General features: G+C 40.1%; 1 protein-coding gene across 1 annotated transcript; it reads right to left on the reverse strand.

Moving 5' to 3' along the window:
* Positions 1–7,652: 7,652 nt before the first annotated feature.
* On the reverse strand, positions 7,653–34,143 carry LOC126062162 (serine protease 38-like). Its single transcript, XM_049859349.1, has 5 exons — positions 34,030–34,143; positions 33,325–33,487; positions 32,448–32,719; positions 8,771–8,913; positions 7,653–8,128 (listed from the first exon to the last, which is right to left on the reverse strand). Exons 1-5 carry the CDS (start codon positions 34,136–34,138, stop codon positions 7,874–7,876), a joined length of 942 nt encoding a protein of 313 aa, XP_049715306.1. The 5' UTR covers positions 34,139–34,143; the 3' UTR covers positions 7,653–7,873.
* Between the last annotated feature and the right edge of the window lie 37,946 nt (positions 34,144–72,089).

Raw genomic sequence — 72,089 nt, forward strand, 5'->3', positions numbered from 1 at the left:
TTGTTCACAAGTTAAAGCTCAAGAAAATTAAAACATGTCCATGAGACCCAAAGTATGCCTTTGAATATATACCACTTGAGTTTAGAGACCATCTAAAAACAGATTTGATGCACTGAACACTAATGACTGAAGACCAGATGAGTAGAGGGATGACATGAAGGATATCACACATGAAGAAAGCAAAATTTCATTAAAAAGACAGGAAAGAAAGAAAAGACCAAAGTGGATGTCAGAAGAGACTCTGAAACTTGCTCTTGAATGTAGAACAGCTAAAGAGAAAGGAAGAAATGATGAAGTCAGAGCCGAACAGAAGATTTCAAAGGGCGGCTCAAGAAGATAAAATATTATAATGACATGTGCAAAGACCTGAAGTTAGAAAACCAAAAGAGGAGAACACGCTCAGCATTTCTTAAGCTGAAAGAATCAGAGAAAAAACTCAAGCCTTGAGTTGCAATATTGAAGGATTCTACGGGCAAAATACTGAACAACACGGGAAGCATTAACAGAAGATGGAAGGAATTTTGGCTGAGAGCAGAGAATACCAGAAAGATGTTTATCTCTGTTTTATAGACTACGCAAAGGCATTCAAATGTGTGGATCATAACAAATTCTGGATAACATTGTGGAATGGGAATTCCAGGACATTTAATTGTGCTCATGTGGAACCTGTACATAGACTAGGAAGCAGTTGTTCCAAAAGAACAAGAGGCTACTGTGTGGTTTAGAATCTGAAAAGGTGTGCATCAGGGATGTATCCTTTCACCATACTTACTCAATCCGTATGCTGAGCAAATAATCCCAGGACCCGGACTATATGAAGAATGTGGCATCAGGATTGGAGGAAGACTCATTAACAACCTTCGCTATGCAGATGACACAACACTGCTTGCTGAAAGTGAAGAGGACTTGAAATAGTTACAGATGAAGACTACGCCTGAAGTATGGATCACACCTCAACACAAAGAAAACAAAATCCTTACAACTGGACCATTAAGCAACATCATGGTAAGTGGAAAAAAATATTGAAGTTGTCAAGGATTTCATTTCACTCAGATCCACAATCAACTCTCATGGAAGCAGCAGTTAAGAAATCAAACGATGTATTCCATTAGGCAAATTGTTGCAAAAGACCTCTTTAAAGTGAAGATGTCACTTTGAAGATTAAGGCACACCTGACCCAAGCCATGGTATTTTCAATCACCATATGTATGTGAAAGCTGGACAATGAGTAAGGAAGACCAAAGAAGAACTGATACCTTTGAATCGTGATGTTGGTGAAAAATACTGAATAGACCATAGACCGGCAGAAGAAGGAACAAATCTGTCTTGGAAGAAGTACAGCCAGAATGCTCCTTAGAAGTGAGGATGGTGAGACTTTATCTCACTTACTTTGGGCATATTATCAGGAGGGACCAGGCCTTGGAGAAGAACATCATTCTTGATAAAGTAGGGGGTGAGCAAAAGAAAGGAAGACCCTCAATGAGATGGACTGACACAGTGGCTGCAACAATGGGCTCGAGCATAACAACTGTGAGGACGGTGCAGGACCAGGCAGTATTTCATTCTGGTGTACAGGGGATTGGTATGAGTTGAAACTGGCTGGACAGCGCCAAACAACAACAATAAATTAGGCAAAGCCATGCCCACAAATCTTTTCAAAATAACTCCTTCTCTAACTTTGGCTTCTGCTGACAAGACATTCAAGCTTCTTACCCAGACACCCTAAAATACGTCTCCTGTCTTAAAGATTTTACAGTCTCTCTCTTGGTTTCATTTTTATGTCATGTTTCCCTAGCAGTGCTCTGGCTTTGATCTTCGTGTGGAAGCCATTTTCTAATTTTTGGGTTGTTTGCCCCCTGGAGAGGCTGAGCATGTTTAAAACCAGCAAGTCTTGGCTCCCTTTGATTTATAGTCCTTGCTTTAGCTTGTCTCTCTTTTCTTTTCTCGTATTTAGTTATAGACTGCAAATATAAGCCAGGAGGCACTAACACTTTGCCTGGGAACATCCTTAGGTAGATCACCCAGTTTATCAGGCATATTTGTCTACTTGCCATGTTACCACAGGTGACAGTGTTAAACCTTCTGTCACTTACAAACAAGGATGCTCCTCCTTCTAGTTTCCAAAATTTTTTTTTTTATCATGTCTCCTTATTCCCTCACTGGCAGCCTATTCAAAAACTACTAGACTTCTACTAATATTCTCATCAAATCACTCAGGCTTTCATTTCACTAACATTTTCTTAAGTACTTCCAGTCCATTGTCAGGTTCAAAAGCCACTATTATTTTATGTTTTTGTATACCTACAACCACTAGGTTGTTCTTCATCTCGGTATAATTTTGTCATTTCAAGAATGTTATATAAATGGAGTCATACAGTATGTAATCTTTTGAGGGTTTTTTCCCTGCATAATAATGCCTTTAGATTCATCCATGTGTATATCAATAGTCAGATTTCTTACTGTTGAGTAGTATTCCATGGTATGTGTTTGCAAACATTTTTTTCCCAATCTATAGCTTGCCTTTTCATCTTCAAAACAAGATCTTTCAAAAATCCAGTTTCTACTTTTGATAAACTACAATTTATTATGATTTTTTTCTTTTATGAATCATGGTTTGGTTGTCATGCTGAAAAACACTTCACCAAGCCTTAAGTCCCCCCAATTTTTTTACTATGTTTTCTTTTAAAAGCTGTATAGATTTACACTTTACATTAAAATCCATTTTGAGTTAACTGTTCTATAAGGTGCAAGGCTTAGGTCTATTTTGTTGCCCGTGGATATACAATTGCTCAAGCACCATCTGTTGAAAAAACTTTCCCTCCACTGGATTGCTTTTGTACCTTTGTCAAAAATCAGGTGGTCATACCTGTGTATGGGGCTATGTCTGGATTCTTCGTTCTGTCTCATCTCTCATGTCTCTTTCATTTTTTCTCTCTAACTGTTCACCAATATCACATGGTCTTGCACACTGTAAGTTTTGAAATCAGCTAGAGTGATACCTCATGCCTTATTCTTACTTCAGATCATTTTAGCCATTTAGAATAATGTTGTATACAGGCATACCTTTTTATTACACTTCACTTTATTGCATTTCGCAGATACTGCGTTTTTTACAAATCAAAGGTTCACGGCAACCCTGCGATGAGCAAGTCTATCAGCGTCATTTTTTCCAACAACATGTGCTCACTTCGTGTCTCTGTATCATGTTTGGTAATACCCACAATATTTCAGTCTTTTTCATCATTATTTTATCTGTTATCAGTGATCTTTGATGTTACTATTGTAATTGTTTTAGGGTGGCACTGAGAACGCCCATATAAGACAGCAAACTTAACTGATAAATATTGTGTGTGTTCTGACTGTTCCACCAACTGGCCATTCCCCTGTGTCTCCCCCTCTCCTCAGACGTGCCTATTCCCTGACACATGACAATATTGACATTAGGTCAATTAATAGCCCTGCAATGGCTCCTAAGTGTTCCAGTGAAAGGAAGAGCCGCACATCTCCCACCTTTAAAAGCTAGAAATGATTCAGCTTAGTGAGGAAGGCATATTGAAAGCCAAGATAGGCTGAAAGCTAGGCCTCTTACACCAAACAGTTAGCCAACTTATCAATGCAAAGGAAAAGTTCTTGAAGGAAATTAAAAGAGCTACTCCAGTGAGCACACGAATGATAAGAAAGCGAAATAGCCTTATTGCTGATATGGTGAAAGTTTTAGGGGTCTGGATAGAAGATCAAACCAGCCATAACATTCCCTTAAGCCAAAGCCTCATCCAGAGCAAGGCCCTCTCTTCAATTCTATGAAGACAGAGAAGTGAGGAAGCTGCAGAAGAAAAATTTGAGGCTAGTAGAGGTTGGTTCCTGAGGTTTAAGGAAAGAAGCCGTCTCCGTAACATGAAAGTACGAGGTGAGGCAGCAGGTGCTGATGTCGAAGCCGCAGCAAGTCGTCCAGAAGGTCCAGCTGAGACAACTGAGGAAGGGGCTGCGCTCAACCACAGGTTCTCACTGTAGACGGACCGCCTTGTACTGGAAGAAGATGCCATTTAGGAGCTTCACAGCTGGACAGAAGTCAACGCTTGGCTTCAAAGCTTCAAAGGACAGGCTGACTCTCTTGTTGGGGGCTAATGCTGCTGGCGGCTTTAAGTTCAAATCGATGCTCATTTACCATTCCCAAAACCCTAGGGCCTTTAAGAATTATGTTAAAACTACTCTGCCTGGGCTCTATAAATGGAACAACAAAGCCTGGATGACAGCACATCTGTTTACAGCATGGTTCACTGAATATTTTAAGCCCACTGTTGAGACCTACTGCTCAGAAAAAAAAAAAAAGATTTCTTTCAATGTTATTACTGTTCATTGACAACGCACCTGGTCACCCAAGAGCTCTGATGGAGATGTACAAGGAGATTAACATTGTTTTCATGCCTGCTAACACAACATCCATTCTGCAGTCTGTGGATCAAGGAGTAATTTCAACTTTCAGGCTTATTATTTAAGAAACGCATTTTGCAAGGCTGTAGCTTTCATAGACAGTGATTCCTCTGATGGATCTGGGCAAAGTAAACTGAAAACCTTCTGGAAAGGATTCACCATTCTAGACCCCATTGAGAACATTCGTGATTTTTGAGAGAAGGTCAAAATATGAACATTAATAGGAGCATGGATTACTTTGAGGGTTTTGTCTTAGGCTGGGATCTCTAGAGAAGCAAAACCAGTAAAGCACGTGTATGTATGTGTGTACATACACAGAGAGAGACAGATTTTTATCAAGGAAATGGCTCATGCAGTTTTTAGAGGCTGTAGCATCTCAAGTCCATGGGGGTAAGAAAGAGGAGTCTCCTGATTCACACAGCCGTGGGGGCTGGTGAACCCAAGATCAGCAGGCCCAAAAGCAGGGCTGCTATAGACTCTGCTGATTCATGTAGCCTCAGGGGCTGACGAACCCAAGATTAGCAGGCCAAAGAGCAGGGCTGTAACAGAATGTGAAGACAGACAAATCTCAAGAGTGACAGGCAAGCTGCTAGCTCAAGTCCCAAGAATTGGAGGTCAGGTGAATAGGAGCCGGCTGCAGGACCGATAACAAGCAAAAGCCCCACCAAGCTGAGCAGGAAGAGCTAGGCAGTGGAACGTTATATGACTGCCAAAACACTGAGAACCATGGCCCAGCCAAGCTGACACACAATCTTAACCATCGCAGGGTTGAAGGCTTCAGTGAAGGAAATAACAGCAAATGTGGAAATAGCAAGAGAAATAGAAGTGGAGCCTAAAGATGTGGCTGAACTCCTGCAATCTCAGATAAAACTTTGGCAGATGAGGCATTGCTTCTTATGGATGAGCAAAGAAAATGGTTTCTTGAGATGGAATCTACTCCTGGTGAAGATCCCATGAACACTGTTGAAATGACAAGGGATTTATAATATTACATAAATTTAGTTGATAAAGCAGAGGCAGAGTTTGAGAGGATTGACTCCAATTTTGAAAGAAGTTCTACTGTGGGTAAAATGCTATGAAACAGCATTGCATGCTACAGAGAAATCTTCCATGAATGGAAGGGTCAATTGATGCTGCCAACTTCATTGCTGTCTTATTTTAAGAAATTGCCACAGCCACCCCAACCGTCAGCAAATTGACTAGACGGCACCCAACAACATTATCCTTTTAATGGCTGCGGGATCTAGAGTGAATCTGTAGTGAATGAAAAGGGAAATCTGTTTCACTCCTGATATTGCTGAGGTTACGGATTTGCACTGCACCGACTTTACAGATTCATGCTGGAAAACAGACGTCTTTCCAGTACTCCATCCGTAGATGATTTATGTCATTTCATTGGCCTTCATACTTCATTTTTTCATGGATATTCTTGTCTACATTTTGATATAATCTTTGAAATCAACTTATGTAGCTCCAGAAGGAAAAAAAAAAGAAAATTATATCATCCTACCCAAACATATAGGCTGTTTTATCATTTGTTCAAATCTACTTTTTCTTTGGTTTTTGTTTTGTTTTTCAAGGGTATTTTAAAGCTTGTTGTTATTATAATTGATGTCTTCCATTATATTTTCTAACTGGTGTATCTATGGCTTTTAGACTGATTACGCACACATACATACACACATTTGTCGTTGTTAGGTACCGTTGAGTAGGTTCCGACTCATAGCGACCCTATGTACAACAAAATGAAACACTGCCCGAGCCTGCACCATTCTCACAATCATTGCTATGTTTGAGCCCACTGTTGCAGCCACTGTGTCAATCCATCTCTTTGGGGTATATATTTTACTATCCATTGATTTTTATCTGATTTTTTTTTCTTTTGAAAATGGGTTTTGAGTATGTCAAAACCCTTTTAATACCACTCTTGTTAGCAAAGCAATTATTATGGTGAATTACATTAATGATTTTCCTAAATAGTTAACCATCCTTGCATTACTAGAGTAAATCCTACTTGGTTTTTAAAATTTTTTTTAATTTACTATTTTTTAAAATAATGAATTCTCTTTGCTTGTTTTTTATTAGGATTTTTTAATTCATATTCCTGTTTGTTTTCATCTTTTCTGTATAATGTCAAATCAAACTTATATATTTGTATATACTTGCTTCACAGGGGGAATCTGGAAGTTTTCTTCCTTTGTCTATGCTCTGGAAAAGTCTGTGTAGTACTGGGACGATTCTGTATTTAAAGGTTTGGTATAATTCCCAAGGAAACTACTTCAGCCAAGGGCTTTTACTGGGAGGAGGGCACTCTTCCTTAAATTTCTTTGTTTCTTCTATGGAATTTGGTCTATTTATACCTATCTAACTTTTTTAACTGGGTTAGTTTGGGTAAATTTTTTTTCCCTAAAAAGTAATATTTTTCATATTAAATTTATTTGCACAGAGTTCAACAATATGTCTTATGATTTCCTAAATCTTCTCTGTTTCAAAGCATAGTTCCCCCTTGGCATTTCTTGTTTTGTGTATTTTTCTCATTTTATATGTTGATTTCTTTAGATAGTGATTTTATTTCTACTTGTACATTTTTTTTTTTCAAAAAACAAAATTTTAAACTATTATTAGTTTTAGTATTTCTTGATGTTTGGATCATTAATTTCTCCTTTTATCTTTTTAGTTCTTTTCTTGTGCCTACTCTCCGTTCATATTTTCCATTTTTTTCAAGTTGGGTCCTTAGGTATTTAGAAAATTATGTTATATTTATAAGTTTAAGTATTTAGAACCATGAGCTTTTCTCTGACATGGCTCTGATAGTATTAAGTGGATTCAGACATGCAGGGTTTATATAATCACTCTTTCTCGAGATGCTGCAGTTTGGCTTGTACTTCTTTCACCCTTTCAATGGGAAGGAGAAATGCCTGCCTGGTGCCTGCCTTGGCCTATGGAGAGCAGTCAGCATATTGCTCACACCTGTGGCTGCTGTGAGTGTCAAGGCGTACAGAGCCCTCTTCCCATTTCTGGCTGTACTATTTGCTTTTCCAGTGGTCTTGGTGGCCACGTACGTAGACACACTTGCTGTCTGTATAAAGAAACCTTGGATCTGGAGTACAAAGACAAACACAGGAATTCTGGACGCTTGCTTTGTAAATATTTAATAATCTTATCAAAGTCTCAGATGCACTTAACACTCAGCTAAAGCCTTGTGCTTTCCTCATCCCTGGGCATCCCCATGCTTCATGTTGGTAAGACCTGGCCTCTGACTTCTTGGGTGTGGCCCTTGACCTCTCACTCTTTCTTCTTTTGCTCAATCCCTTTCCCAACACAGCATCCAGAGCCTCACCCTCTCTCAGCAGAGGGACTGGCAGAAAGTACGAAGCGACTTGAGTAGGCTGAATGTGGCATGTGGCAGAGACGAAGGGTCAGAGAAGGGCGAGTGGGCCCTTCACAACAACGACACGTAGAACAATGTGATGATGTGGATATTGGCACTGACTCCCAGAGCAGAGGAGAAGCTGGGGGTTGGCTGAGGAGGCAGGGGTGTCTGCTCTATTTTAGAATGGATCCATTCAAAGAAATAAGAGACTTTGGCATAAACTCCAGGATACATAGGGTATGAGCAACCACGGCCCCAGCTCACTATTCCAATTTGCCACCAGGTGTGGTTGACTTCACAGACGAGTGGGCCCCCAGAGTCACCCTGGGGAAAAAGAAAAGAGTTTTCTCTGAACTGAGAGTGCTGGGTCTGCCCATCTTCTGCCCCTGCCTCTCAATCCACAAGGTGTCAGCTATCTCTGCCTGTGAGAGATCCTACGAGGTGGGGAGTGGGGTGGGGGCAGTTCCCCCTGCCATCACACAGCTCCATCTCACTGGCTGTAAACATGGGCTCCAGTGCTCCTGGGGCTTACAGGCATGCAGTATTCACTGCTGTCAGTTCCAGGCAAGAGTGAATGGTGGAGGAGGCGCTGGCAGGGCAGGTGTGCCCACAGCTGCAGGTCCCTGTGTCCACAGGGGTCAAAAAGCAACAGGCCACAGTAACTGGACAGACATGGAGTCCTGGCCTAGTGTGGCTCACACTGGGGTCTATGGGATGCTAAGCACCCTGAATGGGACCTCTGCCTTGTCTGCACACATTCCATACCTGCAGTCTCTTGCCTGGCCTGATCATCGCATGGAAATGTGCACCTTGAGCTCCTTAAGGCTCAGGCCTCTGGGACCCCTGTGATCTGTGCTGGATTCCTGGTGACATGTTCCCATGCTCAAAGCAATCAAAACATCAGAAGACCCATTTGTTTCAACATCTCACTTCTAACCAGGCCACCCTCCCCAATGTGGAGCTCACCTCACAGACGCTCTTCTTATCTACAAGGTTCCCAGCACACAGCATGTCTGGCTGAATGGCTAACGGGGTTCCATAGAGCATCTGACACAGGACAGCTGAAATCAGAGCAAACTTAGCCTCCTGCAACGTGACTGATGGCTCACCTGTTGGGAAAGGAGTTTAAGGCAAGTGAAAGGTTCTTCTTATGGGTTCATTCCCTAGTGAACCAAGAAGGGGTGAGGACCACACAAAGAAATCCCAACTGTGACACTCAGTGGAGTTTACAGTAGCCTTGGTGACGCGCATGCACAGCACTTCATGCTGCAGATGAGCTCATTCTGGGGGTTCTCCTTCTGGTCACTCTCCTCCACACCACTACCCTGCCTTGCACTTAGAAGTCAGGCATAGCCATGTGATTTGCTTTGGTCAGTGAAATGCAGGTACAATACATTACATAACACTTCCTAAGCGAAGCTGTAGGAGTCAGTATACATTTCAACCCATCCTGTTCCCACTGTTGCACTCATGTTGAAATGACATCCCCATCACCCTGAATCCCTGAATGAGTATGTGGGATGACACAGAGTGTGTGCAAGAATGAACCTCCAAGATTTTGTGGCTGTTTGTCACTGCTGCATGTCCTCATCTACACTGATGGATATAGAAATTGGTCTTAAAAACCTTATGCTTACACTGCAAGAGCTAAAGTAGGTCACATGGCTCACAGGCCAGGCTTTGACTCTTCAGGAACAGTTATCACAAGTTAAATGGTGTATGGTGTGAGGTATGGGTCCTGTTTCAATTTTTTACAAATGGACATCCAGTTTTGCCAGCACCATTTGTTAAAGAGGCTGTCTTTTCCCCCTTTAATGGACTTTGGACCTTTGTCAAATATCAGCTGTCCATAAGTGGATGGATTTATCTCTGGGTTCTCAATTCTGTTCTATTGGTCTATGTATCTGTGGTTGTACCAGTACCAGGCTGTTTTGACTATCCTGGCTGTACAGTAAGTTCTGAGATCAGGTAGTGTGAGGCCTCCCGGTTTGTTCTTCTTCAGTAATGCTTTACTTATCCAGAGCATCTTTCCTTTCCATATAAATATAAGGTTGGGGATTAGTTTTTCCATCTCATTAAAGAATGCTGTTGGAATTTGGATCGGAATTACATTATATCTGTAGATTACTTTAGGTAGTACTGACATTTTCACAATGTTGATTCTTCCTATCCATAAACATGGTATATTTTTCCATTTATGTAGGTCTCTTTTGGCTTCTTGCAGTAGTTTCTTGTAGTTTTCTTTGTATAGGTCTTTTATGTCCCTGGTTATATTTATTCCTAAGTATTTTATCTTCTTGGGGGCTATCGTAAACGGTACTGATTTCCTGATTTCCTTTTCAAAGTTCTCTTTGTTGGTGCAGAGGAATCTAACTAATTTTTGTATGTTGATCTTGTAACCCGCTACTTTGCTGGAATCTTCTATTAGTTCCACTACCTTTCTTGTGGATTCTTTGGGGTCTTCTATTTTTTTTATGCATAGGATCATATCATCTGTGAATAGGAATAATTCTATTCCTCCTTACCAATTTAGTTGCCCTTTATTTCTTTTCCTTGCCTTATTGCTCTAGCTAGCACATCTAGCACAGTGTGGAAGAAGAGTAGTGATAAAGGGCATTCTTTTCTGGTTCCTGTTCTCAAGGGGAATGCTTTTAGTCTCTCTCAGTTGAGAATAACTTTGGCTGTTGGTTTTATATAAACGTCCTTTTTCATGTTGAGGAATTTCCATTTTATTCCTATCTTGCTGAGAGTTTTTTTTTCAGAAGTGGGTGTTGGACTTTATCAAATGCCCTTTCAGCATTGATTGAGATAATCATGAGATTCTTTTGTTTTATACATGTGGTGGATTATGTTGATTGATTTTCTCATGTTGAACCATCCTTGCATGCCTGGTATGAATCCCACTAGATTGTGATGTATTATTTTTTCATTGGCTAGAAGTTTGTTGATAATTTTTCTGACAGAGAATTTAAGATAACTATGATTAACATGTTAAAGGAATTGTAGGAAATTAATATGTTTAAGGAGACAATATGCATGAACAAATGAGAAATATAAGTAAACAGAAGGAAACTGTAAAAGGGAATCAAATAGAAATGCTAAAAATAAAAACACAGTAACAGAGATGAAAAATTCCTTTGATGAGACATAGGTGAGGGAAGAATCAATGGATATGAAGATAAGTCATAAGAAATTAACCATATTGAAACATAAAGAGAAAAAGTAGGAGAGAAAAGCACAGCAGAACATCCAAAAGCATTGGACAATAGCAAACAATGTAACAGAAATGGAATTGGAATCCCAAGCCCCAGAAGGATAAAATAAAGAACAGGCCAGAAGACCCAGGTATAGCTATAATGGCCAAACTTTTGGTTAGGAGCCAAGCCCTGAAACACACCACCCAGCAACCCGGTCCTAGTCTAGGTGAACAGAATTTGGGCCTTTGGCTAATCATTTCCTAGATGTGGGTAAAAATGAAAGTCTATCACAAGTCAGCCAACAGAAACGATCACCAGACATAGAAGCAAGTTCAGTGAAGACCAGATGAACCATGCAGTTAATATCACTAACTCATAACTTCACGAAGCTAAATAAATACCTACTGTTGTATGTTGCTATTTTTAGGTGCTGACGAGTCAGTTCCAACTGTGCATAACAGAATGAAAAATTGCCTGGTCCTATGCCATCCTCACAATCATTGCTATGTTTGAGCCCATCGTTGCAGGCATTGTGTCAGTCCATCTCGTTGAGGGTCTTCCTCTTTTTCCCTGACCCTCTACTTGTCCTTCTCTAGGGACTGGTCCCTCCTGATAACATGTCCAAAGTACATGAGACGAAGTCTCGCCATCCTTACTTCTAAGGAGCACCCTGGCTGTACTTCTTCCAAGACAGGTTTATTGGTTCTTCTGGCAGTCCACAGTGTATTCAATATTCTTCGCCAACACTGTAATTCAAATGCATCAATTCTTCTTTGGTCTTCCTTATTTGTTGCCCAGCTTTCACATGCATGAGGTGACTTGGGTCAGGTGCGCCTTAGTCCTGAAAGTGACATCTTTGCCTTTTAATACTTTAAAGAGGTCTTTTTCAGCCGAATGCAATATGTTGTTTGATTTCTTGACTGCTGCTTGCATGGGCAATGACCGTGAATCCAAGTAAAATGAAGAGCTTGACAATGTCAATATTTTCACCATGTATCGTGTATCTGTGGAGTTTTACAGTTTATTGTAATGAAGCATTATTGTGGCAATGGATAATTGATAACAGAAATTGGTACCTAGAAATTGGAGGCTTCCATAAAAATAACATAAAATATGTGGCAATGGTTTTAGGACCTGGTAGATTTTTTGTAGATGGGAGGAATGTTACTACGGAATCTGGAAAAATGAAGATAAAAATGTTATGGGAGGCTAGAAAAATGAGGACCTGTGTTATGAAATGGTAAAACTGTTACCTATAGTAACTCAGAAGATATAAAATGTATTTAATAAACTTGAGAAACTTGGCAAGATGACTTACAGGCAGAATTAAGAAAGTCAAGTGTTTGCTTGGTACTACAAAAAAAGAGATGAATTCAGAAAAGAATAAGCCAATTTTCAAACAGAAGTTAGAAGGTATATATTAAAAAAATATATCAGTGAAGGAAAAGTTGGAGGGTATATAATAGAGACTAAAGGGAAAATATCAGACGCAGGAAACATCAAAAGAAGATGAAAGGAATATACAGAGTCACTATACCAACAAGAATTGGTTGATGTTCAAACCATTTCAGGAGGTAACATATGATCAGGAACCGATGGTACTGAAGGAAGAAGTCCAAGCTGCACCAAAAAAAAAAAAAAAAAAAGGCACTGGTAAAAAACAAGCCTCCAGGAATTGATAGAACACCAACTGAGATGTTTCAATGAACAGATGCAGCACTGGAAGTGCTCACTCGTCTACGCTAAGAAATTTAGAAGACAGCTACCTGGCCAACCAAATGGAAGAGATCCATATTTATGCCTATTCCCAAGAAAAGTGGTCCAAACAAATGCACAAATTATTGAACGATATCATTAATATCGCACACAAGTAAAATTTTGCTGAAGATCATTCAAAAGGTGCTGCAGCAGTATATTGACAGGGAACTGCCAGAAATTCAAGCCAGATTTAGACGAGGACATGGAATGAGGGCTATCATTGCCGATGTCAGATGGATCTTGGCTGAAAGCAGAGAATACCACAAAGATGCTCACCTGTGTTTTACTGACTATGCAAAGGCATTCCATTGTGTGGATCATAACAAATTATGGATAAGATTGCGGAGAATGGGAATTCCGGAATACTTAATTGTGCTGATGAGGAATCTGTACATGGATCAAGAGGCAGTCATTTGAACAGAACAAGGGGATACTGCATGGTTTAAAATCAGGAAAGGCGTGCGTCAGGGTTGTACCCTTTCACCGTATCTATTCAATCTGTACGCTGGGCAAATAATCCAAGAAGCTGGACTATATGAAGAAGAACAGGGCATCAGGATTGGAGGAAGACTCATTAACAACCTGCATTATGCAGATGACACCACCCTGCTTGCTGAAAGTGAAGAGGACTTGAAGCACTTACTGATGAAGATCAAAGACCACAGCCTTCAGTATGGAAACTGAAACAGTATGGAAATAAAAATCCTCACAACTGGACCAATAAGCAACATCATGATAAAGAGAGAAAAGACTGGGGTTGTCGAGCATTTCATTTTACTTGGATCCATAATCAACACCAAAGGAAGCAGAAGTCAAGAAATCAAAAGACGCATTGCATTGGGCAAATCGGCTACAAGAGATCTCTTTAAAGTGTTGCAAAGCAAAGATGTCACCTTGAGGACTACGGTGTGCCTGACCCAAGCCATGGTGTTTTCAATCACCTCATATGCATGTGAAAGCTGGACACTGAATAAGGAAGACTGAAGAAGAATTGATGCCTTCGAACTATGGTGTTGACAAAGTATAGCGAATGTTCCATGGACTGCCAAAAGAATGAACAAATCTGTCTTGGAAGAAGTACAACCAGCATGCTCCCTGGAAGCAAGGATGGTGAGACTGTGTCTTACATGCTTTGGAAATGTTGTCAGGAGGGATCAGTCCCTGGAGAAGGACATCATGCTTGGCAAAGTAGAGGGCCAGAAAAAAAGAGGAAGACCCTCAATGAGATGGATCGACACAGTGGCTGCAACAATGGGCTCAAGCATAACAACGATTGTGAGGATGGTGCAGACCAGGCAGTGTTTCGTTCTGTTGTACATAGGGTCACTATGAATTGGAACCGACTAGATGGCACCTAACAACAACATAATAGAGGGTCAGCAAACTTTCTGTAAAGAGCGACGTAGTAAGGATTTTAGACTTTGTGGGCCACATGGTCTCTGTTGCAACAACTCAACTCTACTGATGTAGCATGAAAGCAGCCAAGGACAATATGTGAATGAATGATCATGGATGTGTTAAAAAAAAATTCATTTATGAACCCTGAAATGTGAATTTTATACAATTTTCATCCAATGTTCTTCTTCTTTTGATTTCCTATTAATGATTTAAAAAAGTAAAATCCATCCTCAGTTCACAGGTGTACAAAAACAGGCAGTGGGTGGGATTTGACCTGTCAACTATAGTTTGCTAATGCCTGTAATGGAGTGCCTGGAGTTTTATGGGTTGGGAAATTAATCTGTCTTCATTCTCAAGCCTTTCTATCTAGCAAAATATCCTCAAGGCAAATTAAAGACCGGAGGCAAAGATAAAATCAACTGTAAGACTTGGCCTCAGAATAAAGATCAAATCAAGGGTGTGGCTGTCAGATTCCTTGTTAAGACCTTGAAAGAATTAAAGCTCCTAGTAGATATTTTCACCTGGAGAAAAAGGATTCTAGGAATTCTAAGGGTGCTGTCTCATAGCAGTCTAACATGCCCAAAGAGGTGGTGATTAAATTGAGAGTACATAGCTCAAAAAGAAGGGTGGGTGTGGCTTTCAGCACACTGAATGGATGCCAAGACACAGAAATGTCAGAAAATTGTTTAAAGACCTCTACTTGCAAAAGTGCTGTCAGTTTAGACTAAAAGGTAGTGAGATGTTCAAAATGCGGAAGTTGCTTTTAATAGCCAAGAAGAGGAACAGAAAGGAAGAATGTCTTAGAGAATAGGGCCAAGAGCCACGAAGAACAAGGAATCATTCAAAATCTCAGCAGGCTTTTTGCAGAATTTGTTGAGTTGTTTTTAAAACTTACACGTAAATTCAAAAGACCCAGAATGCCTCTGATGAACCTATAGAGAAAAACAACTTAGAAGGACATGTACTATCAGACCATGATGCTCATTATAAAGCTATGATATTTGAGGTGGTGTTGTACCAGCTGTTGTTGTTAGGTGCCGTTGAGCTGGTTCCGACTCATAGCAGCCCTGTGTACAACAGGACCAAATACTGCCTGGACCTGCGTCATCGTTGTTATGCTTGAGTCCATTGTTGCAGCCACTGTGTCAATCTGTCTCATGGAAGGTCTTCCTTTTTTTCACTGGCCCTCTACTTCACCAAGCATGATGTCCTTCTCCAGGGACTGTACCAGCCAAAGATAGATAAAGAGATGCAAGGAATACAACAGAAAGTCCAGAAATAAACCCACATCATTTGATCATATAATGTTTGACAAAGGTGCCAATGCAATTAGATGGGGTAAGGAAAGTCTTCTTGGCGAACAGCGCTGGAGCAGCTGGATAGCGATATGGAAAAAAAAAAAAAAAAAAGAACCTTGATTTTCCCTCACATCACATTCCAAAGCTAATTTGTGATGAAGCCTATACCTAAAAACTGAAGTCATAATCTTTCTAGGATAAGTGTAGAAAATTATCTTCACGATGTCAGAATAGGCAAATCTTCATAGACAGGATACAAAAAGCCCTAAATATAAAAGAACTGATAAATTGGACTTCATCAAAATTAAAAAAAATTTTCCCATTAAAAGACACTATTAAGAAAAATAACAAGCAAGCCACAGTCTGGTAGAAAATATCTGTAAATACTATACAAAGTACATGTGTCCAGAATATATGAGGAACTGCCACAAATCATAAAACTTCAATAAGGTATCACTACACAGTGTCCAATATGGTTAAAATGAAAAAGAATGACAATACCCAATGTTTCCAAGGATGTGGAGCACCTAGTACTCTCACACACTGCTTATGGGAATGTAAAATGGCATAATGAGTTAGGAAATCTGTTTGGCAGTTTCTAAAATGTTAAACTTACCCCTGCTCTATAGCCAATGATTCTACTACAACTTTATACCCAAGATAAACGAGTGTGTTTGTTCACAAAAAGACTGGTGCCCAATATACGCTGCAGATTTATTTACAAGACCTAAAAACTGGAGACAACCCACATGTCTGTGAACAGAAATACGAATTAAAGAAATGTTGCTATGTTTTCATACAATGGAATAGTACATGGCAAAAAAAGAAAAAAAAAGATGAATTACTAATACTGCAACAATCTGGATAAATCTCAAAAGCAGTCAGGTGAGGGAAAGAAGCCAGGCACAAAGGAATACATGCTTTATGATTTAATTAGTGTGACATTTAAGACAGGCAAAGCTAATGAAGGATGGCAGAATTCATTATATTTGCAAGGGGCACTTATTGACTGAGAAGGTCCCAGGGTGTTGCAATGGTTAACACCTTTGGCTGCTAACTGAAAGGTTGAAGGTGTGAGCCCACCCAGAGGTCCCAGGGTGCTGCAATGGTTAACACCTTTGGCTGCTAACTGAAAGGTTGAAGGTGTGAGCCCGCCCACAGGTGCCTCAGAAGGAAGACTTGGTGATCTCCTTCTGAAAGTCAGTGATTGGACCGTATGGAGTGCAGTTCTGCTCTGACACACGTGGGGTCACCGAGATTTGGGATCAACTTGGCGGCAACTGGTTTTTTGGCTTATTGACTGAGAAGAGAAGTGAGAAAATTTTCTCTGGTGAGGGAAACGTCCTCTGTCTTTCCCTGGGTGGTGATTAAACAGGAGGATAAGAAAAGCCGCTTGCCATGGAGCTGATTCCAACTCCTGGAGACCGCACGCACGTCTGAGCCGCACGCACGTCTGAGCCGCACGCACGTCTGAGCCGCACGCACGTCTGAGCCGCACGCACGTCTGAGCCGCACGCACGTCTGAGCCGCACGCACGTCTGAGCCGCACGCACGTCTGAGCCGCACGCACGTCTGAGCCGCACGCACGTCTGAGCAGGCCTGTGCTCTGCAGTTTTCCGTGGCTGATTTCTGGAACTAGATCACCAAGCCTTTCTTCTTCCGAGGAGCCTCTCGGTACATGTGGACCTCCAGCTTTGGTTAGCAGCCAACAGCTGTAACCATCTGTACCACCCAGGGACTCCAAACAGGACTATACATATGTAAAAATTAATTGAGCTGTACACTTCATATTCGTGGGTTTTACAGTATGTAAATTATACCTCAAACAAAAATTCAGAATGTAAAAGGCAGGAAAAATACAATCATTCTCACGTGAAAGCTGAGAACTCACTATGAAAATGCTACTCTTGAAGCATATTTTTTTGAGGTGAAATTCCCATAACATAAAATTAAGCATTTTAAAGCGTACAATTCAGCGGCATTTAATACATTTCACAGTGTTGTGCAGCTAACCTCTAACTAGTTCCAAAACATTTTTGTCACCACAAAAGGAAACTCTGTACCCATGAAACGGTCATTGTCCCTCAGCCAGCCCAAGCAACTGCCAGTCTGCATTCTGTTTCTATGAATTTGCCTATTCTGAATAGTTCAAATATACGGAATCATCCAATCTGTGACCTTTTTTGTCTGGCTTCCTTCATGTAGTACGTACAAGGGTTCCAATTTCTCCACATCCTTGCCAGCATTTGTTATTAAAATAATGGCCACACTAGTGGGTGTCAAGAGGTACTACGCTGCAGTTTTCACTTCATTTCACTAATGACTAATGAGGTTGAGCATCTCTTCACGTGCTTGTTTGCCATTTGTGTATCTTCTTTGGAGGAGTTTCTAGTCACACTTTTAAACTGTACTGTTTGTCTTTTTGTTGTTGAGTTGTTCCAGTTCTTTATATACTCTGGATATTAAACCCTTACCAGACATACGATTTCCAAATATTTTCTCCCACTCTGTAGGTTGTCTTTTCATATCCTTGATAATGTTCTCTGATGCACAAGATTTTTTTTTTGATAAAGTCCAATTTATCCATTTTTTCTTTTATTGCCCATGCTTTTTATGTCATGTCTAAGAATCCCTTGCCAAATCCAATGTCATAAAGATTTATTCCTATGTTTTCTTTCTAAGAGTTTTATTGTTTTAGCTCTTATTTTAGGCTGTTGATCTATTTCGAGTGTATTTTTGTATGTGGAGTGAAGGAGAGGGTCCAATGTCATTCTTTTCTACACGGTTATCCGTTTTCCCAGCATCATTTGTTCCCACTTAATTTTTTGTGCTTGAGTAGTTTATCTTTATATATTGTGTTTTCCTCTTATTCGTTATATTTGATTTTGTTTCTGCTGAGTCTCTATTTTTTTCTTGGGTTTTATTTTGATGAGTAGGATTGTTAGTCTCCTTTTTGGTTACCTTAATATTTACCCCTATTTTTCTAAGTTTAAACCTAACTTTTGTTTCTTCATATCACCTTGTCTTCCTCTCCACATGAAAGATCTATGACTACATTTCTTAGTCCCTCTTTATTGTTTTAATGTTGTTTTCTTTTACATAATGACATTGCTGTTTCCCTGTTTTGGGTGTTTTTTTAATCTTGATTTATTTTTGTGACTTCCCTGTGTGGGTTGACATCTGATTGCTCTGTCCAGTGTTCTAGTCTTGGGTTGATATCTGATATTATTGATTTTCTAACCAGAGAACTCCCTTTAGTATTTCTTATAGTTTTGGTTTGGTATTTACAAATTCCCTAAACTTCTGTTTATCTGGAAATGCCTAATTTTGCCTTCATATTTGAGAGACAGTTTTGCTGGATATATGATTCTTGGCTGGCATTTTTTTTCCTTAAATACTTTATGTAAGTCATCCCACTGCCTTCTTGCCTCCATGGTTTCTGCTGAAAGTCCGAGCTTATTCTTATTGACTCTCCTTTGTAGGTGAGTTTTCGTTTATCCCTAGCTGCTCTTAAAATTCTCTCTTTATCTTTGGTTTTGTCAAGTTTGATTATAATATGTCTTGGTGACTTTCTTTTAACATCTACCTCATGTGGAGTTTGACTTCTCATCTTTCACAATATCAGGGAAGTTTTCTGCCAGCAAATCTTCAACAATTCTCTCTGTATTTTCTGTTATCCCTCCCTGTTCTGGTACTCCAATTACTCGTAGGTTATTTCTCTTGATACAGTCCCACATGATTCTTAGGTCTTCTTCATTTTTTTTTTCAATTCTTTATCTCATTTTTCTTCAAATATATTGGTGCCAAGTGTTTTATCTTCAGGTTCACCAATTTTGCCTTCACTTGCTCAATTCTGCTCCTCTTTCTATTGAGTTGTCTAATTCTGTAATTTTTTTGTTAATCTTCTGAATTTCTGATTGCTGTCTCTCTATGGATTCTTGCAGCTTATTAAATTTTTCATTATGTTCTTGGACAACCATTTTAATTTCTTCAACTGTTTTATCTGTGTGTTCTTTGGCTTGTTCTGCGTATTGTCTGGTCTCCTTCCTGATGTGTTGAAGCATTCTGTATATTAATTTTTTGTATTCTGCATCTGGTAATTCCAGGATGGCACCCTTAATCCAGAAGATCCTTGGATTCTGTGTTTTAAGAGATTGTTGAAGTGATCATGGTCTGTTTCTTTATATGATTTTATATTGACTATTGTCTCCATGCCACCTATAAGTTATCGTACAATTTATGTTTGCTTACTATACCCTAGCTTCTTGCTTTGTTTTGTTTTGACATGTCCAAATTGGTTTATTGAGCGAGCTAGCTTGATTAATTTCACCTTTGAAGCTCTAAAGCCCTGTCACCAGATGGCTAGAGCTGTTACCAGATATATGAGCCTAGGAGTCCATTCACTTTTCTTGTATGGCTTCAGCTCAGGTGTCCAGGAAGTTGGTCATCAAGTGTGTGGTACAGGCTCTGTCCTACAGTCTTAGAGGGGCGGGGGGATTGGTGTGGGTACTGGTATCTGGTTGCTGGAGGGGGTCACACTCTGAAACGAGACAGGGGGCTGACAACCATCCCCCAAGTGTCTGTGAGGAAAGCATGTCCCTGTTCCCCAGAGTGCACAGGTGGGTGGGTTCTGCAGATGGGCCTTGGGCACCCAGTACTTTTGGTTGTAAGGACTGGGAGGTGCCAGTTATCCTTGTACCCCTGTCACGGGTGGCTGGGTGACCTGAGTGGAGCCACCAGTCCTTAGGTCTCTGATGTAGGTAGGTGAGGACCCCGTTTAATAGTCAAATCAGTGTCAAACATCAAACACCCACCTCTCCACCACACAGCTGAAATATTTACAGTCTGCCAACAAGGGCCTATTCTCCTGAAATAGGCCCACACAGGTCCATGCAGAGGGGAAAGGTATTCAAAGCCCACAGACCATTTGACTGGACAGGAGCCGTTTCTGTCCTGAGCTCCCCAGATTAGTGGAGTTGGCAAATTATTTTTTCCCTAGTTGTGAATTTATTCCTTCTCCAAGGCCAGGAGGATGGCTCCAGGCTCTCAACAGGGCCTATCTCAGGCCCTGGGAAATCAACAGCCACTAAAGCCAGCTTGGGGGCAGGGGGTGCGGTAAAATACACGCAAGTACTTAGCTTTTGCCGACAGCGCCGTTTTTCTCTGGGTCTGGAGGTGTGAGTAGGCTGTGCAGCTGGCTGCTTCTCACTGTGGAAACTGCAGCCGAATGCTACTACCAGCCCACTGTAGCAGCTCCTGGGAATGGTGCCTGAGGGATCCAGGTAATTCAGATCTGGCAACTCCTCTCCACTTCTGAACTGTCTCTCCCTCCGCCTGCCACTCAGTTCATTTCCTAACTTTGCCTTTGATGTTCAGGCCTTCTAGCCTGTCATAAATGTAATCATTTCACTTGTTTTTTTTCCAGTCTTTGCTGTAAGAGGGTTCACCAGAAGCATCTGACTACTCTGCCATCTTGGCCCCGCCTCCCAGCACCATTTGTTGAAGAGACTATTATGTCTCCATTTAGTGGCCTTGACACCTTTGTTGAAAACCAAATGTCACAGATATTTGGGTTTATTTCTGGAGCCTCAATTCTATTCCACTGGTCTATATGTCTATCTTACTCCACTACTTTGTTTACTGTAGTTTTGTATAAGTTTTGAAATCAGGGAGCTTGAGTCTTCCAACTTTTTCTTTTCAATATTGTTTTGGCTATCCAGGGCTCCTTGCAGTTCCATATGAAACTGAGGATCAGCTCTTCCATTTCTGCAGAAAAAGCCATTGGGACTTTGAGAGGTACAATGTTACATTTGTAGATCACTTTTAGTAGTATTGCCATCTTAACAATATTAACTCTCCCAAACCATCATAAAGGATATATTTCCATTTATTTAGGGCTTCTTTAATTTCTTTCAGCAGTATTTTGGAGCTTGCAGTGTACAAGTCTTCCACCTGTCCAGATAAATTTATTTCTAGGTGTTTTATTCTTTTGTATGCTATTTTAAATAAAATTTCCTCTTAATGTTCTTTTCAGATTATTCGCTGCTAGCACTGTTTTTTCGTTTTTTTAGTGTATAGAAACACAATCTTTTGTGTGTTGCTCTTATGCCCTGCAACTTTGCTCAATTTGTTTATATGCTCCAGTATTTTTGAGGATTCTTTTGCATTTTCTATTTATAGGATCATGCCATCTAAGAAAAGAGATAGTTTTCTTTCTTTCTTTCTTTCTGTTCTGTATGTCTTTTATTTCCATTGTTTTTGATCAGTTGCTCTGGATAAAACTTTTGGTACTATGCTGAATTGAGCCCTGGTGGCGCAATGGTTAAGAGCTATGGCTGCTAACCAAAAGGTGAGCAGTTCGAATCCACCAGGCGCTCCTTGGAAACCCTATGGGGCAGTTCTATTCTGTCTTATAGGGTTACTGTGTTTAATAAAAGTGGTGAAAGCAGGCATCCTGTCTTGTTCCTGATCTTAAGGGGAAAGTTTTCAGTTATTCACTATTGAGCCTGACATTACTTGTGAGTTTTTCATAAATGCCCTTTATCATATTGAGAAAATTCCATTCTATTCTTAGTTTGTTTGGTCTGTTTTTTAATCATGACAGGGTGTTGGATTTTGTGAAATGCATTTTCTGCATCAGCTGAGATAATTGATTTTTATCTCCCCATTCTATTAATTTAGTGTATTGTGTTGATTGATTTTCTTATGTTGAACCACCCTTGAATTCTTGGGATAAATTCTACTTGGTCATAAGGTATAATCCTCTTAATATCCTGTTGGATTCTGTTTGCTATTATTTTTTTGAGGATTTTTGCATCTATATTTATAAGGGATAGTGTTCTACAGTTTTCTGGGGGTGTCTTTGGCTTTGTTATCAGGGTAATACTGGCCTCAAAAAACAAGTTAGGAAGTGTTCCTGCCTCTTTTATTTTTTGAAGAATTTGGGAAGAAATGGTGTTAATTCTCCTTTAAATGTGTGGTAGAAATTACCAGTAAAGCCATCTGGTCCATTTATTTGCTTGGAGGTTTTTGATTACCGATTCAACCTCTTTACTTTTAGCTTTGTTCAGATTCTCAATCTTTTCTTGAGTCACTTTTGGTCATACGTTTTTGGAATTTGTCCATTTCATGTAGGTTATCTAATTTTTTGGCATACAATTTTTTCATGGTATTCTCTTACAATCCTTTGTATTTCTGTAAGGGTGGCAGTAATGTCCCCACTTTCATTTCTGATTATAATTATCTGCATCTTCTCTCTTTTCTTAGTCAATCTAGCAAAAGGTTTGTCAATTTTGCTGATCTTTTGAAAGTACTAATTTTTGCTTTTCACTGCTTTTCTCCATTGCTTTTCCATTCCCTATTTCATTTGTTTCTACTCTAACCTGTATTAAAGTGCTCAGTTGCTAACCAAAAGGTCAGTAGTTCAAACCTACCAGCCACTTTGCGGGAGAAAGATATGGCAGTCTACTTCTGTAAAGGTTACAGCCTTGGAAACCCTGTGGGGCAGTTCTACAGTTATGAGTGGATTTTATGGGTCTAATCTGTATTATTTCCTTCCTTCTGCTATTTTTGGGTTTATTTTTTTCTTCTTTTTCTAGTTCCTTAGGCTGTAAAGTTATTTACTTGAGACTTTTCTTCTTTTTTTAATGTAGGCATTAACAGGTATAAATTTCCCTCTGAGCACTGCTTTTGCTGAACCCCATAGTTTTGGTATGCTGTGTTTTTGTTTTCGTTCATACCATAGTATTTTCTCATTTCCCTTGTGAGTTCGTCTTTGACCCACTGGTTGTTTAAGAGTTGAAGCACATTCTTTAAAATAAGGAAAGTAAATTTAAATGAAAGTGTAATTCTGGGAGGAAAGATAAGCAAAGAAACTGGACTAACATGTGAAAAAAAAAAACAACATGTAGATATGGCCAAATAAGCATGTCCTGTATAAACAATAATACAATGACTAATCTTGGTTGTATAAAAACAAGGTGTAATGGAAATACTGGATAAATAATAATACATAAAATAGAAGGGCATGGAGTCCTTTTTTTGTATGGGAAAACAGAATGTTCAGATATGCACATTAAAAATTTAAGGGGAGCCACTAGAATATTAAAAATTGGATGCATAACATACATCTCTAGAGGGAAAAATTAATATAGAAAACCAATCTATTAAAAAGAAATTAAGACAAAGAGTAAAAGCATTTTTTTTTAAAAAAGAAACAAACATAAAGCACAAAATAATGAGTTAGAAATAAATCTAGATACAAGACTTCTGACTAGGGTGGAGTGAAGAGGTCAGTGAATGTTCTCCCCCCAAAATAATCATGAAACTGGACAAAATTGTTTAAAAAAAAAAAAAAATTCAGGGCCCTAGAAAAAACTGAGAGGGCTTTATTTGTGAAGAAGTGGTAGAACTTTGGTAAACATGGCAGGAGTCTGTGACCTTTTTTCCTGGAGCTGCTACCAACCCTCTATCCCCTGCCCCTGCTCAATCAGAATGTGGCTTTACCTTGGTGGTGCTGGCTGGGAAAGTGATCAGTTTTCCTGCCAGAGAGTTGTTGTTGTTGTTAGGTGGTTCCAACTTTACCTAGTTGGTTCCAACTCGTAGTGACCTTATGTACAACAGAACAAAACATTGTCTCGTCCGAAACCATCCTCACAATCGTTGCTATGTTTGAGTCCATTGTTGCAGCCGCTGTGATGCAGCTACTGTGTCAATCCATTTCTTTGACGGTCCTTCTCTGTTTTGCTGACCCTCTACTTTACCAAGCATGTGTCCTTCTCCAGGGACTGGTCCCTCCTGATAACATGTCCAAAGTATGTAAGACAGAGTCTCACCATCCTAGCTTCCAAGGAGCACTTTGGCTGTACTTCTTCCAAGACAGTTCTTCTGGCAGTCCGTGGTATGTTCAGTCTTCTTCACCAACACCGTAATTCAAAGGCAGCAATTCTTCTTCAGTCTTCCTTATTCACTGTCCAGCTTTTGCATGCATATGAGGCAACTGAAAATACCATGGCTTGGGTCAGGCTCACCTCAGTTCTCAAAGTGACACAGTTGCTTTTTAATACTTTAAAGAGGTCTTTTGCATTAGATTGGCCCAATGCAATACATTGTTTGATTTCTTGACTCCTGTTTCCATCTGCATTGATTGTGGATGCGAGCAAAATGAAATCCTTGATAACTTCAATGTTTTATCCATTTAGCATATTGCTTACTGATACAATTGTGAGGATTTTTGTGTTCTTTATGTTGAGATGTAATTCATACTGAAGACTATCGTCTCTGATCTTTATCAGTAAATGCTTCAACTCCTATTCACTTTCAGCAACAAAGCCTGTGTCATCTGCATATCACAGGTTGTTAATGAGTCTTCCACCAATCCTGAAGCCACGTCCTTCTTCATATAGTTCAGCTTCTCGGATTGTTTGTTCAGCAGAGAGATTGAATAAGTATGGTGAAAGGATACGACCCTGACGCACTTTTCCTGACTTTAAACCATGCGGTATCCCTTTGTTTGGTTTGAACGCCTGCCTCTTGGTCTACATACAGGTCCCTCATAAGCACAATTAAGCATTCTGGAATGCCCATTCTTCGAAGCGTTATCCATAATTTGTTATGATCCACACAGTCGAATGCCTTTGTATAGTATATAAAGCACAGGTAAAATATCTTTCTGGTATTCTCTGCTTTCAGTCAAGATCCATCTGACATCAGCATTGTTGTCCCTCATTTCACGTCCTCTTCTGAATCTGGCTTGAACTGCTGGCAGTTCCCTGTCAATGTACTGCTGGAACCATCTTTAAATTATCTGCGACAAAATTTTACTTGCCTGTGGTATCAATAAAATATTGTTCAATAATTTCCGCATTCTGTTTCCTTTCTTTGGAATGGGCACAAATATGGATCTCTTCTAGGTGGCTGGCCATGTAGCTGTCTTCCAAATTTTTTGGCATAGACCAGTGAGCACCTCTAGCACTGCATCAGTTTGTTGAAACATTTCAATTGTTACCCCATCAATTCATAGAGCCTTGTTTTTCACCAGTGTCTTCAGTGCAGACTAGACTTCTTCCTTTGATACTGTGATGGTTAAGACTGTATGTCAACTTGGCTGGGCTGTTTTGGCAGTGTTTTGGCAGTCGTATAATGTGATCACTTCCCTGTTGAGATTTGATACGTGATCACCCCCATGATGGGATCTGCTGTGAGTAGCCAATTAGTTGAAGGGGAGTTTCCTTGGATGTGTGTCCTGCATAGAGTGTGGGCGGACATTCTGGCAAGGTCTCGGGGGCTTTTGCTTGTTCTGGATCCTACAGCTGGCTCCTGTCCATCTGACCTCTGGTTCTTGGGACTTGAGCTAGCAGTTTACCAGCCGTCTGGCCTGCCAATCTTGGGATTAGTTGGTCTTCACAGCCTGTGAGCAACAACCCTGCTCCCTGGCCTGCTAATCTTGGGTTCGCCAGCCCCTGTGGCTACACAAAGGAAAAGAAGCCTCTTTCCTGACCCACGGACTTAGGATGTTACAGCCTTTACAACTGTGTGAGCCATTTCCTTGATACAAATTTCTCTCTATGTATATTTATATGCTTTACTGGTTTTGCTTCTCTAGAGAACCCAGCCTAAGACAAATACCATCAGTTCTTGATTATACTCTACCTCATGAAATGGTTGAACGTTAAGCAATTCTTTTGCCAGACAGGGAGAGCTGAATCGGATTGATGGTTACAATCCACACCCTTGCACTGTCAGTGAAAGTAGCAAGCTCTGTTAGAAAGGAATGGGAAAGTCCACAGAATTGTTGGTCTGAGGATATGACTCTGGTTGGCATGAACAGTATCCCTGACAGAAATTTAACAAAGACTCTGGAAATAAAAGGGGCAGAAAAGAGATAAGTAAGTCTCCACTCACCCCCACTCTGACTGGAAAACTTAATGAATACACATGGAAGACACAAGAGGGCTCAGTGGACAGTAAAGGCTGAAGCAGACTTGAGAACTGCCTGAGCTTTGAATGTACCCCCAACCTACACACAGATCTATCAGCAAAGAGTGGAAGCCGTAATGGTTTGCGATGTCTGAGCACAACTTCTGCCCAAATCATTGGCTGGCCAATTAACTATACAGACACAGGTGTGACGCCTAGGAAGAAAGACTAAAAAAATAAATATAAGAATTGTAAACAAAACAAAATAGACACCAGCAGCTACAAACTGTAGGAGAGAGCGATTCTGCAAATTAAGTCCAGGGAGGTTACTAAAAACAAAAGGAAGCAAATCAAAACAGAACTCTCAGGACAAAAACCAGAATCCAGCATTGTTACAATATATTATTTAACCTTTAATTTCCAACAACAACAAAATTATCAATGTAAAAATCAGAAAAGTGTGACCCACATTCAGTGGAAAAAAGTGAATATAAACAGACTATGTGTGGGCCCAGATGTTGGTTTTAGCACACAAAGACTTCAAAAACAGCTACTATAAGCAAGTTTATGGGATTAAAGGAAACTACATTTAAAGAGTTAAATGAAAATGATTCAATATATAGGGAATTTCAATAGAAAAACAAAAAGTATAAAAACGCAAAATGGCAAAAGAGATTTACTTCACAGAATTGTCTTACACAGCTGTAGAAGGGCTGGAAAGTCAAAATCCATAGGCCAGGTGACAGGCTGGAGACTCTTGCAGACTTGAGTGTCAAGCTCCATAGGTCAGGTGACAGGAAAAGCGAGGCAAGAGTTCTGCCGTAATATCTATTTATAGTTTAGAGGCAGAACCCACCAAAGGGAAACTCCCTTTTTGCTTTTAAAGCCTTCAACTTATTGATTACATTATGGATAGTAGTTACATCACATTGCATTAGATGTAAGGTAATTACATTACATTACATAAGGTAATCAGTTTTACTTAAGCCATCTGATTTAATCGCATGTAACTACTCCATAACAGCAACTAGACTACTGTTTGGTCAAACAACTGGGAACCACAGCCTAGCCAAGTTGACACAGAAAATTAACTAACAACAGAGCCACAAAATATACAAAGCAAACACTGACAAAACTGAACAGAACAACACACGATTCTAAAATAATCATCAGAGACGTCAATACTCCACTTTCAATAATGGATAGAAAATCCAGACAGATGATCGATAAAAAAATTGAAGACTTGAACATTATAAACCAATTAGATCTAAGAGACATATACGAACACTGCACCCAATGACAGTAGAACACATTCTTCTCGAGCGTACATGGAACATCTCCAGTATAGACCACATGTTAGGCCAAAAAACAAGTTTTAATAAATTTAGAAGACTGAAATCAGACAAAGTATCTTTTCTGATCACAACAGAATTAATAAGAAATCAATGAGAAGGAAAACTGGAAAATTCACAAATACGTGGAAATAGGACTAAATTTAGTCATTTACATTCAAATGACTAAAATCAGAAATGAAAGTGGGAACATTACTATTGGTTTTACAGAAATAAAAAGAATTATCAGAGAATACAATGAACCGTTACACACAAACGAACTGGATAACCTAGATGAAATGAACAAATTCCTAGAAAAACACAAACTACCAAATATCAGTTACGAATACAGACGCAAGAATCGTCAACAAGATACTAGTAAGCCAAATTAGACAACATATTAAAATGATCATACACCATGACCAAGTGGAATTTATCCTAGGAATGCAAAAGTGATTCAGCATAAGAAGATGAATCAATGCAATACACAACATTAACAGACGAAGGAAAAAAAAACCCATATGATCATCTCAGTTGATGCAGAAAATGCTTTTGAAAAAATCCAACGGCATTTGATGATTTAAAACAAACAAACAAAAAAATCTCAAACTAGGAACAGAAGAGACCTTCTCTAACATGATAAAGGCCATGTGTAAAAACCCCACAACTAACACCACACATAACGGTGGAAGACAGAAAGCTTTTCCCCTAAGATCAGTAACAAGACAAGGATGCCACTTTCATGACTTCTATTTAACAGTGTATTAGAATTTCTAGCCGGAACAATTAGAGGAAAGAAGGGCATTCAAACTGGAAAGGAAGAGATGAAATTATATCTGCGCAAAGATGAAATGGCCTTACTTGTAGAAAACCCTAAAGAATTCACATACCCACAAATGATTAGAGCTAATAAATGAATTCAGAAAAATTGCAGGATACAAAATCAACACACAAAATCAGCTGTATTTTTATACACTCCACACTACCAATGAATAATCTGAAAAGAAAATTAAGAAAGCAAATGCATTTACAATAGCATCAAAAAGAATAAAATACTCAGGAATAAATTTATTCAAAGATGAATAAGTGTATCCAGGGTATACACTGAGAACTCCAGAATATTTCTGAAAGAAATTAAAGAAGACCTAAATAAATGGAAAGACATCCCATGTTCATGGGTTGGGAGAATTAATATCGTTAAGATGACAATACCACAAAAGTGATATACAGATGCAATGCAATACCTATCAAAATTTCAATGGCATTTTTTGCACAAATAGAAAAAACCCATCTTAAAATTCACAAGAAATTTCAAGGAGCCCGCATAGCCAAAACAATGTTGAAAAAAGAAAGCAGAGTAGGAGGAGTCACGCTTCCCACTTTCAACTATTACTACAAAGGTACAGTAATCAAAAGTGTGGTACTGGCATGAAGAGAGACATGGAGACCAATGGAATAAAACTGAAAACCCCATACGTGTGTGTATATGTATAGTCAGTCAATTGATGTGTGTGAAGGGTGCCAAGCCTATTCAATGAGCAAAGTACAGTCCTTCGAACAAACGGTGCTGGGAAAACTGGATATCCACATGCAAAAGAATGAAGTTGGACCTTTACATTACACTCTGTGAAAAAATCAACTAAAATGAATCAGAGACCTAAGTTGAAGAGCTAAATCTATTAAACCCTTAGAAGAAAACATCACAGAAAATGGATGTGGGAGTGAAGTCTTAGACAGGACAATCAGAAGCACAGGAAACAAAAGAAAAAAACATAATTTGGAGCTCATTAAAACTAAAAACTTGTGATTCATAGGACACTATCAAGAGAGTGATAAGACAACCCACACAACAGGAGAAAATATTTGCAAATCATGTGTCTGAAAAGGAATTAATATCTAGAATATATAAAGAACACCTACAACTTTCTCAAAAACTAAACAACCCAACTGAAAAGTGGGCAAAAGACTTAGTCAATAGGTATTTCTCTAAAGAAAATATAGAAGTAGCCATTAAGCACACCAAATGACGCTCATAGCATTAGTTATGAGGGAAAAGCAAATCAAAAGCACAAAGAGGTACCACTTCACACCTACTAGGATGGCTCTTTTTAAAAAAACAAACAAACAAACAAACAAATACCAAGTATTGGCAAGGATGTGGACAAATGGAACTCTTTGCACATTGCTCATGGGAGTATAAAATGGTACAGCTGCTGTAGAATACAATTTGGCAGTTCTTCAAAAAGAAAAGCATAGACTTACCATATGATCCACCAATTCCACTCTTAGATATATACCAAAAGAATTGAAAACAGAGACTCAAACAGATGCTTGTATGCCAGTGTTCATAAAAGCATTATTCACAATAACCAAAAGGTAGATACATCAACAGATGAATGGATAAACAAAATGTGGTAAAGATATACAATGGACTATTATTCACTCATAAAAAGGAATGAAATTCTCATACATGCTACAACACGGATGAACCCTGAGAACATTATGCTAATTGAAATAAGCTAGATAACGAAAGGACAAATATTGTATGATCCCACTTATACGAAATATCTAAAATAGAGTCAGAAATTATAATAGTGGTTACCAGGGGCTGGGACGTGGAGGGAATGGGGAGTTATTGCTTAGTGGGTACAGAGTTTCTATTTGAGGAAGGTGAAAATGTTCTAGAAATAGATATTGTGAACGTACTTAATGCCATAAAATTGTACACTTAAAGTAGTTAAAAAGATATGTTATGTTTATTTTACTACAATAAAAACACTACTGAGGAAAAAAAAGATTTTATGAGCTTTAAAATTCTAGTCATCTAATATTAGATATCAGGAAAATAAGAGACCATTCCCCAAATTTGTATAAATGTAGAATTTAAGGGAAAAAATATTTCTCAGTACTACTGTGTCACTGTAAGTCAGAACTGACTCGAGGGCAACGAGTTTGGTTTGGTTCGGTTTACTGGGTTAAAGAGAATATCAAAATAGTGAGCACATACGTCTTGAGAAATGAACAATAAACACACTACAATTCAAAGCCTGTGATGTGGCCAAAAGAGTCTTTGGGAAAGTTATAATTGTAAATTCATTCATAGAACAAATATAAAAAATTGAAGCTACATGACCTAAACTTTCAACTCAAAACACTGGAAAAAGTTGGCTTAGTAAACTCAAAGACTATAGAAAAATAAATGGATTAATAAATGAATAGATTGCTATATGAACACAAAACAAAGTGGACAATCCATCAAGTCCCTCCCATCTCACCAAAAAAACTCTAGCAGGAAGTTTTATGAAAAGACAATAATAGGATAGACAAATTTTAACAACTATGATCAGGAATAAAGACGGGTCGAAGAGACAAGAATAATATAACAGTATTAGGAATTAAAATATTACATACATTATTCTATTCAAAACCTGGAATGCAATGGACAATTTTCTAGACAAATACAACCCACCAAAATTGGCCTAAGAATAAATACAAAAATGGAATGAATCAGTAATCACAATAGAAATTAAGGCAGTGGTAATCATTTACACCCACAAAAGATACCAAGATCAAAGTGTTTTATGGAAATCATATCAGATTTTCAAGAAGTAGCTAATATCCATTTTATAGGAGCTACTCCAGAGAACACGAATAGATGGAGGGTTATTCAACTCATACAAAGCCATCGGTACGCTGTTGCCAAAGACAAGAGCAGCTAAGGAAAAAAAAATTCTAGACTCATCTCATTTATGATCACGGTTGGAAAAATTCTAAGTAAAAATTTTAAATCCTTCTGTTTATTAAAGAAATAAGGCAAAAAATCCAGAGTTTTTCTAACAACTCGAAGTTATCAATAGGTTAAAAGAGAAAAACTATACGATCTTCTCAGGAGTTGCCCCAAGTATTTTGATACAACCAATACTGATTTATGATTTTTTTAAAGAAAATCAATTAAACCAGATATAAAAGGTAACTTTCTTAACCTGATGTAAGACATCAATGAGAAATCTCCAGGCCTGGCCACCTACTTAATAGTGAACCATTCGGATCATTTCCATTAAAATAAATAACAGGAAAAGGAGATCTAGGACCATTTCTCCTGGAGGTCCCAACCCATGCAATAAAAAAGAAATGAAAAATACAACACAGGAAAGGAAGTGATAAAAACAATCTTCATCTGAAGACAATATGATTTTTTTTTCTATAAAAGTCAAAATGATCAATTGATAAACTATGAAATAACGAGTTCTATCCCATGACTGGATACAAGATCTATGTGCAAAAATCAGTAGCTGTGACCACTTAGCAAATACTAAAGAGCATCTCTCCTTAAAAGCCATAAAAATTCTAAAGTATTCAGGTAGAAACCTAAAAGGAAAGCACAATGCCTTATGGAGGAAACCATAATAATTAACAGGTTTTTAAATAGAATAAAAACATTTTCTAAGTTCAATTTAAGATCTGAAGGAAAACCATGCTCTTAAATTTGTGTTTTTGATATTTCACATTCATAAGTAGCTATAACTTCTTTTCTGTATTCACCAGTCAGTCCAGGACAAACCAAAAGAAACTCACATGGCCAGACAAATATATGTTGACGGATGGATGGGAATTCCAGTCCCCAAACACGTGTGTGCGTATCCTTGACTGCCGTAACACTCTTCACTGCAGTGGAGGAGAAGACGCCGCCATCCCTTCCACAAACCCCAGTAAAGAAACTGAGTCTCCTCATTTGTTCACTCACCTCGTGGTCGGACTAGTCCCCAGCCTGTAGCCCAGCAGCTCACATTCTGAAAGGTCATGTCTGGAGATGCGAGGCAGACTGGGAGCACGGAGTCAGAAAATTCAATGCGAGTTTTCAGCTGCACCAGAGCGACGTCGCCTCCAACAGGGTGCTTTAACTGGTAGGTAGGGTGAATGATCACCTTATTCACCTCAAACCACTGGGTGTGTTTGCTTGCAAAGTTAAGGTTGACGATACCCACGTACAAATCAAATCCGTGGGTATTCAATTTCCTGTGGGACAGAGAACAAAGGCACCAGTGTCTGCAGGCCTCTGTACCTGGGAAGCCCGCCACCAGCTCAGCACCCAGTAAGGCCTGAAGTTGGTTCTGCAGCCTGGTTCACTCAGCCTGGATTTGTAAATGCGTGCCCCTTGCATCACAGTGGGACAGGTACACAAGAAGCTTCTCTCAGTCTCTTATCCCTATCTAATAGGAGCCTCTGGTTGGTGCAGAAGGTTAAGCACTTGACCACTAGCTGAAATGTTGGCAATTCGAGCCCACCCAGAGGTGCCTCAGAAGATAGGCCTGGCAATCTGTTTCTAAAAGGTCACAGCCTTGAAAACCCTATGGAGCAGTTCTACTCTGCACACATGGAGTCACTATGAGTACAAATTGACTGCATGGCAACTAACAATAACAACAATCACAGAGAGCAGATGGACACAGGGAACAATCCCCTTGCTGGCGACAGAGCTGTAGTGGACAGAGCTATGGCCATAGCCCTGCTCTCCCACATTTCACCTATTTCTGAGAGGTCCTAGCTGGTCATCCACTCTAACGATGCCCCCACATCGCCCACCCCAGCAGGCAGCCCAGGTCCTGCTCCCTGACACTCACAAGCTGAAGCAGTGGGCTGCAGACAAAATCCAGTACTCGTTGAGGATGGACCCGCCACAGACATGTGACCCACTGTAGTGAACGCTGACCTGCCATGGCCACTTCCCCTCAGGTGCAGGCATGCCCCCCATGATTTTCCCCTGTGTGCGAGGCCGGCCGCAGGCTGAGGGAAGGACAGAGACAGGACACGGCTAAGGCAGGGGCAGAGATGTGGGGCAGAGGCGGGTTACCAATAAGCAAGGTAAGCATGGGTTTACCTGTGCTCACTTACTAATCTGTAGTGACCAATTTCACACGTTTTTCACCACATCAAAGACTTGGGTATTCCATCCCTGTCAGGGACTGTAAATTTGAAAAGAGGCTTTGATTTTATAGGAAGGTGCTGTGGGGTTTGGAGAGAAGGGATGCCAGCCATACCTAGAAGCAGAATCTTTGTGGTAAAAAATTGTGAAATTATTCCCTACAGGTGATCTGGTAAGCAAAGTAAACACTGTGTTTACCTTTCCTATTGGATAATCCACTCCTGCTGAGGTAGAGAGAGAGGAGAGAGGGGAAAACAGAGGGGCCCCGAGAGAGGAAGTGAAGGACGGGGGCCCAGGTCTGACTCGAGAGAGAGAGAAATAAGAGGCTGGAGGGAATGGCCCAGCCCCGGCAGCTGGGGGCGCAGACCAGGGCCTGAGGGTGGCACGTCCTCCGCTCTGTTACCGGGGGTCGTGCTGCCTGCGGTTGGGGGTTCCAGCAGCATCAGGAGCAGCAGGACGGACAGCCTCAAGCCCCCGGGGCCAGCGCCGAGGCGGGAAGACACTTCCGCCATGAGGCTAAGCGCCACAACTGGCTGTGGAGGCGGCCTGGAGCCCCAGCACGTGACGGAGCACGGGAGGGAGGGCGCTCTATCATGTGACCGCGCACCTGGAGGGCACGCGTCACCGCCGTCACGTGACAGCACCACCGGAACGCACACACGTCGGCCCCTTACACACACACATGGGTCACAGGTTTCTGGACCCGGCAAGGACGGCCCCCTTACACACACACACAACAGCGTCCCTTGTGGGTGACAAGCTCTTTCATTCGTTTCTGCATAGCTGGCTGACAGTGGTCTCTCTCGGTTGACACTCGGCTGGCTGTTGGCTGCCATAATAGGGATAATGTGGCCACGTATCTCCTAATGCCCTGCCAGAGAGCTGGGGTTTCGTCCGTTAAAAAACATATATAATCAAAGCACAAATAAAGTATGCGGGGTTTATTTGAACGTTTATTCTGTATACATTACAGGGAGACCATTTTGTTTTTTTAAAAAATGGCTCAATACAGATTGGCTATAATGAGGCTTTTAAGGAGAAGAGGAAACAGAACAAAAGTTAACTATTGGCTAGTCTCCACATGATTGACTGAAATCATAACCCACTTTCTGAGACCAGCTGACATCAGGTTACGAGATGGTTTCTGTGACCCCCATTCGTTTGAAATTTCTTAAAGTTAAATTCTTTGCAAAGAAAAACTTTAAATGGCTTCATAGCTCTCACAGATGCCTTATCCCAGATTTTATGATTACCTTTGTCCACATTATTTTATTAATCAGTGACCTTGTGAAAGTTCCTGCACAGCCAAAGGACTCTGTCAATTCCTGTTCTTCAGTGTCTCTCTTTTGACAGCCTCTTCTTGATCATATTTGCTCACGACCATGGAACAAAGCAAGTTTTACAGCCGACAGAGACAAAACAGTTGGGAAAATACACTATGCCACTTAAATCGACTACTCAGCTCAGCTGTTGTAGCTGGGAAAGCCCCCATAGACAATATGCACACATAGAACATAAAGAATGTGGACTATTGATGGACACGAAAATGTGAATTTCATATAATGTTCACATCTCATAAAACATTCTTCTTTCGCAGGGAGCCATGTTTGGCCCACAGGGCAGCAGTTTGCCAACCGCTGCTCTAGATGCTTTTTACATTCCTTAATGTGAATCCCTTGTCATTTATACGTATTGCCAATAATTTCTCTTTCATTCACTGTGACTTGGCTTTTTTTTAATATTGTTTAATTTGTTTCAAAGGTATCCATAATTGTTCAATGGAGAATTTTTGTGATGGTTGCTTTAAAGTAATTCTAACATCTGTGCTGTCTCGATCTTGGTGTTATTGTCTTTTTCTTATTCAAATTGAGATTTTCCTGGTCCTTAGTATGAGGAGCAATTTTGAACTGTTTCCTGTGCATTTTGAGTATTACTTTATGAGATCCTACTTCCTCTTAAATCTCCTATTTTAGCAGGCAGTCAACCTGTTTGTGTTCAGAATGCACACCCTGGCTCACTGTTGTGGACTATGGTTCAAATGGCAATTTAGTTGATGAATTTTCTGCAGTGCTATTCTCGTCTGCCGCACTGGCATGTTTTCCCAGATGATAGGACTCTACCCACACAGTCCGTTCAGCACTGCAGATGAGGACAGAAGGGAGAGATTCACCCACACATTCAGCTTGGATGCTCCCTCCTGCCTACAGGAGGGTTGTTGTTAGCTGTCCTCGAGTCAGTTCTGACTCATGGCGGCAACCCCATGTGTGCAGAGGAGAACTGCTCCATAGGGTTTTCAAGGCTGTGACCTTTTGGAATTATAGTCAGATATCTGCTAGTACTACCAGTGGCTCCCAACCAGGGATGCTGTCCCCAAGGGCATTTAATAATGTCTGGAAATATTTTTGATTAGAAAACTGGGAGAGTGTGCTACTGGCAGCTAGTGGGGTATTGAGAGATGGTGCTACAGTACACAGGACACCCTCCCATAACAAAAAATGCCCAAAATGTCAGTGGTGCAGAGGTTGAGAAATCCTGGCATACAGGCTCCGTGGGGATGGGTGCCACTTCTTTACTGCAGAGGAAGAGGCTAGTAGACAGACTTCCATCACTGAACTCTGCTTCTGCAGCATCTCTTGGGGTGGGAGAGGGATACAGTGTTTCCCCTATTTGCCTGGAGAACAGGCAGGTATGATTAAAAGATTTCTGTCCTGTGGGGACACTCTTTTCCTGGTTCTTTGACCTTTCTTGGTGTGATTTTTTGTATGTGTCTATGGGCAAAGAAAAGCCAAACAACCAGGGAAAGAGTGTCCCCACAGGCCAGAAACCTTTTAATCATACCTGCCTATATGTGTCTATGGGAGTTTTGGGAGCCCTGCTGGTATAGTGGTTAAGAGCTACAGCTGCTAACTAAAAGGTCAGCAGTTCAAATCCACCAGCAGCTCCTTGGAAACCCTATGGGGCAGTTCTACTCTGTCCTATAGGGTCGCTATGAATTGAAATTGACTCAATGGCAATGAGTTTATGAGTGTTTTGAGGTTGCAGGCTTCTCTATGCCCAATATGGAAGATAAGAAAAAAAAAATCCCAAACTCACCACTGGGTTTTCTCTCAAGTTCCGAGGTCCCTAACTAGTCTGCTTTCTTTTCTCCAACTTTCAGAATCTTCTGATAAGTGACTTATGTATTTTGTACAAGTTTTGTTGTTGTTGTTGTGATTAGGGGAGAAAAAAATGGAATGTGTTAATCATTTTTGTCTAGAACCTTAAGAAACTAGATGTCCTTAATAACTTTTAAATGTTTTATTCTCCCAGCTGGCTCTATGTCATGCAGCCTAAGGAACTGTCTAAAGTTATGAGGGATAAGAATCAGGATCAGCACAAAGCTGGGTCCTGTGAGGTGGTGATCGGACATACCTCTGCTCTCCAACGTTTTCATCATTTCTGACACCAGCTGTCCCCACTATGGCACTCTCTTTTTCTCTGGTGGGTTAGATAATTAGTTGCAATGCCCACATAGAACTCACAGATCATACTCACCATTATGTGGATTATTAGGGAAGTAACAGGCTGCAACTAGGATGAGGATCAACTTGGAAGTAACAGAAACAACTCGGGATTAGTGTCAGGAAGCACACGGGCAAGGTCTGGAAAGATCCTTGAAGTACAGAGAACATCCTTCCCTTCTTCAGTGCAGGACAGCTCTCAGAGAAAAAAGGCTCATGGAGCAGATAAACTCTCTGCCAGAATAGCTCTAAGCCTGTTCTTGGCCAGTGCCACAGCCCTCCTCCAATGATCAGTGGGCGCGGTTTCTGTGCTGGGCAGCTACCTTCTCTACCAAGGAGCTGCTGCCTCTGCTGTGCAAGCCTCTCGACCATTGGCCTCTCTGCCACTAACTGGACCAGCTCACAGCCAGTGTGGCAGCTTGCTCAGCTCTCCTAGCTGCTCTCTGCCATCAGTCCTCTTCATCATCAGCCTCTCTGCTGCTAAATGGCCTACCTCATAGCCAGTGTAGCAGCTTCAGGACCACTTGGCTCCCATGTGGTTCTGCTGCTTTGCCAGCCAGCTCTTAACCAGCATCTCTCTCTCAACCAGGAAGCCTCTTTGAAACCTCTGTGTTTCAGCTATTTATATATTCTGATCCTCACCAGTTACAAGGTGGGACGTCCGTCACCAGACCAGACTTCTCAGGGCAGGGACCTCGCATCCAAAAGATGCGCTATTCTCCTGGCTCTTGTTTCTTGGTGGTATGAAGTCCCCATGTCTCTCTGCTTGCTTCTCTCTTTTATATTTCAAAACAGATTGAGCCCTGTCTCATGAACATAACTGCTGCTAAAAACACCTCATTAACATCATAGAGGTAGGATTTACAACACATAGGAAAACCACATCAGATGACAAAATGGTGGACAATCACACAATACTGGGAATCATGGCCCAGCCAAGTTGACACATATCTTTTGGGGACACAATTCAACCCATAACAGGGAGGGAATTCTCTCTAACTCATTCTATGAGGCTAGCATCATCCTGATATCAAAAACAGACAAAGATAGCACAAGAAAAGAAAACTAGAAAAGTATAGATCAATATTCCTGATAAATACCAATGTTGGACTCCATATCCATTGTTGGTAGGAGTGCAGAATGGTATAATCACTGTGGAAAAGAGTTTGGCAGTTTCTCAAAAACTGAAAATGTAACTACCATACAACCCAGCAGTCTCTGTCAGACCAGTTTTATGTCTGTGTGGGTGAGAGTTAGAATTTTGCTCTACATTTTTCTCCAGCTCTGACCAGGACCCCTATTGTGATCCTTCTCAGAGCAGTCAGTGGTAGCTGGGCACCATCTAGTTGTGCTGGACCCAGTCTGGTGGAGGCGATGGTAGCTGTGGCCCATTAGTCCTTTGGACTGATCTTTGCCCTGTGTCTTTAGTTTTCTTCATTGTCCCTTGCACCTGAAGGGGTGAGACCAGTGAAGTATCCTAGATGGCCACTCACAGGCTTTTAAGACCCCAGACGCTACTCACCAAAGTAGAACGTAGAACATATTCCTTATAAAATATGTTATGCCAATTGAGGTAGATATTCCCTGAGATCATGGTCCCCGCAGCCCTCAGCCCAGCATTTCGGTCCCTCAGGGAGCTTGGATGTGACTATGGAGCTACCAGAACCTTGCCTTGTACAGGTTGTGCTGGCCCCCAAAATTGTGTACTCTTACCTTCCACCAAAGTTTCCGCTTGTTTAAGTGTTTTTCCATCCCCACCCCTCACCTCCCTCGTAACCATCAAAGATTATTTCTTTTCGTATGTGAACCTTTTCATGAATATTTACAGCAGTGGTCTCATACAATATTTATCCTTTTGTGGTTGATTTATTTCACTCAGCGTAATGCCCTCCAGGTACATCCATGTTATGAGATGCTTCACAGATTCCTTGTTCTTTATCGCTGTGTAATACTGCATGGTGTGTACGTACCACAGTCTCTTTATCCATTCATCTGTTGATGGGCATCTAGGTTGTTTCCACCTTTTTGCTACTGTGAACAATGCTGCAACGAACATGGGTGTGCATATGTTCATTTGTGTGATGACTCTTATTTGTCTAGGATATGTTCCTAGGAATGGGATTGCTGGATCATATGGTACTTCTATTTCTGGCTTTCTAAGGAAGTGCCATATCGTTTTCCACAATGGTTGTATCATTTTGCATTCCCACCACCAGTACAAAAGAGTTCTGATCTCCCCGCAGCCGCTCCAACATTTGTTATTTTCTGTTTTATTGATTCGTGCCAGTGGGGTGGGAGGGTATCTCATTGTGGTTTTGATTTGCATTTCTCTAAAGTCTAGAGATCATGAGCATTTCCTCATGTGTCTGTCGGCCACTTGAATATCTTCCTTGGTGAAGAGTCTGTCCATTTCCTTTGCCTATTTTTTAATTGGATCATTTGTCTTTTTGCTGTACACTTGTTGGATTTTCCTGCAGATTTTAGAGATTAGACCTTTGCATGATTTGTAGTAGTCAAATTTTTTTTTTCCCAGTCTGTAGATTCTCTTTTTACTCTTTTGGTGAAGTCTTTTTTTTGTGTGTGTGTGTGTGTCCTTTTTTTTTTTAATTTTTATTAAGCTTCAAGTGAACATTTACCATTCCAATCAGTCTGTCACATGTAGGTTTACATACATCTTACTCCCTTCTCCCACTTGCTCTCCCCCTATTGAGTCAGCCCTTACAGTCTCTCGTTTCGTGCCAATTTTGCCATCTTCCCTCTCTCTCTATCTTCCCATCCCCCCTCCAGTCAAGAGTTGCCAACACACTCTCCCGTGTCCACCTGATTTAATTAGTTCTCTCTTCATCAGTATCTCTCTCCCCCCCACTGACCAGTCCTTTTCATGCCTGATGATTTGTCTTCGGGGATGGTTCCTGTCCTGTGCCATCAGAAGTTCTGGGGAGCATTGTCTCTGGGATTCCTCTAGTCGCAATCATACCATTAGGTGTGGTCTTTTAATGAGAATTTGGGGTCTGTATCCCATTGGTCTCCTGCTCCCTCAGGAGTTGTCTGTTGTGTTCCCTGACAGGGCAGACATCGATTGTGGCCGGGCACCAACTAGTTCTTCTGGTCTCAGGATAATGTAGGTCTCTGGTTCATGTGGCCCTTTCTGTCTCTTGGGTTCTTAGTTGTCGTGTGACCTTGGTGTTCTTCCTTTGCCTTTGCTCCCGGTGGGTTGAGACCAATTAATGTATTTTAGATGGCCGCTTGTTGGCATTTAGGACCCCAGGCGCCACAATTCAAAGTGGGATGCAGAGTGTTTTCATAATACAATTGTTTTGCCCATTGACTTAGAAGTCCCCTCAAACCAAGTTCCCCAGACCCCAGCCCCTGCTTCGCTGACCTTTGAAGCTTTCATTTTATCTCGGAAACCTCTTTACTTTTAATCCAGTCCAATTAGGCTGACCTTCCTTGTATTGAGTGTTGTCTTTCCCTTCACCCAAAGCAGTTCCCATCTACAGATTGATCAATAAAAAGCCCTCTCCCTCCCTCCCTCCCCCCTTTGTAACCACATAAGTCTGTGTCCTTCTCCGTTTTTTCTATTTCTCAAGATCTTATAATAGTGGTCTTATACAATATTTGTCCTTTGCAACTGACTCATTTCGCTCAGCATAATGCCTTCCAGATTCCTCCATGTTATGAAATGTTTCAGAGATTCGTCACTGTTCTTTATCGATGCGTAGTATTCCATTGTGTGAATATACCACAATTTATTTACCCATTCGTCCGTTGATGGACATCTTGGTTGCTTCCAGCTTTTTGCTATTGTAAACAGAGCTGCAATAAACATGGGTGTGCATATATCTGTTTGTGTGAAGGCTCTTGTATGTCTAGGGTATATTCCGAGGAGTGGGATTTCTGGGTTGTATGGTAGTTCTATTTCTAACTGTTTAAGATAACGCCAGATGGATTTCCAAAGTGGTTGTACCATTTTGCATTCCCACCAGCAGTGTATGAGAGTTCCAATCTCTCCACAGCCTCTCCAACATTTATTATTTTGTGTTTTTTGAATTAATGCCAGTCTAGTTGGTGTGAGATGGAATCTCATCGTAGTTTTAATTTGCATTTCTCTAATGGCTAATGATCGAGAGCATTTTCTCATGTATCTGTTGGCTGCCTGAATATCTTCCTTAGTGAAATGTGTGTTCATATCCTTTGCCCACTTCTTGATTGGGTTGTTTGTCTTTTTGTGGTTGAGTTTTGACAGAGTCATGTAGATTTTGGAGATCAGGCGCTGGTCTGAGATGTCATAGCTGAATATTCTTTCCCAGTCTGTAGGTGGTCTTTTTACTCTTTTGGTGAAGTCTTTAGATGAGCATAGGTGTTTGATTTTTAGGAGCTCCCAGTTATCTGGTTTCTCTTCATCATTTTTGGTAATGTTTTGTATTCTGTTTATGCCCTGTATTAGGGCTCCTAGGGTAGATCCTATTTTTTCTTCCATGATTTTTATCATTTTAGTCTTTATGTTTAGGTCTTTGATCCACTTGGAGTTAGTTTTTGTGCATGGTGTGAGGTATGGGTCCTGTTTCATTCTTTTGCAAATGGATATCCAGGTATGCCAGCACCATTTGTTAAAAAGACTATTATTTCCCCAATTGACTGACACTGGTCCTTTGTCAAATATCAGCTGCTCATACAAAAAAAAAAAAAAAAAAAGATGGATTTATATCTGGATTCTCAATTCTGTTCCATTGGTCTATGTGCCTGTTGTTGTACCAGTAGCAGGCTGTTTTGACTACTGTAGCTATATAATAGGTTCTGAAATCAGGTAGGGTGAGGCCTCCCACTTTCTTCTTCTTTTTCAGTAATGTTTTGCTTATCCGGGGGTTCTTTCCTTTCCATATGAAATTAGGAATTTGTTTCTCTATTCCCTTAAAGTATGACATTGGTATTTGGATTGGAAGTGCGTTATATGTATAGATGGCTTTTGGTAGAATAGACATTTTTACTATGTTAAGTCTTCCTATCCATGAGCAGGGTATGTTTTTCCACTTAAGTGTGTCCTTTTGAATTTCTTGTAGCAGAGTTTTATAGTTTTCTTTGTATAGGTCTTTTACATCCTTGGTAAGATTTATTCCTAAGTATTTTATCTTCTTGGGGGCTACTGTGAATGGTATTGATTTGGTTATTTCCTCTTCGGTGTTCTTTTTGTTGATGTAGAGGAATCCAAGTGATTTTTGTATGTTTATTTTATAACCTGAGACTCTTCCAAACTCTTCTATTAGTTTCAGTAGTTTTCTGGAGGATTTCTTAGGGTTTTCCATGTATACGATCATGTCATCTGCAAATAGTGATAGCTTTACTTCCTCCTTACCAATCTGGATACCTTTATTTCTTTGTCTAGCCTAATTGCCCTGGCTAGGACTTCAAGTACGATGTTGAATAAGAGCGGTGATAAAGGGCATCCTTGTCTGGTTCCCGTTCTCAAGGGAAATGCTTTCAGGTTCTCTCCATTTAGAGTGATATTGGCTGTTGGCTTTGCATATATGCCCTTTATTATGTTGAGGAATTTTCCTTCAATTCCTATTTTGGTTAGAGTTTTTATCATAAATGGGTGTTGAACTTTGTCAAATGCCTTTTCTGCATCAATTGATAAGATCATGTGGTTTTTATCTTTTGTTTTATTTATGTGATGGATTACATTAATAGTTTTTCTGATATTAAACCAGCCTTGCATACCTGGTATAAATCCCACTTGATCAGGGTGAATTATTTTTTTGATGTGTTGTTGGATTCTATTGGCTAGAATTTTGTTGAGGATTTTTGCATCTATGTTCATGAGGGATATAGGTCTAAAATTTTCTTTTTTTGTAATGTCTTTACCTGGTTTTGGTATCAGGGAGATGGTAGCTTCATAGAATGAGTTGGGTAGTATTCCGTCTTTTTCTATACTTTGAAATACCTTCAATAGTAATGGTGTTAAGTCTTCTCTGAAGGTTTGGTAGAACTCTGCAGTGAAGCCATCTGGGCCAGGACTTTTTTTTGTTGGGAGTTTTTTGATTACCGTTTCAATCTCTTTTTTTGTTATGGGTCTATTTAGTTGTTCTACTTCTGAATGTGTTAGTTTAGGTAGGTAGTATTGTTCCAAGAATTTATCCATTTCTTCTAGGTTTTCAAATTTGTTAGAGTACAATTTTATGTAGTAATCTGATATGATTCTTTTGATTTCATTTTGTTCTGTTGTGATGTGGTCCTTCTCGTTTCTTATTTGGGTTATTTGTTTCCTTTCCTGTTTTTCTTTAGTCAGTCTAGCCAGTGGTTTATCAATTTTGTTAATTTTTTCAAAGAACCACCTTTTGGCTTTGTTAATTCTTTCAATTGTTTTTCTGTTCTCTAATTCGTTTAGTTCAGCTCTAATTTTTATTATTTGTTTTCTTCTGGTGCCTGATGGGTTCTTTTGTTGCTCACTTTCTATTTGTTCAAGTTGTAGGGACAGTTCTCTGATTTTGGCTCTTTCTTCTTTTTGTATGTGTGCAATTATCGATATAAATTGGCCTCTGAGCACTGCTTTTGCTGTGTCCCAGAGGTTTTGATAGGAAGTATTTTCATTCTCGTTGCTTTCTAAGAATTTCCTTATTCCCTCCTTGATGTCTTCTATAACTCAGTCTTTTTTCAGGAGGGTATTGTTCATTTTCCAAGTATTAGATTTCTTTTCCCTAGTTTTTCTGTTATTGATTTCTATCTTCATTGCCTTGTGGTCTGAGAAGATGCTTTGTAATATTTCGATGTTTTGGATTCTGCGAAGATTTGTTTTATGACCTAATATGTGGTCTATTCTAGAGAATGTTCCATGTGTGCTAGAAAAAAAAGCATATTTTGCAGCAGTTGGGTGGAGAGTTCTGTATAAGTCAATGAGGTCAAGTTGGTTGATTGTTGTAAGTAGGTCTTCCGTGTCTCTATTGAGCTTCTTACAGGATGTCCTGTCCTTCTCTGAAAGTGGTGTGTTGAAGTCTCCTACTATATATGTGGAGGTGTCTATCTCACTTTTCAATTCTGTTAAAATTGGATTTATGTATCTTGCAGCCCTGTCATTAGGTGCGTAAATATTTAATATGGTTATGTCTTCCTGATCAATTGTCCCTTTTATCATTATATAGTGTCCTTCTTTATCCTTTGTGGTGGATTTAAGTCTAAAGTCTATTTTGTCAGAAATTAATATTGCTACTCCTCTTCTTTTTTGCTTATTGTTTGCTTGATATATTTTTTTCCATCCTTTGAGTTTTAGTTTGTTTGTGTCTCTAAGTCTAAGGTGTGTCTCTTGTAGGCAGCATATAGATGGATCGTGTTTTTTTATCCAGTCCGTGACTCTCTGTCTCTTTATTGGTGCATTTAGTCCATTTACATTCAGTGTAATTATAGATAAGTAAGTTTTTAGTGCTGTCATTTTGATGCCTTTTCATGTGTGTTGTTGGCCATTTCATTTTTCCACATGCTTTTTTGTGCTGAGATGTTTTTCTTAGTAGCTTGTGAGATCCTCATTTTCATAATGTTTAACTTTGTGTTTATTGAGTCGTTACGTTTTTCTTGGCTTTTTTCTTGAGTTATGGAATTGATATTCCTTTTTGTGGTTACCTTTTTATTTACCCCTTTTCTAAGTAAAAACCTAACTTGTATCCTTCTATTTCGCCTTGTATCACTCTCCATCTGGCAGTTCAATGCCTCCTATATTTAGTCCCTCTTTTTGATTATTTTGATCGTTTGTCTATTGATTTCCGTGATTTCCTGTTGTGTGTATTATTTTGTTTATTTATTTATTTTTTAGAATTAGTCTTAATTTGTTTGTTTTTGTGCTTTCCCTATATGAGTTGCGTTGATATCAGGACGTTCTGTTTTGTGAACTTGTATTGTGCTGGTACCTGATATTATTGGTCATCCGGCCAAACAATCTCCTTTAGCATTTCTTGCAGTCTTGGTTTAGTTTTTGCAAGTTCTCTAAACTTGTGTTTATCTGTAAATATCTTAATTTCTCCTTCATATTTCAGAGAGAGTTTTGCTGGATATATGATCCTTGGTTGGCAGTTTTTCTCGTTCAGTGCTCTGTATACGTCGTCCCATTCCCTTCTTGCCTGCATGGTTTCTGCTGAGTAGTCTGAACTTATTCTTATTGATTCTCCCTTGAAGGAAACCTTTCTTTTCTCCCTGGCTGCTTTTAAAATTTTCTGTTTGTCTTTGGTTTTGGCAAGTTTGATGATAATATGTCTTGGTGTTTTTCTTTTTGGATCAATCTTAAATGGGGTTCGATGAGCATCTTGGATAGATATCCTTTCGTCTTTCATGATGTCAGGAAGTTTTGTGTCAGGAGTTCTTCAACTATTTTCTCTGTGTTTTCTGTCCCCCTTCCCTGTTCTGGGACTCCAATCACTCGCAAGTTATCCTTCTTGATAGAGTCCCACATGATTCTTAGGGTTTCTTCATTTTTTTTAATTCTTTTATCTGATTTTTTTTCAGCTATGTTGGTGTTGATTCCCTGGTCCTCCAGAAGTCCCAGTCTACATTCTAATTGCTCGAGTCTGCTCCTCTGACTTTCTATTGCGTTGTCAAATTCTGTAATTTTTTTGTTAATCTTTTGGATTTCTACATGCTGTCTCTCTATGGATTCTTGCAACTTGTTAATTTTTCCACTATGTTCTTGAATAATCTTTTTGAGTTCTTCAACAGTTTTATCAGTGTGTTCCTTGGCTTTTTCTGCATTTATCCTAATTTCGTTTGTGATATCTTTAAGCATTCTGTAAATTAGTTTTTTATATTCTGTATCTGATAATTCCAGGATTGTATCTTCATTTGGGAAAGATTTTGATTCTTTTGTTTGGGGGGTTGGAGAAGCTGTCATGGTCTGTTTCTTTATGTGGTTTGATATGGACTGCTGTCTCCGAGCCATCACTGGGAAACTAGATTTTCCAAGTAGTCGGCTAAAAAAAAATGCAGTCAGATCCCTATCTGAATTCTCCCTCTGGCTCCGGGTATTCGGATGTTAATGGAGCCGCCTGGGGAGCGTGGGGGAGGGATCTGAGAGCTAGGAGTGTAGCACCACAGAATATAGAGCTGAACACCACGTTCACACTCCGCCCCCGTTCACCAAAATCCGGGCTGGACGGGTCCCTGGCTAGGACACTGCTTTCCTTGCTCGGAAACCAGTCACTTCCTCCTGGGGACTTCCTCCGGTGCGCGGCACCGCTCGTGGGCACTGGGTGGGCGTTTCCTGCACGAACAGGTGGGCCCGCCCCCAGGGTCTATTCAGGCGATTATAATTGGGTCCCGCGGTCACGCCCCGCCCGTGCGCGTGCCCAAATCCCAGCGGGATGACTTCCGGGTTGAGACGCTGCTTTCCCTGTTCCGGAACCAGTCACTTCCTCCCGGGGACTTCTCCTTCCGGTGCGCCACACCTCTCGCGCGAACTGGGTTGGCGTCACCTGCACGGCCAGGTGGGCCCGCCCCCTGGGTCAATTCAGGGTAATAAAAATGGATCCCCGCGCTCACGCCCCGCCCGCGTGCGCGCACCCAGATCCCAGCATAATGGCTCCCCGTCTGGGATGCTGCTTTCCCTGCTTTGAGGCCAGACACATCCAGGGATTTCTCCCTCTGGTGTGCCGCGCCACATGCGCGGACTGGGTGTGCGTCCTCCCGAACGAACGTGTGGGCCCCGCCCTGGGGTCACTTTAGGGAAATATAGTTGACCCCCCCCCCGCTCGCACCCTGTCGGCTTCTCGCCTAACTCCCGGCGGGACGGCACCCCAGCTGGGACGCTGTTCTCCCCCCTCCCAGATCAGTCACTGCCTCCCGGGTGCTTCTCCCTCCGGCTGCGCCTCTACTCCGCCCGCGCCAACCTGCTAGACTTCCTCCCGGGATGGGTTCGGGGGGAAGGGGTGGGCCCCGTTTCTGTGCCGTCTGCCCCCCTGGGCTCTGCCCCATATCGGGCTCCGAAGGTCACCTGCCTGGTACGCTGGCTCCTGGTTCTGAAAACAGTCGCTGTCTGCCCGTATTTGTTCGTTTTCCGTCTCTAAGTCTGTGCTTGTTGTTCAGAGTTCATAGATTGTTATGTACGTGATCGATTCCCTTGTTTTTCCGAGTCTTTGTTGCAAGAGGGATCCGCGGTAGCGTCCACTTAGTCCGCCATCTTGGCCCCGGTCCAGGTGAAGTCTTTTGATGAGCATAAGTGTTTAATTTTTAGAAGATCCCAGTTATCTAGCTTATCCTCTAGAGCTTGTGTGTTTTTGGTTGTGGTTTGTATCCTGTTAATGCCGTGTATTAGGCCCTCTAACATTGATCCTACTTTTTCTTCTGTGAACCTCATGGTTTTGGGCTTTATATTTAGGTTTTTGATCCATTTTGAGTTAGTTTTTCTATATGGTGTGAGGTATGGGTCCTGTTTCTTTCTTTTTTTTTTTGCAGGTGGACATCCAGTTTTGCCAGCACCATTTGTTAAAAAGACTGTCTTTTCCTCATTTGAGGGACTTTGGGCCCTTGTTGAAGATCAGGTGACCATGGTGGATGAATTTACATCTGGGTTCTCAATTCTGTTCCATTGGGCAAGGTATCTGTCATTGTACCAGTACCGGGCTGTTTTGACCACCGTAGCTATATAGTAGGTTCTGAAGTCAGGTAGTGCGAGGCCTTCTATTTTATTTTTCTTCAATAGTGCTTTACTTATCCGGGGCTTCTTCTCAATCCATATAATGATAAGTTTTTCCAACTCTGTAAAGAATGCCATTGGTATTTGGATCGGTATTGCATTGTATTTGTAAATTGCCTTGGGTAGAATTGCCATTTTCACAATGTTGAGTCTACCTATCCATGAACATGGTATGTTTTTCCATTTTTGTAGATCTCTTCTGGTTTCTTGCAGTAGTGTTTTGTAGTTTTCTTTGTATAGGTCTTTTACATCCCTGCTTAGATTTATTCCCACGTATTTTATTTTTTTAGGGACTATTATAAATGGTATTGTTTTCCTGATTTCATTTTCATCATTCTCTTTATTGGTGTATAGGAATCCAACTGATTTTTGTATGTTTATCTTGTATCCTGCTACTCTGCTGAATCTTTCTGTTAGTTCCGGTAGTTTTCTTGTGGAATCTTTTGGGTTTTCTATGCATAGTATCATATCATCTGCAAATAGGGAGAGTTTAAACTTCTTCATTACCAATTTGGATGGCCTTTATTCCTGTTTCTTGCCTTATTGCTCTAGCTAGGACTTCCAGCACAATGTTAAATAGGAGTGGTGATAAAGGGCATCTTTGTCTTGTTCCTGTTCTCAAGGGGAATGTTTTCAGCCTCTCTCCATTAAGAATGGTGTTGGCCGTTGGTTTTGCATATATGCCCTTTGTTATGTTGAGAACTTTTCCTTCTATAGCTTTTTTTTTTTAATTAATTTTTATTAAGCTTCAAGTGAACACTTACCATTCCAATCAGTCTGTCACATGAAGGTTTACATACATCTTACTCCCTTCTCCCACTTGCTCTCCCCCTATTGAGTCAGCCCTTACAGTCTCTCGTTTCGTGCCAATTTTGCCATCTTCCCTCTCTATCTTCCCATCCCCCCTCCAGTCAAGAGTTGCCAACACACTCTCCAGTGTTCACCTGATTTAATTAGCTCTCTCTTCATCGGCATCTCTCTCCCCCCCACTGACCAGTCCTTTTCATGCCTGATGATTTGTCTTCAGGGATGGTTCCTGTCCTGTGCCATCAGACGTTCTGGGGAGCATTGTCTCTGGGATTCCTCTAGTCTCAATCATACCATTAGGTATGTTCTTTTCATGAGAATTTGGGGTCTGTATCCCATTGGTCTCCTGCTCCCTCAGGAGTTGTCTGTTGTGTTCCCTGACAGGGCAGACATCGATTGTGGCCGGGCACCAACTAGTTCTTCTGGTCTCAGGATAATGTAGGTCTCTGGTTCATGTGGCCCTTTCTGTCTCTTGGGTTCTTAGTTGTCGTGTGACCTTGGTGTTCTTCCTTTGCCTTTGCTCCCGGTGGGTTGAGACCAATTAATGTATTTTAGATGGCCGCTTGTTGGCATTTAGGACCCCAGGCGCCACAATTCAAAGTGGGATGCAGAATGTTTTCATAATAGAATTATTTTGCCCATTGACTTAGAAGTCCCCTCAAACCAAGTTCCCCAGACCCCAGCCCCTGCTTCGCTGACCTTTGAAGCTTTCATTTTATCTCGGAAACCTCTTTACTTTTAATCCAGTCCAATTAGGCTGACCTTCCTTGTATTGAGTGTTGTCTTTCCCTTCACCCAAAGCAGTTCCCATCTACAGATTGATCAATAAAAAGCCCTCTCCCTCCCTCCCTCCCCCCTTTGTAACCACATAAGTCTGTGTCCTTCTCCGTTTTTTCTATTTCTCAAGATCTTATAATAGTGGTCTTATACAATATTTGTCCTTTGCAACTGACTCATTTCGCTCAGCATAATGCCTTCCAGATTCCTCCATGTTATGAAATGTTTCAGAGATTCGTCACTGTTCTTTATCGATGCGTAGTATTCCATTGTGTGAATATACCACAATTTATTTACCCATTCGTCCGTTGATGGACATCTTGGTTGCTTCCAGCTTTTTGCTATTGTAAACAGAGCTGCAATAAACATGGGTGTGCATATATCTGTTTGTGTGAAGGCTCTTGTATGTCTAGGGTATATTCCGAGGAGTGGGATTTCTGGGTTGTATGGTAGTTCTATTTCTAACTGTTTAAGATAACGCCAGATGGATTTCCAAAGTGGTTGTACCATTTTACAATCCCACCAGCAGTGTATGAGAGTTCCAATCTCTCCACAGCCTCTCCAACATTTATTATTTTGTGTTTTTTGGATTAATGCCAGTCTAGTTGGTGTGAGATGGAATCTCATCGTAGTTTTAATTTGTATTTCTCTAATGGCTAATGATTGAGAGCATTTTCTCATGTATCTGTTGGCTGCCTGAATATCTTCTTTAGTGAAATGTGTGTTCATATCCTTTGCCCACTTCTTGATTGGGTTGTTTGTCTTTTTGTGGTTGAGTTTTGACAGAATCATGTAGATTTTAGAGATCAGGTGCTGGTCTGAGATGTCATAGCTGAATATTCTTTCCCAGTCTGTAGGTGGTCTTTTTACTCTTTTGCTGAAGTCTTTAGATGAGCATAGGTGTTTGATTTTTAGGAGCTCCCAGTTATCTGGTTTCTCTTCATCATTTTTGGTAATGTTTTGTATTCTGTTTATGCCCTGTATTAGGGCTCCTAGGGTTGATCCTATTTTTTCTTCCATGATCTTTATCGTTTTAGCCTTTATGTTTAGGTCTTTGATCCACTTGGAGTTAGTTTTTGTGCATGGTGTGAGGTATGGGTCCTGTTTCATTCTTTTGCAAATGGATATCCAGGTATGCCAGCACCATTTGTTAAAAAGGCTATCATTTCCCCAATTGACTGACACTGGTCCTTTGTCAAATATCAGCTGCTCATACGTGGATGGATTTATATCTGGGTTCTCAATTCTGTTCCACTGGTCTATGTGCCTGTTGTTGTACCAGTAGCAGGCTGTTTTGACTACTGTAGCTATATAATAGGTTCTGAAATCAGGTAAAGTGAGGCCTCCCACTTTCTTCTTCTTTTTCAGTAATGTTTTGCTTATCCGGGGGTTCTTTCCTTTCCATATGAAATTAGGAATTTGTTTCTCTATCCCCTTAAAGTATGACATTGGTATTTGGATTGGAAGTGCGTTATATGTATAGATGGCTTTTGGTAGAATAGACATTTTTACTATGTTAAGTCTTCCTATCCATGAGCAGGGTATGTTCTTCCACTTAAGTATGTCCTTTTGAATTTCTTGTCGCAGAGTTTTATAGTTTTCTTTGTATAGGTCTTTTACATCCTTGGTAAGATTTATTCCTAAGTATTTTATCTTCTTGGGGGCTACTGTGAATGGTATTGATTTGGTTATTTCCTCTTCGGTGTTCTTTTTGTTGATGTAGAGGAATCCAAGTGATTTTTGTATGTTTATTTTATATCCTGAGACTCTTCCAAACTCTTCTATTAGTTTCAGTAGTTTTCTGGAGGATTTCTTAGGGTTTTCCATGTATACGATCATGTCATCTGCAAATAGTGATAGCTTTACTTCCTCCTTACCAATCTGGATACCTTTATTTCTTTGTCTAGCCTAATTGCCCTGGCTAGGACTTCAAGTACGATGTTGAATAAGAGCGGTGATAAAGGGCATCCTTGTCTGGTTCCCGTTCTCAAGGGAAATGCTTTCAGGTTCTCTCCATTTAGAGTGATATTGGCTGTTGGCTTTGCATATATGCCCTTTATTATGTTGAGGAATTTTCCTTCAATTCCTATTTTGGTTAGAGTTTTTATCATAAATGGGTGTTGAACTTTGTCAAATGCCTTTTCTGCATCTATTGATAAAATCATGTGGTTTTTATCTTTCGTTTTATTTATGTGATGGATTACATTAATAGTTTTTCTGATATTAAACCAGCCTTGCATACCTGGTATAAATCCCACTTGATCAGGGTGAATTATTTTTTTGATGTGTTGTTGGATTCTATTGGCTAGAATTTTGTTGAGGATTTTTGCATCTATGTTCATGAGGGATATAGGTCTAAAATTTTCTTTTTTTGTAATGTCTTTACCTGGTTTTGGTATCAGGGAGATGGTAGCTTCATAGAATGAGTTGGGTAGTATTCCGTCTTTTTCTATGCTTTGAAATACCTTCAGTAGTAATGGTGTTAAGTCTTCTCTGTAGGTTTGGTAGAACTCTGCAGTGTAGCCGTCTGTGCCAGGACTTTTTTTTGTTGGGAGTTTTTTGATTACCGTTTCAATCTCTTTTTTTGTTATGGGTCTATTTAGTTGTTCTACTTCTGAATGTGTTAGTTTAGGTAGGTAGTATTGTTCCAAGAATTTATCCATTTCTTCTAGGTTTTCAAATTTGTTAGAGTACAATTTCACGTAGTAATCTGAAATGATTCTTTTAATTTCATTTGGTTCTGTTGTGATGTGGTCCTTCTCGTTTCTTATTCGGGTTATTTGTTTCCTTTCCTGTTTTTCTTTAGTCAGTCTAGCCAGTGGTTTATCAATTTTGTTAATTTTTTCAAAGAACCAGCTTTTGGCTTTGTTAATTCTTTCCATTGTTTTTCTGTTCTCTAATTCATTTAGTTCAGCTCTAATTTTTATTATTTCTTTTCTTCTGGTGCCTGATGGGTTCTTTTGTTGCTCACATTCTATTTGTTCAAGTTGTTGGGACAGTTCTCTGATTTTGGTTCTTTCTTCTTTTTGTATGTGTGCATTTATCGATATAAATTGGCCTCTGAGCACTGCTTTTGCTGTGTCCCAGAGGTTTTGGTAGGAAGTATTTTCATTCTTGTTGCTTTCTAAGAATTTCCTTATTCCCTCCTTGATGTCTTCTATAACCCAGTCTTTTTTCAGGAGGGTATTGTTCATTTTCCAAGTATTTGATTTCTTTTCCCTAGCTTTTCTGTTATTGAGTTCTAGTTTTATTGCCTTGTGGTCTGAGAAGATGCTTTGTAATATTTCGATGTTTTGGATTCTGCAAAGATTTGTTTTATGACCTAATATGTGGTCTATTCTAGAGAATGTTCCATGTGCACTAGAAAAAAAAGTATATTTTGCAGCAGTTGGGTGGAGAGTTCTGTATAAGTCAATGAGGTCAAGTTGGTTGATTGTTGTAAGTAGGTCTTCTGTGTCTCTATTGAGCTTCTTACTGGATGTCCTGTCCTTCTCCGAAAGTGGTGTGTTGAAATCTCCTACTATAAATGTGGAGGTGTCTATCTCACTTTTCAATTCTGTTAAAATTTGATTTATGTATCTTGCAGCCCTGTCATTGGGTGCGTAAATATTTAATATGGTTATGTCTTCCTGATCGATTGTCCCTTTAATCATTATGTAGTGTCCTTCTTTATCTTTTGTGGCGGATTTAAGTCTAAAGTTCATTTTGTCAGAAATTAATATTGCTACTCCTCTTCTTTTTTGCTTATTGTTTGCTTGATATATTTTTTTCCATCCTTTGAGTTTTAGTTTGTTTGTGTCTCTAAGTCTAAGGTGTGTCTCTTGTAGGCGGCATATAGATGGATCGTGTTTCTTTATCCAGTCCGTGACTCTCTGTCTCTTTATTGGTGCATTTAGTCCATTTACATTCAGCGTAATTATAGATAAATAAGTTTTTAGTGCTGTCATTTTGATGCCTTTTCATGTGTGTTGTTGGCTATTTCATTTTTCCACATGCTTTTTTTGTGCAGAGACGTTTTTCTTAGTAGCTTGTGAGATCCTCATTTTCATAATGTTTAACTTTGTGTTTGTTGAGTCGTTACGTTTTTCTTGGCTTTTTTCTTGAGTTATGGAATTGATATTCCTTTTTGTGGTTACTTTATTATTTACCCCTATTTTTCTAATTAAAAACCTAACTTGTATCCTTCTATATCGCCTTGTATCCCTCTCCATCTGGCAGTTCAATGCCTCCTATATTTAGTCCCTCTTTTTGATTATTGTGATCGTTTGTCTATTGATTTCCATGATTTCCTGTTATGTGTATTATTTTGTTTATTTATTTATTTTTTAGAATTAGTCTTAATTTGTTTGTTTTTGTGCTTTCCCTATTTGAGTTGCGTTGATATCAGGACGTTCTGTTTTGTGACCTTGTATTGTGCTGGTACCTGATATTATTGGTCATCTGGCCAAACAATCTCCTTTAGCACTTCTTGCAGTCTTGGTTTAGTTTTTGCAAGTTCTCTAAACTTGTGTTTATCTGTAAATATCTTAATTTCTCCTTCATATTTCATAGAGAGTTTTGCTGGATATATAATCCTTGGTTGGCAGTTTTTCTTGTTCAGTGCTCTGTATACGTCGTCCCATTCCCTTCTTGCCTGCATGGTTTCTGCTGAGTAGTCTGAACTTATTCTTATTGATTCTCCCTTGAAGGATACCTTTCTTTCCTCCCTGGCTGCTTTTAAAATTTTCTGTTTGTCTTTGGTTTTGGCAAGTTTGATGATAATATGTCTTGGTGTTTTTCTTTTTGGATCAATCTTAAATGGGGTTCAATGAGCATCTTGGATAGGTATCCTTTCGTCTTTCATGATGTCAGGGAAGTTTTGTGTCAGGAGTTCTTCAACTATTTTCTCTGTGTTTTCTGTCCCCCCCTCCCTGTTCTGGGACTCCAATCACTCGCAAGTTATCCTTCTTGATAGAGTCCCACATGATTCTTAGGGTTTCTTCATATTTTTTAATTCTTTTATCTGATTTTTTTTCAGCTATGTTGGTGTTGATTCCCTGGTCCTCCAGTAGTCCCAGTCTACATTCTAATTGCTCGAGTCTGCTCCTCTGACTTTCTATTGCGTTGTCCAATTCTGTAATTTTATTGTTAATCTTTTGGATTTCTACATGCTGTCTCTCTATGGATTCTTGCAGCTTATTAATTTTTCCACTATGTCCTTGAATAATCTTTTTGAGTTCTTCAACAGTTTTATCAGTGTGTTCCTTGGCTTTTTCTGCATTTATCCTAATTTCATTTGTGATATCTTTAAGCATTCTGTAAATTAGTTTTTTATATTCTGTATCTGATAATTCCAGGATTGTATCTTCATTTGGGAAGGATTTTGATTCTTTTGTTTGAGGGGTTGGAGAAGCTGTCATGGTCTGTTTCTTTATGTGGTTTGATATGGACTGCTGTCTCCGAGCCATCACTGGGAAACTAATCAGCTAGTACGCTGGCTCCTAGTTCTGAAAACGGTCGCTGTCTGCCCATATTTGTTCGTTTTCCGTCTCTAAGTCTGTGCTTGTTGTTCAGAGTTCGTAGATTGTTATGTATGTGATCGATTCCCTTGTTTTTCCGAGTCTTTGTTGCAAGAGGGATCCGCGGCAGTGTCCACCTAGTCTGCCATCTTGGCCCTGCCTCCCTATAGCTTTTTTATTGAGAGTTTTTATCAGGAATGTTTGTTGGACTTTCTTGAATGCCTTTTCTGTATCAATTGAGATGGTCATGTGATTCTTTTCTTTCTCTTTATGTGGTGGGTTACATTGATTGACTTTCTAATGTTAAACCATCCTTGCATACATGTTATGAATTCTACTTGGTTGTGGTGTATTATTATTATTTTTTTGATACGATGCTGAATTCTATCGGCTGGAATTTGCTTGAAAATTGGTCTGTAATTTTCTTTTTTTGTGGTGTCTTTGCCTGCTTTTGGTATCAGGGTTATGCTGGCTTCATAGAATGAATTTGGAAGTATCACTTCCTTTTCTATGTTCTGAAATAGTTTGAGTAGTACTGGTGTAAGTTATTCTCTGAATGTTTGGTAGAATTCTCCAGGGAAGTCATCCAGGCCAGAGCTTTTTTTTTTCCTTTTCAATCTCTTCTCTTGTTATGGGTCTGTTTAGATTTTCAACATCATTTTGTGTTATTTGGGTAGGTAGTGTGTTTCTAGAAATTTGTCCATTTCCTCTAGGTTTTCAAATTTGTTGGAGTATAGTTTTTCATAATATTGTTATGATTCTTTTGGTTGGGTCTGTTGTAATGTCCCCCATTTCATTTCATATTTGGGTGATTTGCATCCTCTCCTGTTTTTCTTTTGTGTATTTGGCCAGTGGTTTGTTGATCTTGTTGATCCTTTCAAAGAACCAACTTTTGGTTTTGTTTATACTTTCTATCGTTTTTCTATTCTCTATTTCATTTATTTCTGCTCTGTCTTTATTGTTTCCTGTCTTCTGGTGGCCTGGGGCTTCTTTTGCTGTTCTTTTTCTATTTGTTCAAGTTGTGGAGCTAATGTTTTGATTTTGTTCCTTTTTTTTTTTTTTTTTTTTGATGTGTGCATCTATTGGTATAAATTGACCTCTGAGAACTGCCTTTGCTGTGTCCCAAAGGTTTTGGTATAATGTGATTTCATTCTTGTTTGATTCTAGGAATTTTTATATTCTATCCCTGATTTCTTCTTTTACCCAGTGGTTTTCAAGCAAGGTGTTATTCAGTCTCCATGTAATTGATTTTTTTCCTTTACTCTTCCTGTTGTTAATTTCTGCTTTGATGGCGCTGTGGCCAGAGAAGATACTTTGTATTATCTCAGTGTTTTGTTTTGTTTTTTTGTTGAGGGTTTTTCTGTGGCCTAAGATGTGGTCTATTCTGGAGAACATTCCATGTGCATTGGAAAAGAATGTGTACTTGGAGCTGTTGGGTGGAGTGCTCTATATAAGTCTATGAGGTCAAGTTGGGTGATTGAGCTCTTTAGCTCTTCTGTATCTTTGTTGAGTTTCTTTCTAGAGGTTCTGTCCTTTAGTAAGAGTTGTGTGTTGAAGTCTCCTACTATTATAGTGGAACTGTCAATTTTCTTTTCAGTGTTGTTAGAGTTTGTTTTATGTATTTTGGAGCCCTGCCATTGGGTGAGTAGATGTTTATTATGGCTAAGCCTTCATGATGGATTGTCCCTTTACTCATTATATAGTGCCCTTCTTTGTCTTTTGTGGTGGATTTTGTTTTAAAGTCTATTTTATCTGAGATTAGTATTGCCACTCCTGCTCTTTCTTTGGTAGTTATTTGCTTGATATATTTTTCCCATCCTTTCATTTTTAATAAGTTTATGTCTTTCTTTCTAAGGTGTGTCTCCTGTAGACAGCGTATTGATGGATCCTGTTTGTTTATCCATTCTTTCACTCTGTGTCTCTTCATGGGTGCATTTAGGCTGTTTATATTCAGTGTAATAATTGATAGGTGTGAGTTTATTGCTGTCATTTTGTACTGCTTTTTTTTGTTGTTGCTAATGTTTTCTTTGTTCCTCTTACTTCCCTGTGCTGAGCTCCTTTGTGGATTTCTTTTTCATTTCTTTTGTTTTTGTAGATTTTGTTTTAATTGAGACTTTATGTTTTTCTTATTTATTTTGATGAGTAGGTTTGTTAACTTTCTTTGTGGTTACCTTGAAATTTACCCTTATTTTCCTAGGTTTGAACCAATCTATTACTACTTGGTATCACCTTGCCTTCGTCTCCATCAGAAAGTTCTATACCTACACCATTTGTTCCCTCTTTTGTTCTGATGCTATTGTCATTTACAGATTAACCTCTCTGGTTCCCTGTTGCAATTCTTTTGGTTTTGGATAGTCCTTGAGAGTTCATTTCCTATGTTGGTATCTGGCTGATACAATACTGTGTCCTAGATTCAGGCTGTGGTCTGATGTTGTTTGTTCTCAGACCGAAGAACTTCCTTTAATAATTCTTGTAGGTTTGGTTTGGTTTTTACATATTCCCTTAATTTCTGCTTATCTGGAAATGTTTTAATTTCACCATCATATTTGAACGAAAGTTTTGCTGGATATATTATTTGTGGTTGGCAATGTTTTTCTTTCAAGGTTTTATATATATCATCCCGTTACCTTCTTGCCTGCATGATTTCTGCCAAACAATCAGAGCTTAGTCTTATTGTTTCTCCCCCTGTGTGACTTTTTGTTTTTCTCAAGCTGCTGTCAGGATTTTTCCTTTGTCTTGGTTTTAGTGGGTGCAATTATGATATGTGTTGATGTTTTTCTTTTGGGGTCTATAGTATATGGGATTTGTTGAGCAACTTGGATGGTCAGCTTTTCGTCATTCCGGATATTAGGAAAGATTTCTGTCAGCAATTCTTCAATGATCCTTTCTGTGTTTTCCATTTTCTCTCCCTGTTCTAGAACTTCAATCACTCGCAAATGCTTCCTTTTTTTGTATCCCACATAATTCTCAGGGTTTCCTCATTTTTATTCATTCTATTTTTCTGATTTTTTTTTCCTCAGAGTTGCTTCCAACTGTTTGGCTTCAATTTCACTGATTCTGTCTTCCATCATTTCAAACCTGCTCCTCAGCCCTTCTATGACACTGTCCATTTCTGAAACCTTGTTGTTTCTCTTTTGGATTTCTAATTTTTGTTTTTGTATGATCTCTAGTTGTGAATTTATTTTCACATTTTATTCCTGTATTATTTTCCTGAATTCTTCCTTTTTTTTGTTTGTATTTTCCATGAATTCTTCTGCCTTTCCCATAAATTTGTCTATTTTTTCCTCATTTTTGTCTGCTTTTTACTTCAAATCTTGGATAGTTTTGCATATTAGAGATTTGAATTCCCTGTCAGGTAGTTCTAGTGCTTTTTCTTCTACTGGAAGGTCATCTGGTGTTTTATTTTGGATGCCTACTGGAATAACCCTGTCCTGTTTTTTTTTTTTTTAAATATGTTTTGATATTATCTGCTGTCTTCAGGGCATTCAGTAGTTATTTTCTTCATTTGTTGGTTGTAGATTTGTTTGTTTGATCCTGGTTTTTTGTTTTATTTGGCTATGTCTGAGGAGCCAGGCTGTGTGTTATTTGTTGTTTGCTCATCTGTAGTAGCAATTCTTTTCACCTCTTTGTCCAATGGGTGGGGCCAACCACTCAGCTATGGTGCAGCAGGGCAGGTCCAGCTGAAGGGGAGGGGTTGGAATGGGTTGTTTGTGACACATACTAGGGCCAGCAGGGCAGGCCAGGAATCAGTGCCGGACAGGTTTCAGTAGGCTGTGCCTGTGCTGCTCAGAGGTGTAATGTTCAGCGCACAGTGCACGTAGGCAGGAAACAGGGGGGAGGTTGTGATGTATGGAACTAGTATGGGTATGGGGGAAAAAGGAGAGAGAAACAGAAGCCAAAAACAAACAAACAAAGGAAAACAAAACAAAAGGGTGCAAGTGGAGCTTGCCATTGGAGTGTAGAGAAGAGAACCTGAGAAATGGAGAGCAAAAAGGGGAAAAAAAGAAAATTGGGGAAAAAAATAACTAGATAAAACTTTGGAAAAAAAGAAGAAAAGAAAAGCCCCCAGGGGTCCCACCAGTGTGGCCATGAAGACTGGAGAAGTCTCCTAGGTTGCATAGTATAGCCTGGCTAGAGGGGGTATAGATGTCACACAGCACCAGGTATTCAGGAGACAGGAAAAGAAGGTAAGTATAGACAGATTAGAACTGAGAAACGAAGAAATACAGAAAGGGAAAAAGAGAGAAGGAAGAAAGAAAAAAAAAAAGAAAAGAAATGCCCCCAGGGATCCTGCCTACGTGGCTGTGCAGATTGGGGGAGTGGCTCCTAGGCCATGCAGTGCAGCCTGGCTAGAAGGGGCTTTCAAGTTTGAAAAGAGAAAGAAAGCAAACAAACAAAATGAAACAGAACAAAGCAAAACAAACAAACAAACAAACAAAAAACCCAGGGATCCCACCAGTGTGGTGTCACGGGCCAAGCAAGCGAATCCCCAGTCGAGCGGGGTTTCACAGCCTTTCAAGAAGAAGCAAAGATGGCACATGGAGCCAGGTATTCAATAGAAAGGAGGGGGAGGTGGTGGGAGGCATGAAAGAAACCAAAAGAGACGGAAAGAAGCAACACCAGCTCAAGGACCTGGCCAGTGTGGACGGGGCGAATCCAAGCAGCCTGGGGCAGAAGCAGTTGCCTCCTGGCCAAGAGACTGCAGCTGGCAGGGAGCAGAGGAGGCCGAAGGGGAGGAGAAGAAGAGTGAGGGTTAGGAAAGCGTATATTGCTCATTACCAGGTGCTCTTTCTCCTACTGGGAACTTTGCGAAGCTGCTTTCCTGTACTCCCTGTCTGCTGATCTATGATGCGGGTGGGGCAAATTGAAACAGCATGGACACTGCACTTCTGGCTGGCCAAGACACCACGGCCAGCCAGGAAGGTTGGAGGTAGGGAAGTAGAGAGAGAATGGGGGGTGGGAAAGCCTGTATCTCTGGTTATTGAGTGCTCTGTCTCCTGCTGGGAGCTCTGTGAAGCTGTTTTCCTGTGCTCCCTGTCAGCCAGTCTCCAAAAGGAGTCCAAGATGGCGAATCCATTCTGCATTAGCTGATAAGGGACCTTGGCACCTATCTCTTCTCACTCTCAGCCCTCTGTCAGTTTCTTATTCCATTTGGTGTTTGGCTGGGTTCTTTATCTCTTCATTTGACGCTTCAGGTTCTAGGCATGATGTTTGACTCTGTTTTACTTAGTTCTTCAGGTCTTTGCTGTGGAGGAACAGCATGGTGCTTCTGTCTATGGTACCACGTTGGCTGGAAGTCGAGCAAGAATGCCTTATTTCTTGTATTAATAGAGCTAATATTGCCAAAAACCAAAACCAGAAACTTATTATAAGAGTGGATAAATTATAATGCCAATTGGATTCCCAACTCAAATGGTGTCTGAAGCTAAAGTGAGGACATTGATTGGGAAGAAAGGGGATCCTGAAACTTGGGGCGGGGACATATGGACAGATAATCAGGAAGCTGGAGACACTGAGCCCTTAAATTCTGCTGAATCACTGCTGCCAACAAAAACATTAGCCCCTCGACCCTCATCTGATGAGATTAGCTCAGCTGTGTCTGGAGGGCGTTTGTCTGAACCATTGCCTGGGGCATCACCTCAGGCAAATCCCTTACATGATTACTGAAGGCTCTCAGAACACATCTCCATCACCCATTTTTGCTTCTAGACCTATAACTAGATTTAAGTACGAGTGTTTCCCAAAACATGAGGTACAAAGGAGGAGGTACGCTACATTCCAAAAGAACTGCTTGATTTTTCTACTATGAAGAAACAGAAACCTGGGGAATATGTGCGGAAATGGCTATTAAAGGTGTGGGATAATGGTGCAAGGAACATAAAGTTGGATCAGTCTGAGTTTATTGATATGGGCCCACTAAGCACAGATTCTTCATTCAAAGTTTCAATTTGAAAGGTTAGGAAGGATCTAATAGTTCATTTGATTGGCTCACTGAAGCATGGATTATGCAGTGGCCCACACTAAATCAAGTTGAAATGCCAGATCTGTCTTAGTATACTGTATAAGAAGGAATCCAAAGGCTTAGGGAAATTGGTATGTTAAAATGGATTTATCAGGTTAGACAAACAAACCCACATAGGGAGTGCTCCAGAGGACACGCCTTTACTACAATGGTGAGGAACAAATTTCTGAAGGGAGCCCCAGCAACCTTGAAGACTGCCATGATTGCTATTTTATATAAGACAGATGTGACAGTGGGAATTGCCCTAACTGAATTAAGATACCTAAATATAGTAGGGTTGATTGGACCCCATGATGGTAGGGGCCAAGTGACCTCACTCAACTGACAAAGACAGGGTGGGCATGCTTACTGTAATGGACAGCAGGGTAAAGCAGTAATCAGAATAATCTGACTCATGGATTTACGGCATTGGTTACTTAGTCAGGGAAGCCCTAGGAGTGAAATAGACAGAAAATCTACTAAATATGTACTTGATCTGTACAAGCAGAAGAATTCTAGGTCAAGTGAACGGCAGTCTAACTCAAATTGCGAGTCATGGCCCGTCAGTCAATTCCCAGACATGAGCCAGTTTACAGATGCACAACCCCTAAGTGAAGGGGAAGCTGGGTCACTTTGAGGGAGGAGAGCACTACACTGACACAGATTTATGCTACCAATCATTCTGCCAGCTGTCCCCTAAGGGATCTACGGTGTTTAATGAGACCGACTGTTTGCTGGGGAAAAGGAAATAATCAGACATTTTGGGGATTACTGGATACTGGATATGAAATCACACTAATTACAGGAGACCCAAAACATCACTGTGGCTCACCAGTCAGAGTAGTGGCAGATGAAGGTCAGGTTACTAATGGAGTCTTAGCTCAGGATCTGCTCACAGTGGGTCCGTTGGGTCCCCAAACCCATCCTGTAATGTTTTCTCCACTTCCAGAGTGTAAAATTGGAATAGATATACTCAGCAATTGGTGTAACCCCCACACTGGATCCCTGACAAATGGAGTAAGGGCTACTATGGTAGAAAAAGCCAAGTGGAAACCATTAGACCTGTCCCTACCTAGGACAACTGTAAACCAAAAGAAATACCTCATACTTGGAGGGATTGCAGAGATTATTTTCAAGATAAAAAGGTTAGAAGGATGCAGGGCTGATGATTCCCACCACATTCCCATTCAGCTCACCTATTTGGCCTGTGCAGAAAACAGATGGATCCTGGAGAATGACGGTGTGTTTCATCTTAAACTTAACCAGGTGGTGACTCCAATTGCAGCTGCTGTTCCAGCTGTAGTTTCATTGCTTAAGCCAATTAATACATCTCCTGGTATGTGGTGTGCAGCTATTGATCTGGCCAATGCCTTTTTCTAAATTTTGGTGTCAAAGGAACACCAGAAGCAGTTTGCCTTCAGCTCGCATGGTCAGCAATACAACTTCACTGTCCTACAGCAGAGGTATATCAACTCTGCACCCCTATGTCATAATTTAGTCCACAGGGACCTTGACCACTTTTCTTTTCCACAAGAAATCACACTGGTTCATTAAATTGATGACATTTTGCTGATGGGACCTTGTAAAGAAGTGTCAAGGACTCTGGACTTATTGGTAAAATAGTGTGGAAATTAATCTGACAAAAATTCAGATGCCTTCCACCTCAGTGAAATTGCTGGGGTTCCAGTGGTGTGAGACATGTTGTGATACTCCCTTGAAAGTGAAGGATAACTTATAGTATCTGGCCGCTGCCATAACTAAAAAGGAGGCCTAATGCCTGGTGGGCCTCTTTGTATTTTGAAGGCAACATAACCCTCATTTGGGTGTGCTACTCGAGCCTATTTATCAAGTGACTTGAAAAGCTGCTAGTTTGAATGGGGCCCAGAACAAGAGAAGGCTGTGCAACACGTTCGGGCTGCCGTGCAAGTCAGTCTGCCATTGAGCCATATGAGCTCGCTGATCCAATGGTGCTTCAGGTGTCAGTGGCAGATAGAGGCAGGCCCCTCCTGGTGTATCACAGTGCAGACCCTTAGGATTTTGTATTAAAGCCCTGCTATTCTCTGCAGATAACTACTCTCCTTTTCAGAAACAGTTTTTGCTTGTTACTGGGTCTTAGTAGTGACTGAATGCTTAACCATGGGCCACCAAGTAACCACGCTGCCTGAGTTGCCCATCATGAACTGGGTATTACCTGACCCACAGAGCCATAAAGTCAGGTGCGCACAGCAGCACTCCCTCATTAAATGAAAGTGGTATGTACGAGACTGTGCCCAAGAAGGACCTGAAGGCACAAGTAGTTGCATGAGGAAGTAGCCCAAATGCCCATGGTCTCCACTCCTGTTATATTACTTGCCCTCTCCCACTCTGCACCTATGACCTCACTCCCCATGTGTTCCTTATTACCAGTTGACTGTGGAAGAGAAAACCCTTGCCTGGTTTGCAGATGTTCCCGTGTGATATGTAGGCACCACTCAAAAGTGGAGAACTGCAGCACTGCAGCCACTTTCTGGGACCTCCCTGAAGGACAGTGGTTAAGGGAAATCCTCCCAATGGGAAAAACTCTGAGCAGTGCTCCTCATTGTTCATTTGATTGGAAGGAGAAATGGCCAGATGTGTGATTGTATACTGATTCATGGGCTGTGGGCAATGGTTTGGCTAGATAGTCAGGAACTTGGAAGGAACATGATTTGAAAATTGGAAACAGGAGGTATAGGGAAGACATATATGGATAGACCTCTCTTAGTGGTCCAAAGAAGCAAAGATATTTGTGTTTCATTTGAATGCTCACCAAAGGGTGACCTCAGCAGAGGAGGATTTTAATAGTCAAGTGGATAGAATGACCGTTGTGTGGAAACCAGTCATCCTCTTTCCCCAGCTACTCCTGTCATTGCCTAATGGGCTCATAAACAAAATGGCCATGGTAGTAGATAGAGATGGACGTTATGCTTGGGCTCAGAAACCTGAACATCCACTACCCAAAGTCAACTTGACTACAGCCACAGCTGAGTTCACTATATGCCAGCAGCAGAGACAACACTGAGTCCCTGATGTGGCACCATTCCTTGAGGTGATCAGCCAGCAACCTGGTGGCAGGTTGACTACATTGGACAACCTCCATCATGGAAAGGGCAGTGTTTTTTTTCTTACTGGAATAGGCACTTACTCTGGATATGGATTTGCCTTTTCTGTACACAATGCTTTTGTCAAAACTACCATCAGTGGACTTACAGAATGCCTTATATACTGTTATTGGAGCTCACACAGCATTGCCTCGTATCAAGGGACTCACTTCACAGTGAACGAAGTATGGCAGTGGGCCCAGGATAATGGAATTCACTGATCTTACCATGTTCCCCATGATCCTGAAGCAGCTGGCTTGATAGAATGGTGGAATGGCCTTCTGAAGATGAAATTACAGTGCTATCTAGATGACAATACCTTGCAGGTTTGTAGTAATGTTCTCCAGGAATTTGTATATGCTCTAAATCAGCATCCAATATCTGTTTCTGTTTCTCCCATAGCCAGGACTCACGCGTCCAGGCATCAAGGGGTAGAAATGGGAGTGGCACCAGTCATTATTACCCCTAGCGACCCATTCAAAAATTTTTGCTTCTTGTCACCGCAAACCTATGCCCTGTGAATCTAGAGGTCTTAGTTCCAAAAGGAGGTATAGTCCCACCAGGAGACACAACAATGCTTCCACTGAACTAGAAGTTAACATTGCCACGTGGCCACTTTGGGCTGCTCATGCCTCTGGATCAACAAGCAAAGAAAGTACTTACTGTATTGGCTAGTGAGACTCATCCTGATCACCAAGAGGAAATTCAATTTATATTACATAATGGAGATAAAGAAGAGTATGCTTGGAATACAGGAGTTCCCTTAGAGGGTCTCTTAGGACTATCATGCCCTGTGATTAAAGTCAGTGGAAAACTACAGCCACCCAATTCCAACATGACTACTAATGGCCCAGATCCTTCAGGAATGAAGATTCGGGTCACCCACCAGGCAAAGAACCACGACCAGTTAAGGTGCTTGCTGTGGGCAAAGTGAATACAGAATGGGTGATGGAAGTAGGTAGTTCTAAATACCAACAACAGAGAATGTAATTGTTATGAGTATTTCTTCCTTGTATGTGTGCAACAAATATTTTTATTTTCTTCATTTATAAAATATAAGATGTAAACAGTGCTAGTGCATTTTTGGTTTTATGTGTGTTAGGTGTATTATGTTAGTCATAAGTATGACTTTGTAATTGTCTTATTTAGAGATTGTATATGGTTTAAGGAGGTGTCTACAGGTGCCAAGTTGACAAGGGGTGGACTGTGATGGTTGAAGTTGCATGTCAACTTTGCTGGGCTATTATTCTTAGTGATTTTGCAGTTACGTAATGACATAGTCTGGTAGTTATGAAATAATGTAATTTGGCAGTTATGTAATGGTGTAGTTATCCTCTCAATTTTGTGATATAATGTGTCATGAATTGAATTGTGTCTCCCCAAAATATCTGTCAACTTGCCTAGGCAATGATTTACAGTATTGTGTGATGGTCCACCATTTTGTCATCTGATGTGATTTTCCTGTGTTGTAAATCCTATCACTATGATATTAATGAGATGGGATTAGTGGCTGTTATGTTGATGAGGCAGGACCCAATCTACAAGATTAGATTGTGTCTCTTAAGCCAATCTCTTTTGAGATATAAAAGAGAGAAGTGAGCAGAGGGACCTGGGGACCTCAAACCTCTAAGAAAATAGTGCCAGGAGAAAAGCATAGCCTTTGGACCTGGAGTCCATGCACTGAGAAGCTTCTAGTCTAGGGGAAGATTGATGACAAGGACCTTCCTCCAAAGCTGACAGAGAGAGAAAGTCTTTGCTGGGAGATTATGCCCAGAAATTGGACTTCTAGCCTACTAGACTGTGAGAGAATAAACTTCAGTTTGTTGAAGCCATTTACTTGTGGTATTTCTGTTATAGCCACACTAGATAACAGAGACATAATATAATTGTGTGATCTGATGTGATCAGTCAATCAGTTGTAAGAGAAGTTTCCTCAGGGGTGTGGCCTGCATCCAACATATATGGACATTCTGGCAAAACTTGCTGGCTTCTGCTCATTCTGGATCTAGCATCTGGCTCTTGGGATTTGAACCAGTGGCCTGCCATATTGCCGGATCCAGAACAAGCAGAAGCTAGAGAATTTTGTTGGTCTCTGAACCCTGTGAGCCAGCAGCCTGCCATCTGACCTGTCAAATCTTGGGTTCGTCAGCTCCTGCAGCTCTGTGAGTCACAAGAAAGCTTTAGCCTAATGCCTGGCCTGTGGACTTGAGACTTGCCAGCCTCTACAACCACATGAGCCATTTCCTTGAGATAAATCTCTCTATACACACACACACACACACACACACACACACACACACACAGAGGTATATCTAGACTTCACTGATTTTGCTTCTCTAGAGAACCCAGCCTGAGACACTGTGATATATTCAATAGGCCATAAGGAAATAATCACCAATTTAAAATTATTTATACAGATTAATATATTTTGATAAAATATGGTAAATGTTGAATGTGTTTTCTGTTTTGAGTTAGGTAAAAATTTCTTAAATAACACAGCAATTGTATCTATAGAGAAAAAACTTTAACTTTTTAATATTAAAAACTCTTCATTAGAGACTAGATAACTGGGAGCTCCTAAAAATCAAACATCTATGCTCATCCAAAGACTTCACCAAAAGGGTAAAAAGATTACCTACAGACTGGGAAAACGTTTTCAGCTATGACGTTGCTAATCAGTGTCTGATCTCTAAAATCTACATGATACTGCAAAGCTCAACTACAAAAAGACAAATAACCCAATTAAAAAACGGGTAAAGGAAATGAACAGACACTTCACTAAAGAAGACATTTGAGTGGCTGACAGATATATGAGAAAATGCTCACAATCATCAGCCATTAGAGAAATGTAAATCAAAACTACAACGAGATTCCATCTCACTCCAGCAAGGCTGGCATTAACCCAAAAAAACCAAAATAATAAATGTTGGAGAGGTTGTGAACATACTGGAACACTTATACACTGCTGGTGGGAATGTCAAATGGTACAACCACTTTGGAAATGGATTTGGCGCTTCCTTAAAAACTAGAAATAGAACTACCATACGATCCAGCAATCCCACTCCTTGGAATATATCCTAGAGAAGTAAGACCCTTTACATGAACAGATACATGCGCATCCATGTTCATTGCAGCACTGTTTACAATAGCAAAAAGTTGGAAGCAACCAAGGTGCCCATCAACAGATGAATGGATAAATTATAGTATATTCACACAAGGAATATTAAAAAAAAAAATACGCATCAATAAAGAACAATGATGAATCCGTGAAACATTTCATAACATGGAGGAGTCTGGAAGGCATTATGCTGAGTGAAATTAGTCAGCTGCAAAAGGACAAATAGTGTATGAGACCACCATTATAAGAACTCAAGAGAAGGTTTAAACACAGAAGAAGACATTCTTTGATGGCTATGAGAGTGGGGAGGGAGAAAGGGAGGGAGAGAGGTTTTCACTAATTAGATAAAAACTACTTCAGGTAAAGCAAATGACAGCACACAACACAGGCGAGGTCAGCACAGCCGGACTCAACCAAAAGCAAAGAAGTTTCCTGAATGAACTGAATGCTTCGAAGGCCAGCAAAGCAGGGGCAGGGGTTTGGGGACCGTGGTTTCAGGGGACATCTAAGTCAATTGGCATAACAAAACCTATTAAGAAAACATTCTGCAACCCACTTTGGAGAGTGGCATCTGGGGTCTTAAACGCCAGCAAGCGGCCATCTAAGAGGCATCAATTGGTCTCAATCCACCTGGATCAACGGAGAATGAAGAACACCAAAGATACAGGGTAATTATGAGCCCAAGAGACAGAAAGGGCCACATAAACCAGAGACTACATCAGCTTGAGTCCAGAAGAACTAGATGGTGCCCAGCTACAACCCATGACTGCCCTGACAGGGAACACAACAAAGAACTCCTGAGGAAGCAGAAAAGCAGCGGGATGCAGACCCCAAATTCTCGTAAAAAGGTCAGACATAATCGTCTGACTGAGACTAGAATGATTCCGGAGGTCATTGTCCCCAGGCCTTCTGTTAGCCCAAGACAGAAACCATTCCTAAAGCTAACTCTTCAGACAGGGATTGGACTAGACTATGGGATAGACAATGATACTGGTGAAGAATGAGCTTCTTGGATCAAGTAGACATGTAAGACTATGTTGGCATCTCCTGTCTGAAGGGGAGATGAGAGGGTAGAGAGGGCCAGAAGCTGGACGAATGGACACAAAAATAGAGGAGGGAAGGAGTGTGCTGTCTTATTAGGGGGGAGAGCAATTAGGAGTATATAGCAAGGTGTTTATAAATTTTTGTATGAGAGTCTGACTTGATTTGTAAACTTTCACTTAAAGCACAATAAAAAATTAAAGAAAAAGAAAAGAAAAAAAGCTGAAAAAAACTTCATCAAAAGATATATTAAAAATATAAATACAAAGTACAAATGGGAAAAGATGTTTGCCACCTACAAAATTTATAATTTGTTTTAAAATATATAAAGGATGAGATCAATAAGAACATGGCTTATTTATCAAATAGAAAAATGGGCAAAGATATAAATAGACATTTTATTAAAAATTAAACAAATTTTCCCACTAAACATAAAAAGAGATGTTCAATCTCATTAGTAATTATGGAAATGCAAACCAAGAAAATAACCTTAAACCACCATCAACCAGAAATGACCATAACCTGTTTAGATAAGCCCTGGGTGCTTCTACCTGTAAACCTTACTTAACCGGTATTTTTCAAACCCACATTCTCTTGAGCCTTCTTCTTAGTAAAGCCAAAAACCCTTGCACGTATTACAAATAAAACTTCACAAACTTGCTCCCACTTCAAAAAGACCTGCCTTTGCTTAAACGACTGCTTTCTGAAACTATTCCTTTTTTTTCGACTAATGTCCTTAAAGATTCTATAAAAAGAGATAGCTGTCTTCCTCAAATTGAAGTCTTTGGTACGTCCTCTCGAGTGCCAGGCTTCCTTGCTGCAGCAATTTGGTTTAGTTTCAAATAAAATCTTTGCTAAAATTCTTTATAACTCAACTCCAGAATCTGTCATTTAACACCACTTTGCAACTATCGGAATGACAAAAACTAAGTATAGGAGATGTGGATGAAGAATCTCCTTTGCATTGCTGGTGAGAGTATATCAATCAAGAAGTATGTTAACCAAAATGGGCTAGACCCTGCTGCGGTTTTAAACTACCCCCAATCTCAGTATATCGCAATAACAAAGGTTTATTTCTCTTTCAGGCTACCTGTCCAGCATGGATCTGGGAATGAAACTGAGAAGTAGCCCCTATCTGGGACAATTCAGATCTCATGGGAACACAGTGGCAGATAACTTGATGACTTTTAAAGTTTCTGCCCAGAAATGACAAACTCCATTATCATTCACATTCCAGTGGCAAAGCAAAAGGCATAGTCAAGCCTGACATCAGGACACATTACTGACAGGCTCTGTTAATACTACTATAAATTTTAAGAGGAAAACATTGAATGTCCATAAACAGAAGAATGGATAAGTTGTAGAATAAAAGAAATAATGGTAGAATTAAAAAAAAAAAAAAACTTATACAATAACAAAAAGAAATGAACCAGAGCAATATACAACAATATGGATATATTTTAGTGCTCCGTGTATGTGTGCATTTTTTTAAAAGTGTTATTTTTGTTTTGGTTTTGTTTTGAGTAAAACAATTTAAAAAAACAAATTCTACTTCAGGCCAATATGGAGTAACAAGGGCCAGATTTATCTCCCATCTGAAACAATAAACAATAAAATATTGGAAATGATGGTTTTTAAGACCTGAACATCAAGGAATGAATGATTGAGTGATCCCTGAGAGACAAGAAATAAATGGAGTTAGCTCTACAATTGCCTCTATTTACTCCCTAACAAGAGTTTCCAGGCAACAGCACAGGAAGAAGAAACACAGATGGCGCCCAGAGGACTCTCTGAGTTGAGGACACAGGGATGAGAGTCCAGGGAAACCAAGGTGGCTAAACTTTTCAGGACAGCGTATGAGAAAGGAGAGAGCCACAAAGAGAGAGAAGAACCCTGAAGAACTGAAGAGTGTCCCCTCTGGATACTCAGCTGAGTGCCAATCAGTACAAGCATGTGAGAAAGTTATCCAAGGCTGGGTAATGAATCTTCCAAAAGGATTAGAGGCAACAGCACCTAGTGCTTCTACAGGGCCTGGAATAACACCTATTCCAGCTAGCCAGACAGGAAAAGCTCATAATTCACCTGTTATTGGGTAGAGTGTTCATGATGCTCTTGCCTCAGTAATGAGGAAAAATTAACACTAGACTAAGCACTGTCCCAAAACCACCTGAAAAATCGTAAAGCAAGACCTCCCAAAAGAAAATTTTATCAAAGCTTAAGAAGATTTGTAGGAATACAAAAATATACAACACCCAATAAGGTAAAATGTACAACATCTGGCATCCAGTTAAGAACAGTAGACAAGCAAAGAAGCAAGAAAACACAACACATAAGAGGAGAATAATAAGTCAACTAAAACTGACCAGTGACTGACTCTGAGGTCAGAATGAGAGACAAGGACATTAAAACAGATATCATAACTGCATTTCGTGCATTTAAAAAGTTACCTTAGAAACATGGAAAATATGCAAATGACATAAATTGAATTTATAGAAATGAAATTAGAATGTCATAGATGGAAAAAAAAAGACTTTGGATAAGATTATTGGTAGATTAGACATTGCAGATAAAAATATTAGTGAACTTAAAGATATAGCAATAGAAACTATCTAAAATGAAACACAAAGAGAAAAAAAGAATTCAAAATGTCATTGTAGAATAAGCAGACAGCAATCAGTAAGAATATACTAAAAAAGGGAAAAAACAAAATGAAAATAAATGAGACTAAAAGGCAGAAAAAATAATAAAGATCAGAGCAGAAATGAGTAAAGTGGAAAAAAAGAAATATATAATCAATGAAACTAAAAGCTTTGTGAGAAAATCAATAAAATTGTTATACATTCAGCCAGACTGATAAGGAAAAACAGAAAGAAGACATAAAATACCAATATCAAGAATAAGAAAACTGACATAAATATGGATCTTACAGATAATAAAAGAATAATCGGTGGATATTGTGAACAACTGTTTAACAATAAATTTGACAATTTAGATATAATGAACAAGTGCCTTCACGGATAGAAACATCCAAAGCACACTCAAGAAAAAAATAGATCACTTGAATGTTGTTAGGTGACATCCAGTCGCTTCTGACTCATAGCGACCCTATGTACAACAGAACTAAACACTGCCCAGTCCTCTGCCATTCTCACAATCATTGCTATCTTTGAGCCCGTTGTTGCAGTCATTGTGTCAACCCATCTCATTGAGGGTCTTCCTCTTTTTCCTGACCCTCTACCAAACATGACGTCCTTCTCCAGGGTCTGGTCCCTCCTGATAACATGTCCAAAGTACATGAGACAAAGCCCTGCCATCCTTGCTTCTAAGGAGCATTCTGGCTGTACTTCTTCCAAGACAGATTTGTTCTTCTGGCAGTTCATGGTATAATCAATCTTCTTAGCCAACACCACAATTCAAAGGCATCAGTTCTTCTTCAGTCTTCCTTATTCATTGTCCAGCTTTCACACGCATGTGAAACGATTGAAGATACCATGGCTTAGGTCAGGCGCACCTTACTCTTCAAGGTGACATCTTTGTTTTTGAACACTTTAAAGAGGTCTTTTAGAGCAGATTTGCAAAATGCAATACATTCTTTGATTTCCAGACTGCGGCTTCCATGGGTATTGACTGTGGATCCAAGTGAAATGAAATCCTTGACAACTCCAATATTTTCGCTACTTGTCATAATGTTGCTTATGTGTGGATTTTTGTTTTCTTTATGCTGAGGTGTAATCTGTACTGAAAGCTGTGGTCTTTGATCTTCATCAGCAGGTACTTCAAGTCTTCACTTTCAGCAAGCAAGGTAGTGTCAAATGCATATCTCAGGTTGTTAATGAGTCTTCCTCCAATTCTGATGCCCTGTTCTTCATATAGTCCAGTTTCTTGGATTATTTGCTCAGCAGACAGAATGAATAAGCATGCTGAAAGGATATG

The sequence above is a fragment of the Elephas maximus genome, chromosome 2, assembly GCF_024166365.1.
Source record: "Elephas maximus indicus isolate mEleMax1 chromosome 2, mEleMax1 primary haplotype, whole genome shotgun sequence".
In the NCBI taxonomy this organism is placed as follows: Eukaryota; Metazoa; Chordata; class Mammalia; order Proboscidea; family Elephantidae; genus Elephas; species Elephas maximus.

Bases quoted from the DNA above. Each gene is read 5' to 3' on its own strand.
- LOC126062162 (XM_049859349.1), bottom strand. From the start codon at position 34,138: ATGGCGGAAGTGTCTTCCCGCCTCGGCGCTGGCCCCGGGGGCTTGAGG. The intron at 32,720-33,324 runs GTGAGTGTCAGG...TCTGTCCCACAG, and splicing joins GCAGCCCACTGCTTCAGCTT to GAAATTGAATACCCACGGAT. The intron at 8,914-32,447 runs GTGAGTGAACAA...CTTTCCCAACAG, and splicing joins GGGACTAGTCCGACCACGAG to GTGAGCCATCAGTCACGTTG.